The following is a 72,089-nucleotide window of genomic DNA, read 5'->3' as shown; positions in this document are numbered from 1 at the left end:
GAGTGCCAGGCTCCCCCTTCTTCCTCCCACAAGCAAACGTCACTTCCTGACACCAAAGAAAAGATGCATGGTCCTGCCCTCAGAGGCATTCTCCTCATGGTGGAGCTTTCCTATAGTAAGTCTCCAGCAGGTGGCTTCATTCCAATTGTTACACAAGGTTTGGGTTTTGACATGGAATTTGCCCAATATGGAACATCTAATGTATCATTGTCACTTATGCTAGCCTAAGATAGAATGTGGAGACAAGGCAGAAATTCTGAGGTAGTGACAAGACAAGACAGCAGGCAAAGACAAAAGCCACAGCAGTAAGGAGGTCAAGGCTACCAAGAGTCTGCCAACAGCTGGGTAGGCAAGATTCTAGACCATGGAAATAGAATAACCATAAAAAGAGCATAGTCCAGGGGGCAGCAAGGTGGCGTAGTGGATAAAGCATTGGCCCTGGATTCAGGATGACCTGAGTTTAAATTTGACCTCAGACACTTGACACTTACTAGCTGTGTGACCCTGGGCAAGTCACTTAACCCTCACTGCCCCACCAAAAAAAAAGAAAAAAGAAAAAAAACCGCATAGTTCAGGCACTGTACAGGCCATGAGAGGCCCAGGCAGGGAAGCAGGCATCAGGAGAACAGAGTTAACAGAAGTCAGGGTGTGAGAAAAAGGTGGATTGATGGTTAATTATCAGTTCAATGAACATTAAGTGGCCACTGTGTGTAGAACATGGTGCTGAGTGCTGAGGGAGATAATATGGTTTAGATAAAATACATTTCCGGCCCCCCATGGAAGTATTATAATGTAAATTAATACATGGTAAGTTCATGAGGGAGATGCAGAGCAAAGTACTATATTTAGTCAACGAGAAAAGATCATTACTGACTAGGGGATTTAGGGAAGGCTTCATAGAGGAGAGAGCATTGAATATGTACTATAAAGGATGAGTTTCAAGAGGGCTAAGAAGGTCAGTATACAAATAGACAAGTTTGATAATGAGGCAAGGTGACCCATCTGGGAATTTCTGATGCTCTTCTGGTTGGAGAGGAGGCCAAATCTGGGGCATGGGCAGCCTGAGGTCCACAGGACACAGTAAGCAAGTAAATTCACCTGGCTGGAAAGGAACATTGGGCCAATTCTAAAAAGCTGAAATTCAAAAAGGATTTCTAAAAATCCATTATACCCGTATAAGATGGGGAGGAGGGACTCTACTGATTATTTCATCTGAAAAAGATCTGAGGGTTTGAGTGGTTTGCCAATGACCAGTGAGAGCAGCCAAGAAAGCAAATGCAAGTATAGGAGGAATGAAGATATCCCCAGGGTTGGAACAGATCCTGAGTATTTGGTTGAGTTTTGGGCACCGCATTTTAGGAATGACATTGATACGCTGAAGAACATTGAGGATAATAAAGACACTTTAATTTATGTCACATTAGAAGCAACTGGAGGATTGGACTTGTTTAGTCTAGAGAAGAGAAAATTCAGTGGGGGACAAGTATTTGAAAGGTTAATAAGTGGAACAGGGATTGTTTTTATTGTGTTTGGCCTCAGAGTACAGAACTTAGAGCAATGTATTGAAGTCACAAACAGGCAAATCTAGGTTTGGTGCAAGTAGGAATCTCCCAAGCAGTTAAAGCTGTCCCAAAGTGGAATGGCTTGCTCTCCACTGGAGGTCTTTAAACAGAGGCCAGATGACCTCCTGGTGGATATGTTGGCCAGGGCATTCTTGTTTTAGGGACAGCAGACTAGATAGATTCAGAGATCCCTTTGGGCTCTGTGCTTTTGACACATGGGGAAAGAGACTCTCAGTAACTGCTGGCAGATACCACCTTAGAAAAAAGCCATAATCTCTCCTGTTTCTATATTTGTTTATAGTTTACAAAATATTTTTTCATAAAACAGCCCTGTGAGGTAGGTAGGACATTTTGTAGGTGAGGAAATTGAGACTCAGAGGACTCAATTGACTTTCCCCAGATTTGCGAGTGGCATAGACAGCATGAGAATGTGAGCCTCACACTACGAGTGTACCACACAGCCTCTCTCTATGCTACAGGGCATGGGCAGTTAAGCTTTCTGTTGTTGTTGGTCGGTCATTTCAGTTGTATCTGACTCTTCATGACTCCATTTTGGGGGTTTCTTGGCAAAGATCCTGGAGTGGTTTGCCATTCCTTCTCCAGCTCATTTTACAGATGAGGAAATGGAAAGCAAACAGAGTGAAGTGACTTGCACAGGGTCACACAGCTAGTAAGTGTCTGAGACTGGATTTGAACTCAGAAGGGTGAATCTTCCTGACTGGCTTGCCCAAGCTCTCCTTTTGATATGCTTATTGCTACATGTTTTATTCATCTTTGATGATTATTCATCTTTATTTCATCTTCACCTTTTAATTCATCTCTGACTAGCATTTCCCACAGTGGCTATTCTAAAACTAATTTTCCCCCCTATCTTCTAAAGCCCAAAAGTCAGTCTATAATCTTCTTTCTCTGATATCAGAGTGCTTACATTTTATTGGTGAAAATAACAGGTACATACAGAGGTAAACAAGAAATACAGAGGGCAGCTAGGGACTCAGCACTGGACTTGGAGTTAGGAAGACCTGAGTTCAAATCCAAACTCAAATACTTACCAGTTGTGTGACCCTGGGCAAGTCACTTGTGGGAAAAAGTGGGCTCCTCTCAAGTTGATTGGGGGCTGTCTGGGAAGACAGTTTCAGGTGATTTAATGTCTTCGGAGTGGACTCAGATTCAGCTGGGAGAGCTGATTAGACTAGAAGCAGGCACTCAAATACTAATATCCACAAATGGGGGTTAATTCAAATAGAGGGCTTCTCAAGGAAAGTTCCCACAAGAAGAAGAATCAATGCAGAGGGGGCGGGGATGCTGTGTTTGATTGTAACCCTAGGGGGAAGGGCCTATCACCATTAGGAATGGGAATAGATAAAAGGCCTGTGAGCCTCCAGCTTGGGGTCTATTCCACTAGGGAATGGCCTATTCTTGCAAGAAGGACAATAAATGAGCTTTGGACATATCACCAACGCCGAGTGCCAGAAGTTTTTGGCATTCTATTTCTCACATCACTTAACCCTGTTTGCCTCCATTTCCTCATCTATAAAATGAGCTGGAGAAGGAAATGGCAAATCACTCCAGTATCTTTGCCATGAAAATCCCCAACCAGAGTCATGAAAAGTTAGACATGACTGGAAAACAACTGAAAAAACACACATGAGATAAATACAAAATTTCTGTAGGGAGCATTAGTGATTGGGGAGGAAGAAAGGTCTCATGTAGGAGGGGGGTAGTTGAGTTTTGCTAGGAATTCTAAGAGGCACAGTTGGGGGCAGCTAGGTGACACAGTGGATAAAGCACTGGCTCTGGATTCAGGAGGACCTGAGTTCAAGTCCGGTCTCAGACACTTGATACTAGCTGTGTGACCCGTGTGACCCTGAGCAAGTCACTTAACTCCCATTGCGCCAGGAAAAAATACAAAAACCAAAAAACAAAAACTAAGAGGTACAGTTAAAGAGGGAGTGCATGGCAGGTAAGGGGAACCGTCTATATAAAGGCATAGTGATGGGAGATGTATTGTCATATCTGAGAAATTGCAGCCAGGCCAGATTAGTTTGAAGGTAGGCTGCATGGAATGTGGTGATGTTTACATAATAATAATCCAGGAAAGGTAGCCTGGAACCTGAATGGAAAGGGCTTTAAATCCAAATGCAGGAGATTGCATTCTATCCCAGGGGAAACTGGGAGCTGCCAGAGCTCGTAGAGGAGAGTGACATGGTCAGACTTGTTCCTGAAGGATCATGGCATTGACAACTGGGTGAGGGATGAATCAGAGGGAAGATACTTGAGTCAGGAAGCTCATTTAGGAGGCCATGGTAAAAGTCCAGGGTTGTTGGCCTGAACTTGGGTGGGGGCTGAGTGCGGAGCTGTTGGGGAGGTAGGAAACAAGACTGCTTGGTGGGTGATTGCTTGGATGTCATGGTGTGGGAAAGTGAAAGTTTGAGGATGATTCTGAATTTGAGAACCTGTGTGACCAGTAGGATGGTGGTCCCTCAATAGAAATGAAACAGGAATTTTAAAAGAAAGATGCAATTTGGGAAAAACCCAATGACTTCTGTTTCAGACATGTTGAATTTTGAGAAGCCTGTGGGATAGTCGAGTTGGAAATATAAAATAGGCAGTTGTTGATGTGGGGACTGGAACACGGGAGAGAGGGTAGGGCTAAATTGATTTATGAATCAGTGAATAAAGCATCAAATAATTGCCTACTATGTGCAAAGGATGGGGGTTACAAATAGAAAAATAAGAAAATCTCTGCCCTCAATGAACTCATGTTCTATTGGGGGGAAACAATGTATACAGGAGCTTCAGGTTAGATTGGCTCCCAAGGTCCTTAGGCTACACTGGCAAACCAGATGTAATGCCTCTTGTTTAATGTTATTTCCACTGATAAAATCATATCATTTTCCAAAGTTGAATCATTTGCAGTGCCTTGGCTTATGCTGATGAGAACTTTCTTTTCTGAGTCTTTGATAGCTGTGGATACAGCAATTACAAGAGCTATATTTCCCTGGGAACTGCTTTCCAGTATGGTACAAGCAGGAGTAACTTTCATCTGGACCTCTGAGAACTGCTGAGAGCCCTGGACAAAACTTTGAAGTCCACCGACAATTAGAAGATAATACATGGATAATGAACTAGCAAAGGATACAGAAGGAAGAGCATGACAAGTGGAAGAACTAAAAATAACACAAAAGCTGGTTAGAGGAGACAGTATGAAGGAGAGGGTAGCTTCAACAGTGTCAAATACTGCAGAGAAGTCAAGGAGGATGAAGACAGAAAACATACTCAGATTTGGCAGTTAAGAGATTATTGGTCAGTCAGTCAATAAACATTTATTAAGCACTTACAATGTTCCAGGCACTGTGCTAAATTCTGGGAATACAAATGCAAATAAAAACAAAGATAGTCTCTGTCCTCAAGGAGCTTACAATCAAATGGGGGAAGTTGGAAGAGATGTTTAAGACTGGAAGCCTGCCAGACTGTTAAAAGTTGAGATGTATATGAGAACTGAAGAAGTGGAGGAAACAAGTATAAACAGTTTTCCCCCCTAATGTTGCCATGAAAGGGAGATAAAGGAGAATATCTTGAGAGGGTGGCAAAACAAAAAAAAAATTAAGTAAGGGGTAGACCTAGCCATATTTTAAGTGGCAGAGAAGGAAGCACTAGATAGGAAGATACTGAAAATTAGAGACGGGATAATTGCAAGAGCAACCAGCTGGGAGAAATGGGAGGGAATGAGATCAAGAGAACACATGGTGGAGTTGGTGTGGAGAAGAAGGGCTACATCTTCATTAGACACTGGAGTAAAGAAGGAGTGGGAGTGATGTCAGAGGATTGTGAGATGAGGAGGGAAAATAGGAGAGCTTATGGTTTAATGGTATTGATCAATGGTCCCAAAGGTGACCTCTTGCTCTGATGTGACCCTGCTGCAAAATCTGGATTCTGAAATGCCAGAAGAACGGGGTACCCTCCTAACTTTCAAAACTCCCAAGATCAGAGGGTCCAATCCCTTTTCTTAGAATGGAAAAGAAAGAATGCAAGGGACCAAGAATGGAGGCCTGTTTCTTGGGACCACATAGCCTTGACAGTATGGTCTCTGTCTCCAACAAGATACTTTTTGCTAAAGAGTCAAACTACTAGAGACAACTGAAGAGAATGAAGCAAGGGAGATGATGGAGGCTGACTAAGGCCTTTTGAATGCCTCTGCAGTCTGGAACCAATTACAAAGGGTCTCCACAGGCTCTAGCCTTTCCAAGGCATTTCTATGATGAATTTCCTGGTAGCAGGTTCCTCAGCTTCTTCACCAGAATCACTCCGAATGCCAGTCTTCCTTTATACATTCTCTGTTAGAATGTAAGCGCCTTGACTGACTGACCAATAATCTCTCTCTTTTTTTTTTAGTGAGGCAATTGGGGTTAAGTGACTTGTCCAGGGTCACACAGATAGTGAGTGTTAAGTGTCTGAGGCCAGATTTGAACTCAGGTACTCCTGAATCCAGGGCTGGTGCTCTATCCACTGCGCCATCTAGCTGCCCCGACCAATAATCTCTTAACTGCCAAATCTGAGTATGTTTTCTGTCTTCATCCTCCTTGACTTCTCTGCAGTATTTGACACTGTTGAAGCTACCCTCTCCTTCATACTGTCTCCTCTAACCAGCTTTTGTGTTATTTTTAGTTCTTCCACTTGTCATGCTCTTCCTTCTGTATCCTTTGCTAGTTCATTATCCATGTATTATCTTCTAATTGTTGGTGGACTTCAAAGTTTTGTCCAGGGTTCTCAGCAGTTCTCAGAGGTCCAGATGAAAGTTACTCCTGCTTGTACCATACTGGAAAGCAGTCCCAGAGTGGTTGTGAGAATCTCATGAGATTCTATTTGTAAACTGCTTAGCACAGTATGTGGCACATAGTAAATGCTATGTAAATAGCTCTTTCTATGCTGGGTAGACCTCAGGTATGGGAGGAAATGGATAAGAATCTAGCAGAATGAACTTGTATGAATAGGTTGTGATCTTTATTCTTGGAGGGACTATCCATATGAATAAGATTATAGACCTACCCAGGTATCTGAGTATTCATTAAAGATATAGATCCACGGTCTTCTTCATTTAACCTTATCTTTGTGTGAATAAGGGATCCAAGCTATATTTTTTGTATTATTGGATACCTGCCATCTTTTTTTGTTTCAAAGCTGTCTACATATAAAATAGTAATTACTTCTTACCTTTCCTTAAAGGGAATCATATTCTACTAGTGGACAGATCCAATATATCCATAGTTAAGTATGTTACCATTTGATCCTCACAACAACCCTAGAAGATAGTGGCTATTATTATCCTCATTTTATGTTGCTGTTTAGTTGTGTCTGACTCTTTGTGACCCTATTTGGAGTTTTCTTGGCAAAGATTCTGAAGTCGTTTTCCATTTCCTTTTCTAGTTCCTTTTATAGATGAGGAAACTGAGGCAAATGGGATTAAGAGGCTTGCCCAGGGTTACATAGCTAGAAATAGTTTGAGGCCGGATTTGAACTCAGACTTTCTTGATTCTTTGCCTGGCTCTCTCTATGTACTGTCACCTAGCTAGCTGTGCCACTCTCATCTGTGACTGCAAGAAGCTATAACTATGTGCAGTAACCACACCCCAGTAAAACTGTCTGGGTAGACAGGCTAAACCAGGTTGATGGTAACCAACGAGCCTCAGACCCATCAGTGAATCAGAGGAATGTCTACCCCAAGCATGTGAAGACTTCCTATGGTAGAATGGATGGATGAGAACAATTTGTTCCAATGGCCATGAGGCCAGCTGAAGCACTTAGAGATTGGTCAGACATTGAAGAGGTAAAGGTCATCTACTTCTTCCTGGGCCATTGCCACTCATCCTGACTTTGGTCTTGGTGCTGGACTTCAATAACTCTGGAAGAGAGAGTAAAGCTGATGACTGTGCAACTCTGCCTCACTTAAATCCAATTCATGAGCAAGTCAAGACCACTATTGTGATGTTGTTTCTCCTCTTTGGAAATGAAAGATGAACAATGAAGTGCAATAGCTATGTATAATACAGAAGAGATTGCTTTGGAAAAGTCTAGACAAAGTACTCTAGGAAAATTTAAAGTACTAGTTTCAGCTAAGGGATCAGGTATGGTTTTGTGGAAATGTCAGGGGTTGGGATGTGAGCCTTGAAATAAGAACTCTTTTGGGGGCAGCTAGATGGTGCAGTGGATAAAGCACTGGCCCTGGATTCAGGAGGACCTGAGTTCAAATCCAGCCTTAGACACTTGTGTGACCATGGGCAAGTCACTTAACCCCCATTGCCCCGCGGGGGGAAAAAAAAAAAGGAAATAAGAACTCTTTCTTCTGAGAGGCAAAAACCACAGGATGATAGATCTGGTTGTGGTGGTGATTGTCCTTCCTTCTTGAAGAAGACCAAAATGATAGATCTAGAACTGGAAAAGAACTAAGACATAATCTACTCCATCCTCTTTATTTTGCATATGAATAAACTGACTGAAAGGTTTAGTAACTTATCCAAAGTTACCCAAGTAGTATAGTGAGGACAAACTACTTGGGGCAAAGTGAAATAATTAAATGTATTTACATACAGTAAATCTTACACCTTTTTTGACCTCTTTTTGCGGCAATTATTTGTTTTATCCAATTTGGCATTGCCTTCACCAAATTTTGACACTTTAAAAAAATTCTTCATCATGAAATCACACTTTTATCTCATTGGATAATAAATTGGATAAATCTTGCCTTAGGAAGAACAGCTCATTTCCCCCAAGTCTAATCTGAATTGTAGCCCATGTTTTATTTTTTAAATTAAATTTTCAATTGGCAAAAATTTTCCTTTTTTCCCTTTTACCACTCCCTCCATTGCCCCCAACCGAGAAAGAAATAAAAAAAATGAAACCCTTGTTACAAGAATATATGTGTGTAATATAATAAAGCAAAACACATTTCTGCATTGGCCATGTTAAAAAAAAAGTATTATTTTTCACTGAGTTTATCTCTCAAGAGGTGAGTAGCATGTTTCATCATGAGTCCTCTGGAAGTATGGTTGATCTTTATGCTTATAAGATTTCCTAAATTTTTCAAAATTGTTTTTATAATGTTATCCTTATATAAATTGTTCTCCTGATTCTGCTCACTTGACTCTGCATTAGTTTATATAAATCTTGCCAAGTTTCTCTGAAACCATTCTTTTATCATTTCTTAAGGAATTATTGTATTCTATCATTTCATTCCAGGCCCTATGTAAGTAATAATACCCAATACATTTTTAGATCGCTGTATCACAGTCTGATGAAGATATTTAGATCTTACAGGCTTACTTTGATAATGTTTTGGTATAGTTTTGAATGAAAAAGTGATTTACTTTGGTAAATGTTACCTCTCCCCCTAGTCTCCAGAACTCTAGTCTTTATATTTTTTGCCCATAAGTGTTTTTCCTCATTAAAAAACCTTTCTTTTCACCATTCTTCCAATATTAGAAAACTCATACTACACCCTATAGCAGTGTTTTTCAAACTTTTTGGTTCCAGGACACCTTTACATTCTTAAAAATTATTGAGGACCCTTTCCTTCCCCAAAGAGATTTTTTTAATGTAGATTATGTCTATGGTGTATTTTAGTAATTAAAATATTTTGATATTATTATGAAAATAGTTTTCACTTCATGGACCCCCAGGAATGGTCTCAAGGACTCCAATGGTCTCCAGACCACACTTTGAGAACCTCTGATGTTATCAATTCATCAAAAACACTTCCAGGTCTTTTATAGGTCTTTTATTGCTTTCTGAAGATTAATTAGGTCATTTTATATAAACACTTTGTCAATTCTTGGCATTATATTTTGATTTTGACTGCACTTTCCTTTAGACTTTGATGAGACTGATTCTGGCTCATTGTGGATTTAAATGATCCTTGAAATGCTGTTTTCCCTATACCAAATGACCACTGCAACATCTCTTAACAGTCATTGTAGTGTTCTCTTTAAAAGTGGCAACTTTTTAAATGTTTCCTTGGAGTAATATCTATTCTTTACAACCACAATTTTAAAAACATAAAAATGAGAGCAATGAAATACACATAAGTGACATAAAATCTGCCACTTATGTGACATAGAACTAACTAAAGTTGGGAAATCAGATCAATCCAATTTCATCTGGTCAGTCTCATGTTTAGTGTCAGTGGAATGCGCCTGACTACTGCTGCCACAAAGGGAAATGATTCAAGTTATCACTTGTCTCAGATCACTCTCAGGTAAACGATGATCTTTCTTTTGATGAGATGCCAATTCACTAAGGCACCTTTGGATAAGGTGTCTTTATTTGGATGAACTGGACTCCCATGAAGCTTTATATAAGGTCTTCTCTCTTCCTATGAAACATATGTTTTGGTCCCTTGCTGAAATATATGCAGTGATATAATAGACACAAGTCTTTACTGATTCTTGTGTCTTGGAGGTTGTGTAGAACATGACTGATAATTGAATTAGGAGTCACTCTATAGGCAACAAGAGGAGCTAAGGAGCAAAAATTCAGGTGTTTTTTTTTTGGGGGGGGGGGCATGGCCAATGCTTCCCCTCTTTTGGACTTGAAGCAGGTTGAAGTTCAAGGGAGAGTCATCTGTATCTGAACCTGTAGCCACTATTACTGCTAGTTGACTTGCTCAGGAGTTCATGGCAGTGGTAATATGTGTTTGCCTAAGCAAGCCTGAGACCCTGGCTTCTTGCTCTTTTTGTCTTTCTGTTCCCTTCAGATCAGAGTGATCTGGAGAAATGGACATTTTAAATTTCGACAACTGCCTTATGAGTTCAAGAGTTTTATATGTTTCAGTCACTTGTTGGCTGCCCAGTGGGACATGCTTCTCATAACAGCATGCTTCTCAGAGGAAAGGATGACCACTGACAGAATCATTCTGAGATTTTAGGGACTAGAGAATCATGCCTGATCGTCCAGATTTGGACCTTGTGAGTTTCGTGGGGAATGCAGATTTGGAGTGATTGTTAAATAGCTATTTTTCAGATATTTAGGTAGTATCATCAAGCTGTCTTTACTTCCCTTGAAAGTATGAGTGGAATGGGGTTATTATTTTGTATTTTCTGTTTGCATGAAAGAGGATTTGTGAATGTTTTGAGTTTCAAGTATTTTCTGTGGAAAAAACAACTGTCCTAGTCCTGAGCCTTCTATTATATATGTAGGTTATTTTCTAGAAGGGTCCTAGTTACCCATTTCTCAGGCATCCCCTAGATTTGAGCCATATTTAAGTGTTACAGAGAAACAGAGAGACAGAGACACAGAGAGACAGAGAGATAGACAGAGACATAGACAGAAGCCAGATCCACTTCTCTGTGGTCAAGCCAGCCCTCCAGAAGATGAATTTTGGCCAATGGAACCCAGAGTCAGACCTCCTCATAGGAGGAGGGTCTTTTGAACTCTGGGTCACATCTAGCATACAGAACTACCAAAAAGGGATTAAGTACTTAGGACCGATCTTGTCTGCTACTGTAATTATACTAAAGATACTTTCAAGGAGGTCTACTGAAGATAAGTTTACATCCCAATACTTTTATTCAATTTAAAAAAATGTACTTTTACCCCCAAACCCTCTATTCTTTTTAACCTCTCTACCACTGTCAAGCATAACACCATCCTTCTAGTCACCCAGGCTCTCATTCACTCACTCTCTCTCCCCTCCCCTCCCCTACATTCAATCTGTATTCAAATTCTGTCATTTCTACCTTCTAACATCAATAGTTTGCCCCCCATCTCCTCTGACACTGTAACTACTCTGTTACCGGATCTCCTCATATCATGCCTATACTATTGCAATAGCCTTATGTCTGGTCTCTCTGCCTCATCTCTCCCTACTCCAGTTCATCCTCCACTCAACTGTCAAATGGATTTTCCTAAAGCACAAGTATGACCATGTCACTACCTCCCTCCCTTCCAGTCAATAAACTTCAATAGCTCCCTATTATTCTAGTATCAGATATAACATCTTCTATTTGGCTTTTAAAGTGCTTCCTAACTTGTCCCCTTCTTATCTTTCCAATCTTTTTACACCTCACTCACCTCCACATACTCTGTGATCCAGTGATACCAGCCACCTTGCTGTTCCTCTCACAAGATACTATTTTCCTCGTCTGGGCCTTTTCACTGTTTGTCTTCCATGCTTGGAATACTATCCCTCCTCATTTCTACCATCTGACTTCAGATGGTAAAATCTCATCTTCTGGAAGAAGTTTTTCCAGCTCCCCCTTGATGTCAATGCCTTCCTTCTGAGATTTTTTTCTAACCTTTTGTATATTTTATGTGTATGTAGTTGTCAGCATGTTGTCTCCCCTATTAGAATGTGAACTTTTTGAGGTCAGAGAAGCTTTTTGCCTTTGCATTCCCAGATCTTAGAATCGTGCCTGGAATATAGTAGGCACTTCATAAAGGCTTGTTGACCTAACTGATTTGACTTGACTTAGGGAGTGTGATATGGACGATGATCTGGTAAAAGAGACTGAAAATAAATGGTTAGATAAGAGGAGAACCAAGAGAGAACCAGCGTCATAAAGACCCAGAGAAGAGAATCCAGCAGGGGAGGGTGGGCAACAATATCCAATGATAAAAAGAGCAAGAAGCTTGAGGATTGAAAAGAAAAGTCCATTGGATTTGCTAATTAAGAGATTGTTGGTAACTTTGGATAGAGCAGCTTCAGGTGAGTGATGAGGTCAGAAGGCAAACTACAGAAAGTTTAGAAGAGAATGAGAGGAGAGAAAGCCAATAGGTGTAGACAGATATCCCATGAGTTTGGTTTGAGAAAGGTAAGAAAGATATAGAAGTATAGCTTGAGGGGTGGAGGAGGCTTGGGAATATTTGTAGGCAGGCAGGCAGGCAGGAAGAACCTAGCAGATGGGAGAGAATGAAGACTAGAAGGCAGTGATTGTGGCGGCAATTTACTGGAGAAATCAGGCCAGTTTAGTAGCTTGTACACAGTAGGTGTATACTAAATGCTTTGTGTTGGTGATTAATCTTCATCACCTGAAAAGGGGTGGAATAGAAATTAATCTGGATAACCTGTTTTCTACTTGGCTTTCAACATAAGTATAGGCTGAAGGCTTACTACCTAACTTCTTTTTGTAGTATCACTACAGGGTAGGCTTGGGAAAGCTAATAATAAATCCTATAGACTCTTCTCCTGCAACATCTCTTATATGTGAAACCTCCTGACCCCTGTTCTCAGTGTCATCCACTAAGCCTAATATAGATATTCATTACTGACTGTATTGGCTTTTGCAGAAGTCTACTTACAAAACTTTTGACCTTCATTTTCTTGCTCCTCCATAATCTGTCCTTCACAGCACTTCCACAATAGTCATTCTTGTGCACAGAACTGGTCATGGTATTTCTCTGCTCAAAAAATTTTAGCAGCTCCCTAATGGCTTCCAAGTCAAGTTCTCATTGCTTGGCATTTAAGTATTTCTAAAATCTAATATCACTATACCTTTCCATAGTGGACAGAATGCAGAACTTTGCATCGGGAAAACTTTAATTCAAATCCTATCTCAGAAATTGCTTAGCTATGTATACCTAGACAGTTCACTAGACATCTCTCAGCCTCTGTAAAAGAAGATAATGATTGATATATCCACTGCATGGGTTTGTTGTGAGGATCAAATAAAGAAACATATATGAGGTACTTTGGAAAACTAAAAAAGCTAAATAAAGATAAATTATTCTACTCTATGTCCCAGCCAAACCAAATTACTCTCTTTTCCCAGAATATACCCCATGCCTTAGGAGCAATGTATCTGCTCACATTGTTCCCTGTTTGTGGAATGTCTACCCTTTTCCTCTTTGCTTATGAAATTCTAATATCTTTGTATGAGTTCTTTATTAATTAAGTCATTAATTAATTTGTTTATTTGTTCATTCATTCATTCACCCATTCATTCACTCATTTATTTATTTACTTATTTATTTGCTCATTTATTTATTTATATGCTTATTCATTCATTCATTCATCTATTTATATATTTATATATATATGATTATATTTATTCATCCACGTATCTATTTATTTATTTTTATGTGAGTTCTTAACATTTATTTTGCATCATGGATTTGTTTGGCAGTGTGTGGAAGACCACAGACCCTTCTCAGAATAGGATTTCCCTATGTATAAAATATGTAGAAGACTAATTATATTGAAATAAATATTTTCCCCCCATCCAAATTCATGGACCTCCTGAAATCAATATACAGACATTAGGTTAAGTTTTGTTTTACGATGAACAGGCAGATTTCGGAGAAACATGGAAGGACTTACATGAACTAATGTTGAGTGAGATGAACAGAACCAGGAGAAGATTGTACACAGTATCAACAACATTGTGTGTTGATCAACTGTGATAGACTTGACTCTTCTCAGCAATACAATGGTCCAAGATAGTTCCAAATGACTCATGGTGGAAAATGCTCTCCAAATCCAGAAAAAAAGAACTGTGGCATCTAGATGCCGATTGAAACATACTATTTCTATTTGTTTTTGTTTTTGTTTTTTGAGGTTTTCCCCTTTTGCTCTAATTCTTATTTCACAGCAGAAATACATTTAATGTGATTGTATATATATAACCTATATCAGATTACTTGCTGTCTTGGGAAGGAGGGAGGGAGGAGAAGGAGGGAGAAAAATTCGAAACTAGACATCTTATAAAAACAAATGTTGAAAACTATCTCTATATGTAAATAGAAAATAATAAAATACTCTTATGATTTAAAAAAAAGGAAAAAAAAGAAGCTTTGTTTTAGAGCCCAAATTCAATGCCACTTTGTCCATGAAGTCTCTTCCCTGTCAACAATGTCTTTCCCCTTTGGACTTTACATACCACATTTTGTGTGTCTTTTATTCATCATCAATCTTTACTAGGCTGAATGGTGCTTATTATTTACAAGGCTAAATGGTGCCTAGCAGTTGCTTAATGTTTGCTGAATATGTGAATCAGAATGAATGATTAATGTTGCATACACTCTGCATATATACTTATCTTTGAATTTATTTTTCAGATATATTTATTATAGGGAGAGGGATCGAACTTGAGATAACTTTGGTATAGGGAATTCCCAGTGAGGATAGTCCCTCTACCATTCCAGGTCAATACTTCCCCTATAATTTAGAGTCTTTGAGAGGTGCCTAGAGCACTGAGAAGTTAAGGGACTTGTTCAAGATCACAAAAGCCAGAGTATATCTGAGACAAGATTTGAACCCAGGTCTTCCTGGCTTTGAGGCCAGAATTCTATCTGTAATGCCAATTTCACTCATATTTATCATAGAAATATAATAAATATTCATTTTATTTATTTTTCAGATGAGAAAACCAAGGTTCAGACTGGTTGTTACTCCCTCAAAGTTACTAAGTGTTGGAACCAGCCCTTCAATCCAGGTCCTTTGACTCTTTCCATAGCACCAAACTGCTTCTCTATTCACCTTATGGGGGAGACAGAATGTTGGAGCTAGAGAAACAATGAGTCAATAATTCCCATTTCTTTAGCTTCCTAAAGTGAGGCAGCACAGAGATAGTATAGGGGCAAGACAGAAAGCATGACTCAAAGTAAGGATGATCTGAGTTTAAGTCTTGCCTATCACTCATACTGGTTCTGTGACCGTGGGACTCTCAGTGCCCCTGGAAATGCTCTTGAGACTCCAAGTTGCTGAAGAGATCCTGACCTGCATTTCCTTCCCTGGGAGGTCCCAAACACCAATGAAATCTCAGATCCAGTCCCTCTCCCTCTCCCCTTTGTAATTTATGAAGCACTTTTTTTCACAGTAATATAATGAGTTGGACACAATGCAAACAGGGCATAGAAAAGTGAAGTGACTTGCCTAAGGTCATCCAGCTAGCAAACTGACACTTGAACTAAGATCTTAGGAATCTTATGAAATACCACTACCAAGTCTGTTTCCAAAGATAATTAGGGGAAAAGGAAAAGAACTTGTATGTTCTAAAATGTCTGTAGCATCTCTATTTGTTGTGGCAAAGAACTAGAAGTTGCTGGCATGCCCATGAATTGGGGAATGGCCGAGCAGGTTGTAGTAATATGATTGTGATGGAATATTACTGTGCTGTAAGAAATGATGAGCTGGTTGATTTGAGAAAAACAGAAAGATTTGCATAAAATAATGAAGAGTGAAATGAGCAGAAATCAAGAGAACATTGTATACAGTAATAGCAATATTGTTTTAAGAATGGCTTTGAGCAAATAAGTAATTTTGACTATTAGAAATATCCAAATTAATTATAAAGGACATGTGAAGAAAGCTGTTCTCTGCAGCTAGAGAAAGGACTGATAAATAGAATATGTATAGAATAATTTTAGATATGTTTATATCTGTATCTTTTTGTGTCTAATGGTAGCCATCTCTAGGGTGGGGCAGGGGTGGGGAAAAAGAAAAAAAAAGAAAAAAATAAATTTATGTGATAATTTTATTATATATTTTAAAAGGAATAGCAAGTTGTACAGGAGACCTGCAGTTTCATGTGCAATCATCTTTTTTATTATACTGTTTTAGAAATGCTTGTTTTATTCCATAGATTAAAAATAAAATAAGTAAATGTGAAAAAAGATCTCATGACTCTGGGTTTATTGCTTCCAAAGGACCCCAGTGTCCCAAACACAGTGGAACAGCTGCTTCCTCTGGATGGCCAAGTGACTACTTTCTACTCTGTTCTCCTGGAATGACTTCTGGGTAGAATAAAAAAGAAGCAGGGAGTGATGGAGGAGGTGTGGCTCAGTGCTATGATCGGCTTTCCACTATTGTCCCTTCTGAAGAAATTTTGCACCCCCAAGTTGTAAGATGAGACAGGAGGGGCAAGGGATTCAGAATGGTTCCAGGTGGTTGGAGGGAACTGGTCTGCTGATGGGGAAGGATGATGGTTGACAATGATGATGGGCTGGCTTCTTGTTGGAGTGTAGAGAGAACCACTCTTAGAATCGAGAGATTAGGTTTCAAGTCCCATCCCTGACATAGAGCCATGTGTGACCCTGGGTATGGAACTGAACCTCTCAATGCCTCCAGGAAACTCTCCAAGAATATAGATTGTAGGATAATTACAAATTACCTTTGGTGGGGAGAATTTCCTCACTGAGAGGTGAAGACCAATGAAATCATAAGTCCTTCAAAATACCAATTAATAACAATGATGATGCCCCAGATATTGTACAAAATCTCCAAGAAGGTAACTGAGAGCTAAAAATACTTGACCAGTTCCCCTGACAAAGGAAGTAAATAGTATTTGGCCACCAAGATGGAGGGCAGTGTTTCTGTTTGTCTAGGTTTGCCTGCAGAGCCAATATGAGTACATTTAAATTTCTATTTGGGATTGAACCAAATCAAACAAATGTTTGCTAATGTCTCCATTTCATTTGCCCCAGGAACATGAGGCTTGGCAAGGTCTTGGCAGAGGCTGGCAAAGGGAGAAACTTTGACTTTAGAACCCTGACTTTAAGCAGTGGGATCCCAAGAATTATTACGGGGGAGGTGAAAATTTCAGTTGCTCAATGTGGGGAGGGGATTCCTGATGGGGCCCTGGTGAACACGAATTTAGTAAGAGATGAGATTTGAACCCAGATCTTCTTGACTCCAAACCAAATGCTCTATCCACTATCCCAGGTTGCCTTTGCAGAATTTCCTATTAGATTCTATCACCTTCTAAATATAAGCAATTGGGCAACTGGGTCATAATTTAATTTCATGATTTTTTTCCTAACAGAAGGGGAAATAAGATTATCCTACCATGAGTACCCTGAGCAGGTGACTTTTTTTTTTGGCAGGGCAACGAGGGTTAAGTGACATGCCCAGGGTCACACAACTAGAAAGTGTCAAGTGTCTGAAGCTTGATTTGAACTCAGGTCCTCCTGAATCCAGAGCTGATGCTTTATCCACTGTGCCACCTAGCTGCCCCAGAGCAGGTGACTTTTAACCCAAGGACACCTGGCCACACTTCCGCCATATACTTGCTTCAGGAACCTCTAGCTAGCAGTCTTTACTCCTCTTAGGTCTAGCAAGCCTCTATACCAATAAAATTGCTCTTAACTGCTTCCTAAATGATGCTGAGGGCTGAGGATGATTTGTTACATAATCCAAACCCTGCTTCTCACACCCCCTTCCACCTCATAAAGTGAAGAAAAAAGAGGAATACGCAGAGCTAAAAGTTTACCCTGTGTCACAATGCAGCAATTTGCCTGTAAATCCTGGAATATTTTAAGCAGCTTTAGAAACTAATGAATTCCTCAGATAGGACCAGAAGGAATCTGGTGCTGGTGCCGTAGAATGACTAATTCATTGTTAATTACACCCAAATTCTTGGAAACAGAAGTTGGGGAAGATGCAGATTAGATGAAGAATCAGAATGAAAATGATTGGATTAAAGAAGGAAATACTTATCTCACTTCTGTTTGGGCAAAATTTACTAGAACTGGATTCGGAGCAAGTGAATTGTAATAACTAACCTTGGTCTCAGAGAAATACACCTACCTCTCTTTCATAGGGAATATAGGTGCTGAATGTTGCACTGAGATGGGATCATCATGCCAGCTAGTTTCACTTGATCATTTTTTCTTTGTTTCATAGAAAGGCTCAATTTAATGGTAGAGAGTGAGGAGACAGATCTGGAAGTGGCTGTGATGTAGGAATGAAGAAAGGAATCAAATAAGTATTTATTAAGTGCCTACTATATATCAGGCACTGTGCTAAGTGCTTTACAAATACCTCATTTGATCCTCACAACAACCTTGAGAGGTAGATGCTGCTATTATCTTATTTTACAGTTGAAAAATCTGAGACAGAGATTAAGCGACTTGACGAGGGTCACAGCTGGAAAGTGTCTGAGGTGGAAAAAAAAAATGGACTCAGGCTCAATGCTCTTTCTAGTGTACCACCTTGTTGTCGTCGTTGTTCTTTGTTCTGCAAGAGTACCATGACATCAGGAGGTGATGCCATGACTTGCAATGAATTGGATTTAAGTGAGGGAGTGACCAGCCTCACTCTTTCCTCCAGAGCCATCTGGGTCTAGTGGCAATCAATATAATGCATCAGGACAACTAGAGATGGCCCTGAATGTTTGAAGCAATTGGGGTTAAGTCACTTGCCCAGGGTCACACAACTAGTAAGTGTCAAGTGTCTGAGGCCATATTTGAACTCAGGTCCTTCCAACTTCAGGGGCAATGCTCTATCCACTGTACCATCTAGCTGCCCCAGAAGACACACAAGTAGAGTTGGTTTTTAAAAAAACAACATTGGATTGAGAGTAGGGCCTAGTTTTGAGTTCTTATAGGAATATAATACATTATAAAAATAAAATTCCACCCTTCTGTTTTTTGGACTTTAGTTTCTACATCTATAAAATGAGTTAGTTGGATCAGACAAACTTTGAAGTCCTTGACAGCTCTAAATTCTATGATCTTATGACTCTCCAAAGTCAAACCCCAGTGATGGAGCAGTGATATTCTCAGAACTAGTGAATTGAGCATTCCTTCCGTTTTCCCAGAATCCAAGAACTTGTGAGATAAACCCTTGTGAATCTCAATAACCTCATTTTATAAATGGGTCTAAAGATACATGACACCTATTGCATAATATAGTCGTGAGACTCATATTCCTAAGATCACAGATTTAGAGGTGGAAGGAATCTTAGAGGTCCTGGCGTCTAGTTCCTCCATTTTATTTCCCTTCATGAGAAAGCTGAGGCCCAGAGAAGTGGTGACTTGGATATGGCTGGTAAATTGTGAGGCCAGGATTCAAACCCACCGGGTCAGAGTGCCAGCAGCACTGAGATAACATATGTACGATGCCGGGCAAGCCCTCAATGCTCCTTGGATATTAGTTATTAACCAAGAGCTCTGGTCTTGGAATCAGATGGCCCAGTGTGGACCTTCACTAGCTTTGTGGATCTGCACAAATCACTGTAATTTCCACATTTATAAAATGTGGACAACAATCTACCTTAAAGCACTGGGATGAAGAGGGTACTTTTCAGGCTTCAAGTGCTTTGTAAACAGGACTGGTTTCCTAGACTTCAGCCGTGATCCCTTTCACCAGAGTTCTAATCTTTTTCATTCTGACCTCCCATGTCCCCTTTCCTTGATTCCTTTTAGTTGCCCTTATCCAAGACTTCCTCTAGTTCCATTATTTGTTGTATGCTTATCAAAAACCATTTTAAGAATGTATCAAAGCAGGAAATAAAGGTTCCATTACACAAGGCCCCAGAGTCTTGCCTGGGCATGACATTATACCTAAAGCAAGAGAAGAGGCCTACTCACTGAACTTTGTGCTTGGTTCTGGGAGAGGCTTAGGAAGTAAAGAAGATCTAGTCCTTGCCCTGAGAAATTTTAAAAAGAGGGTAGTGAAGTAGAAAGAGTCAGCATGGCGGATAGACTCCTATATAGAGTTAAGAAGAACTGAGTTCAGGGGCAGCTAGGTGGCACAGTGGATAGAGCACCGGACCTGGAGTCAGGGGGACCTGAGTTCAAATCCGGCCTCAGACACTTGACAAATTACTAGCTGTGTGACCCCGGGCAAGTCACTTAACCCCAATTGCCTCACCAAAAAGAAGAAGAAGAAGAAGAAGAAGAAGAAGAAGAAGAAGAAGAAGAAGAAGAAGAAGAAGAACTGAGTTCAGATCCTGACTTTGATGCTAATTATCTAATTAGGACACCAATTCCCGACCAGGGACAACTCAGTTCAAATCTGTGAATTTCAGTTTCCTCATTTATAAAATGAGGATAAAAATACTTGTGGCACCTATTTTATATTTGTATATATTTTGTGCTAATCTACATGCATATCCCCCCCCCCAATAGAATGAAAGCTCCTTGAGAGCAGGTACTATTTTGGTTTTCTCTTTGGTCCTCATCAGTTAGCATAATGTTTGGCATGCTTGATAAACGCTTGTTAAATAAATACATATCTAGCATTAAAATGGCTGCTGGTCCCAGGGAGGCTGGACAGTGTCTTTTTTCTCTCCTTTTCCCTTCTGCTGTTCACCAATATACATGTTCTGCTATGAGTTGATTCCTAGAGGAGCCTTTTTCTGAGTGGGTTAGGATCTCCTTTCTGATATTCATTAAATCTTTTTTTTTGGGAGGGGCAATTCGGGTCACGTGACTTGCCCAGGGTCATAAAGCTAGTAAGTGTCAAGTGTCTGAGGCTGGATTTGAACTCAGATCCTCCTGAATCCAAGGCCAGTGCTTTATTCACTGTGCCACCTAGCTTCCCCCTACTCATTAACTCTTTACCCCACATCCTGACTCATAGCCAAGGTTTCCTCAAAAAAGAGAAGTATAATGTGAATCAGGGATGGGTCATATGATTTATGATCCACCCCCACAAAAATGCTAAACATGGGGCAACATAAATATGCATCTTGACAAACTTAAAACTATTCAAAACCTAAAATTTTAAAACTTTCAATTAATAAACGTTAATTTTCCCTCCATCCTACCCCCTCTATGGGAAAAAACACACAAAGAAAAACATATCCCTGTAACAATATGGATACTCAAGCAAAACAATTTCCCTCATTAGCCATGTCCAAAAATGTGTATCTTGCTTGTTCTTGTATCTCAATATCGCATTCTTTATCACTGAACCTCTGAAATCATGGTTGATCATTGCACCGATTGGAGCTATTGTCTTTAAGTTTTTGTTTTTACAATGGTGTTGTAGTTTACATTGTTCTGATTTTGCTCATTTTGCTCTTCTTTGGTTTATACAAATATTCCCAGGTTTCTGTGCAACTATCAATTTCATAATTTATTACTGTACAATAGTATTCCATTACATGCATATGTCATACTTTATTCAGCCATTCCCCAGTTTGATTCAGTAACAAAATACAACTACTGTTACAATCTATTAGGAATCTACTAGGAGTTAGATGCTTAGATCTCAAAAGAATAAAAAAACAGACTGTAGGGTGATTAATTAGTTATCTTACATTTTGCCTCATTTCTGCCCCTCTCAGACTGTTCCTGGTACATGTTTGTTGGTAAAACAGCCAGGCCTGGACCAGTCATCTTGTTGGTGGACATCTTCTCAGATTCAGTACCTTTCCCTACTGCCAGCCAAGTCCAACCTGATGGGAGCCAGGGTTTCTAAAACTTACAAGGTCATGTCCATTCCAAGACAAATTCATCTTGGGATGGGTATTTATTAATTTAAGATTGGGGGGGGGCAGCTAGGTGGTGCAGTGGATAGAGCACTGGCCTTGGATTCAGGAGGACCTGAGTTCAAATCCAGCTTCAGACACTTAACACTTACTAGCTGTGTGACCCTGGGCAAGTCACTTAACCCCAATTGCCTCACCCTCCCAAAAAAATTAAGATTAGGAAAGAACACATACCTAAACCCTTCTCAGGCTCACCTAGACAGTGAAAGCTTTATATATGCTTTAGATGCAATGTACTTATGGCTACATGGAGGCCAGGGGTTCAAATAGAAAAAAAAAATCTCCCTTTCTCCCCACCCGCTCCTGCGGTGAGCAGCTTGAAACAGTCTTCGTATGAGTTGTATCTAGAAAGGAACAGAGAGTGTGAGGGTGCAGACCTTTTGCACATTGAGTCATCAACTGTTTTGGTCCACAGTCAATAAAGATACTCTTTGTGCTTCAACAATGAGTCATATGTGACTGGAAGCAGTTCCTCCATAGCTAAAGATGCACAACTATGGGGTGTTCTGGACAGGTATGGCCCCTTTACTCCCTGTCTGGGCCAAATGGCACCTGAGCCCAGCCTGAGCTTTCCTCAAGCCTGTGTGACTGATTGCCTGAGTCCAGCTCTAGAGAGAAAGGAGCCTCTAGGCATTCCAGAGGGGACCCACCATGGCCCAGCATGGAACCCAAGCCCAGGTGTGGGAGAAAGGCAGTAGCAGGGCCTATCTTGGAGTTGATGTAACTGAATTTGGTGTGGGGAAAGGGGAAGAAGGACCCCAGCAGAGCCTTGAAGTGAGTGGGCTCCTGGAACCCTGTGACAAGACAAGAGCTCAGCAATGGAACAGCTGCAGGGTCCTTTGAAGGTGAAACCTAATCTGACACCCTATACTCAGGACCAAACAGGCCCTGTCTACACCTTTTACTTGTGGTACTCGACCCCAGAGCAGTCCCCAGTGAACAAACCAAGCAAAATTCTTTTTTTTTTTTTTTTTTTTTTTTGCAGGGCATTGAGGTAGTCACTTGCCCAGGGTTACACAGCTAGTGTCAAATGTCTGAGACCAGATTTGAACTCAGGTCCTGCTGAATCCAGAGCCGGTGCTTTGCTCCATCTAGCTGCCCCCCCCCATCCTGAAATTCTTTATACCACAAGAAAATACCTGGTTTGAGAGGTGCACTAAAGGTAAAGCTCAAAGAAGATAGTGACCTCACATAAAGCCTCAGAGAAAGAAAAAATGTCCTGGCCACAGGCACTGCAGGAGGACCCAGGAGAAATGAAATGAGATATAGACTAGAATTGCTGGGGAAGAAAGAATGACAAACAAAATTAAGACCTTAGAGCAGATGGTGGAAAACCTTACTCAGAAAGCTGAATGCTCTGAAAAATTAGAATTGGTCAGGAAGAAAAAAATGACTCAATAAGAAAAGAAATCTAAAAATCAGACACAAAGAAGGCAAAGAGAAGAAAATCTAAAAAATATCAAAAACATCTGACGGAGAAAACTCTGATCAGCACAATAATCCTCAGTCCAAAAGAATGAATGTGAATCATGCCACTCACCTCCTATGCAGAGAGAGAGATTTGGGTAATATGGGAATTTGTTGTGCTGGACTATGCAGCGTTGTATCGAGGACTTTATTTATTCTGGTATGTTTTTATATTTTGATCAATGGAGGAGGAAGTGGAGCAAACAGATTAATTAAAAAAAATTAGTGTTAATTTAAAAAATGAAAATAATTCATTTAAAAATAAAGGGGGGCAGCTAGGTGGTACAGTGGATGGAGCACCGCCCCTGGAGTCAGGAGGACCTGAGTTCAAATCCGGCTTCAGACACTTAACACTTACTAGCTGTGCGACCCTTGGCAAGTCACTTGACCCCAATTGCCTTGTAAAAAAATAAATAAAAAAATAAAGGGGTCCAAAACAGAACAAAACCAGAAGATGAGCTTCTGAAGGACAGGACCTTCTTTCTGCCTTTCTTTTCATCTCTTGCATTTAGCTCAATGCCTGGCACTTAATAAGCATTTAGTATATGCTTGTTGTTTTACTATCTAATTATAATTATGTATAATATAATACTAGATAACTATTACAATGTAATAATTATATAATAATAGTAAATAATATATGACACATAATTATAAATATTATTTTAAAAATCACAACTCTTCCCTGCAAAACAAGCTTATATAATAAGATTCACTGATTTATATATACTTTTTTTGTTCTTCATCTATGGAAATGTTCAGGTTTGTTGACTTTTGTCAGGTTCACAATAATAAAAATTTTAATAATAATAACTCTATTGGTTGGATAAAGAAGCTGGAGTTTACCTGGCTATTTATAGTAGACTATTGGGAGCTAAATAAAGTTGTTGTGACTGTTTGCCATATCTGTAGCTGTGTCCAGGACCTCGCTGAGTGGCATGGATGATTAATTTTACCAGATTCTTTTTTCTCTATTGCCATGACTGAGACTAGGAACGGTTTGCTTTTACCTGGGAAAGAGTTCAATATTCCTTCACCATCCTTCCTCAGAGTTGGTGCAGTTCTCCTTCCATATTGCTACAGTTTGGTAGGCAGAGACCTGAAAAACAATCAAACAAACAAAAAAGCCCCAATCCTGAGAACACTGATGTTCACTACTGAGGATGGAATGAGATCAGGGAGGCAGAGATCCTAGATTGGGTGAAATAGGAAAGATCAATAATCAATGCCTTGAGTGCTTTGCTTTGTTAATCTTTTATCAGTTATAATCATTAGGATAAGAAATAACTGTGTGATTTATAGTAAGAACATAGTCCTGGGTAAAAACCTGTGTGTAACTCAACTATGATGTAGTCCCAGAAGTACAACTAAATTATTATAATGTATCTTAAGTATGTGACCATAATAATCGTACCTATATATTAATCTTTGTATTAAAATGATGAAGTAAGAAAGCCCTGTAAAGGGCTAATTGAGACATTACTGAATGAACAAAGTTAGGATGTCATAAAGTTGAGACATAAGGCCTGAAATCTTGCATGAATCAGCTTCTACAGAACTTTGTTGCACCATAGATGAATAAAGAGACCTATAAACAACTGTGAATTTTGTATTTCAGGGTCTCAGACTGTACTGGGTGGACTGTAGACCTCACCTTTTTTTCTCTTAATAAAGGCTGGTTTCTTTGCCCAGAATGGCCTCCCACTTTCTTTTTTACATGGGTTATACGAGAGACAAAAGGTGAAAGATAAATCCTAGGAAAATCTTGGGTCCAACTCTTCATTTATAGTTTGAGGAATACACTAGATAGGGAGAACCCATGTGATTCCAGATGTTGCTCATACTAAGCTCCAGCTGCTCCCCCATGCTAAAAAGGAAGCTCTAACACTTACTGGATTCTTGGTTGTGGAGGATCCACTTTCCCCCATCTGGTTGATGCCTCTTGTTTATCAAGTCACCTCTAAGTTCACTTTTTAAAAATGGTGCCAGAAAAAGGATCAGAAAGACTCAGAGCAATTCATTCAGAAGTTTCTCCTCCTGAATCCATAGGATGCGTTTTTGAATGTCTTTGTCCATAAGCACCAGGTTGAGCAGAGCCGTTGGCAGATACCAAAGGGGGGCCAGATGAAATGATTTTTAGGCTTCAGGAGCTGCTAGCTCTCCAAAGCAGTCACTCCTTACATTAATTTTGTTTTGTTTTGTTTTGTTTTTTTGGTGGGTCAATGAAAGTTAAGTGACTTGCCCAGGGTCACACAGCTAGTAAGTGTCAAGTGTCTGAGGCCAGATTTGAACTCAGGTCCTTCTGAATCTAGGACCTGTGCTTTATCTACTGTGTCACCTAGCTGCCCCCTTACATTAATTTTGAAAAGCATTGCCGTAAGAGATGATGAAAGGGACAGTTTCAGAGAAACTGGGGATGATTTGTATGAACTGATGCAGAGCCAAACCAGGAGAGGGCAACTAGGTTGCCCAGTGGGTAGAGCACAGGGCCTGGAGTCAGGAAGACCAGAATTCAAATCCAGCCTCAGACACTTGCTAACTGTGGGACCCTGGACAAGTCATTTAATCCTGTTTGCCTCAGTTTCTTCTTCTGTAAAATGAGCTGGAGAAGGAAATGTCAAACTGCTCTAGAACCTTTGCCAGGAAAACCCCAAATGGCATCAGAAGGAGTTGTGCATGACTGAGATGACACAATAACAACAAAGACAGGAGAACAGTTTTTAGAATAACAACAACATTGTAGAGACAAACTTTGAAAGACTGAAGAATTCTGATCAATGAATTGATCAGCCATGATTCTAGAGGATCAGCGATGAAGAATGTATCCTTCCTGCAAAGCGAGAATGAGCTAAATATACAGAATGAGAAACATTTTTAGTTGTAGCCAATGCGGGGAATTGTTCTGCTTGACTATGCATATTTGTTACAAGGGCTTTATTTTTCCTTTTTCTTTCTTTTTTTTGTGGGGTAAGGAGGTGGGAAAGAGAGAAGACAAATTCTTGCCAATAGAAATGAATTTAAAATTAAATTTAAGAAATATCGAAATGTTTCTTTGCCTCTCCTTAGGCCCTAGTTGCTATGGAACATAGGCTCATACCATTATCCTTTGTCCATACCTGACTATTTTGAATTGGATTTAGAATTGGTTGAATGACTAGACCCAAAGAATTAATTCTGTTGTTCAGTCATGTCAGACTGCCTAGATTAACAGAAGAGGAAATAGATTATTTTAAAAAAACGTATTTTAGAAAAAAATGAACAGATCATAAAAAGCATTCTAAGAAAAATGCATCAGGACTGGATGAATTTACAATTTACCAAACATTTAAAGGTCAATGAATACCTATATTAAATAAAATATTTGGAATAATAGGCAAAGAAACTCCCTTTATGAAACAAATATGGTGCTGATACAGAAGAAAAAATGAAGAAAACTATAGACCAATTTCCCTAACAAGTATTGATGTAAAAATTTTAAATAAAATACTAGCTAGGAGATTACAGCAATATACATTATGACCAAGTGTGATTTACACTAGGAATGGGGGGCGGGGCTGGTTCAATATAAAGAAAGAACATAATTGATTATAGAAATAACAAAAAGTTACAAAAATATGATTATATCAATAAGTCCATAAAAAGCTTTTGGAAAAATACAACACTCATTTTTATTAAAAACACTTGAAAGTATAGGTATAAATGGATTTTTCCTTAAAGAGGTAAGAAGTAGCTACCTAAAACCATCCAGCAAGCATTATCTATAACAGGGAAAAGTTAAAAGTCTTGCAGTAAGATCAGGAGGGAAGGTGGCACAGTGGATAGAGTACTGGCCCTGGATTCAGGAGGACCTGAATTCAAATCCGGACTCAGATCCTTGAAACTTACTAGCTGTGGGCAAGTCACTTAACCCCAATTGCCTCACAAAACAAAACAAAACAAAAAACAAAACAAAAAGATCAGGAGGGAAGCAAGGATGCCCATTATCACAAATATCATTCAATATTGTACTAGAAATGCTAGCAAATGCAATAAGACAAGAAAAAGAAATTGAAGGAATCAGAATGGGCAATGGGGTAATAAAACAGTATCTTTTTGCAGATGAGATGAAGGTATACTTGGAAAATCCTAGAAATAATTAATAATTTTAGAAAGGACATACATTTTAGAAGGATAGAGTGTAAATCCACATAAATCATCAGCATTTCTATATGTTAACAACAAAGACCTGCAAGAAGAGATAGTAAGAGTTCATTTAAAGTGACAGTAGACAGGGGACAGCTAGGTGGCACAGTGGATAAAGCACTGGACCTGGATTCAGGAGGATCTGAGTTCAAATCCGGCCTCAGACACTTAACACTTGCTAGCTATGTGATCCTGGGCAAATCACTTAACTCTCATAGCTCCACAAAAATAAAATAAAATAACAGTAGACAATATAAAATGCCTGAGGGCACATCTGCCAAGACAAATGCAGGAACTATATGAACATAATTGTAAAACACTTTTTATACAAATAAAGTCAGATTTAAATAACTGGAGAAATATTGATTTTTTACTGGTGGGCCGAGAAAATGTAAAGAAAAATTGTGATTCTACCTAAATGAATCTACTTATTCAGTGCTATCCCAATTAAATTATCCAAAAAAAAATTTTATTGAGCTAGGAAAAAATAATAAAATTCATTTTGAAAAACAAAAGGTCAAGAATATTAAAGGGATTAATGAAAAAATAAAATGAAAGAGTTAAATCCACAATCACCTGTTATGTATGCTGAGACAATTTGACTTCCCTGGTAGTATTGGGAAGCAAGACATCTCCCAACAATCTCATCCTACGCTGACCCAAACACTTTTTGGGGAAAAGGTATATAAGTCATTCTGGGGTAACGGGAACTTGCCAATCAAGGTGAAGTTTTCCTAGATTGTATGGAGTACCCTGAGGGGCAGGGACCTTGAGACCCCTCAGATTCTGAGCAGGGGGCAGAATAAATATGAGTCAGAGAAGATCAACCAGGTCTGTCTGAAAGTAGTCCATTCTTTTTTTTTTTTTGTGAGGCAATTGGGGTTAAGTGACTTGCCCAGGGTCACACAGCTAGTAAGTGTCAAGTGTCTGAGGTCAGATTTGAACTCAGGTCCTCCTGACTCCAGGGCTGGTGCTCTATCCACTGTGCCATCTAGCTGCCCCAAGTAGTCCATTTTTTTTTTTTGTGAGGAAATTGGGATTAAGTGACTTGCCCAAGGTCACACAGCCAGTAAGTGTCACGTGTCTGAGGCCAGATTTGAACTCAGGTACTCCTGACTCCAGGGCCGGTGTTCCATCTACTGCACCATCTAACTGCCCTGTAAGTAGTCCATCTTAATGGGTAAATCTTCTTGGAGGATAGATCCAAGAAACCACTGGATAGTAGAGCCATGCTCATTCCTAGGGTGGCATTGATTTAATCTAGATATTTCTTCTGTGAGGAGGGACACAAACCACAGTAGTCAAGGGGCATGATGATAAAGTTGTTTCAAGATCTCATTTCAGGCGCAGCTAGGTGGCTCAGTGGATAGAGCACCAGCCCTGGAGTCAGGAGGACCTGAGTTCAAATCCGGCCTCAGACTCTTGACACTTACTAGCTGTCATCCTTCCAGCAAGCATTATCTATAACAGGGAAAAGCTAAGTCTTGCAGTAAGACTTGACTAGCTGTGTGACCCTGGGCAAGTCACTTAACCCCCATTGCCCTGCAAAAATACCAAAAAAACCCCAAAAAAGATCTCAATTCAGTGTTCAACAATTCTAACTACCTAAGGATGGTAGCAAAGACTGAAAACTCAGTGGTGACACCTCACACCTATCAGATTGGCTAATATGACAAAAAAGGAAGAATGATAAATGTTGGGGAGAATGAGGGAAAATTGGGACACTATTGGTGGAGTTGTGAACTCATACAACCATTCTGGAGAGCAATTTGGAACTATGCCCAAAGGTCAATCAAACTATGCATGCCCTTTCAGCCAGCAATAACTCTACTAGGTCTGTATCCCAAAGAGAATCATGATAAAGGAATTATGTGTGCAAAAATATTTATAGGAAATCTTTTTGTGGTGGCAAAATACTGGGAATTGAAGGGAATGGTTGAACAAGCTGTGGTATATGAATATGATGGAATACTATTATGCAATAAGAAAAGATGAACAAGCAGATTTTAGAAAAACCTGGAAAGACTTGTAGAAACTGATGCAAAGTGAAATGAGCAGAATCAAGAAAACACTGTACACAGTATCAGCAACATTGTGTAATGATCAAATACGAATGACTCAGTTTTTCTTAGCAACACAATAGACTGTACAATGTACAAAGGACTCAAGAAGGAAAATGCTACCCTATCCATATCCAGATAAAGAACTGATGGACTCTGAATGCAATTCAAAGCATATTATTTTTCCTTATTTTATTCTTTTTCATGTTTTTTCCCTTTTTGATCTTTTTTTCACAACTGTGACTAATATGGAATATGTTTTATATGATAGCACAAGTGTAACATGTCAAATTGTCTACCATTTTCGGAAGAGGGGAAGGGAGGGAGAAAATCTGGAACTCAAAATCTTATAAAAATGAATGCTAAAATTGGCTTGACATGTAATCAGGGAAAAATACTCTTTAAAACCCCTCCCCCAAAACAAAAAAACCCAAAACCCATATGTAATATGTAACTAAAACTTCTGCCTATGATGAATTCCAGAGCCTTACAATAAAACTGTACTTTGCTAAATAAAACAAAACAAGACAAAACAAAACAACACCCCCCAACCTGAGCTCCACTTCATACCTCCTTTGAGGTAAAGTAGATGTCTTGACCAAACGTAATGGTGTAGGGGAGCCACAAGGATAAAGAATACAGCATCTATAGACTTGACTGGAACAAAAAAAGCCATATCTCAGGCATCAACTGCAGTAAGAGCAAACCCTGATATGGAGCAGAGGGTAAGGGGCCAATATAATTGAATTGCTAGTCATAGGTATATCATGCCATAAAGGTCATTCAGAGATGAATATTCCAATTGGCATGAGGTGCACCACTGGCTAAAAGCAGGTGTTTTAAGCTCATTGTAATATGGTATCATGGCCCTGTAAGGGGCTAAAATTCTAGCTATACTATCTAAAATCTAATGAGTGGTCACCAATAAATTATAAGCTTTAGCAAGAGTATTTAAGTGTTTAAGTATTTATTAAAGAGCATTAGGATCAGAGAGAAAGGTAAAAATCTAACTATTTCTAAGAGACCCTATCATCCGACCCACCATGGCGAGGTCAGGAACCAAAAGAGGAAGAACCCCTCCACCAGCATCTGCTTCCTACTTTGTGTCCTCCTCCCAGAAATGGGAGGCTCCTCAAGTTGATTGGCTGGTAGTTTTGATAGACAGCACCCACGAGCAAACGTTACTTCCTGGTGCCAAGGACCTGACCACATGGCTTGCCCTCAGATGCCTTCTCCTCATGGCAGAGCTTTCCTACAGTAAGTCTCCAGCAGGTGGCATCATTCTAATTGTTACAGCCCCATTGTTCATATTAGTGATAGAACCAATTCCCATCCTCAGCTGTTCTCATAAAGGCATCCCCATAGTTGTTCAGTTCAGCAAAAGGTATATGCTGTCTCAGTTACTGACATCCCTCATAAATAACTATGTGATGGGAAAGGCATCAGAAAATTTCTCCAATGGTCTCAACTCCTTTTATTTTCCATTCCTGTTTTCTCCAGGCCCCAAATCCAGAGACACTGCCCAAGCAGCAGTGTAGAAGAAGACCTTATCTACTCTGTCCCTCAGTCTCTCTAACACACCAACCATGCAGGTTGCAGCTCATCCCACTATAAGGATTTTCCCAGGGTCCCCATCCTCATGACCAGAGTAATGGCCACTGAAGTCCAGTTATCCATGCTTCTCTTGTATCAGGTAGAACTACTGTTGAATTAGAAATATTAGTGTCCTTCAAGAGTCAGGTCCTCATAGGCAGGGATTCATTATACTAATGGAGGAGGTTAGGTTTTAGGGATAGAACTGGAGGCCTCAGCCTCTGGTAGAGTTGGAACCTGTTTATGAAGGGTACATATCCTCAAGAGACCTTGGAAAATGTGATCTTGAATGTACCATTTCCATTTTAATGGAAACTTCCTGTGCCCTACCCATGTTGTCAAAGGGGTTATTTTGCATTTTGGGGGGGTGGGGTGGGGCAATGAGGGTTAAGTGACTTGCCCAGGGTCACACAGCTAGTAAGTGTCAAGTGTCTGAGGCTGGATTTGAACTCAGGTCCTCCTGAATCCAAGGCCGGTGCCTTATCCACTGCGCCACCTAGCTGCCCCAATTTTGCATCTTTATAAAAGAAGTTATTGTCATCTTCTACCTACGTAACAGGGCAGTGAACACTGTCACCTGCTCCTATCATTGCCATTGTGCTTATCTGTTTGTACCAACAGTCATTTACCTAGATGACCATTGTGGTTGTCCAGCTTTTCAGCTCTAATTTCATCGGTTTGTATGCTCATTTTATATGCTGGTATGGCTGGAGAATCTCATAGCTAAAGCTGGTGCCACTTGGGTCATATGATAGGAGCAATATTTCCTTTTTCCTAGGGCCCTCCCAAGTAGGCGGGGCCAGCTATGTTCCTTCCATACGTGTTGGATTAATTCTCATTAAAGAAGCAGTGAAACTCCCCTCGAAACTTGATGGGATCACAAACCAGCTTAGGTAATTGATGTGGCATCTCATTTGCCTGAGTATAAACATCCCAGAGAAGCTCCAGCTCCCTCTCTGAGGCTTCTGTTAATGTCCTGTGAGTATGACTAATGAATTCATTGGTGTCCACACTGAATATCTTTGTTGGCTAGCCTTCCTCCTATGGATAAGTAAACCTCCTTTTGTTAATTGTTAAATCACCCAAGGATATCTCATTTCATTGCAATATCACAGTGAAAACTTCCCAGGCCACAAAAGGTGAGCTTTCCCCAGAAGGTAAGATCTACTCATTTCTCTTGATATAGGTTGGTGATAGCAAATGACTGGGGTAGAGTGGTGGGGGTGAGCATAGGTTCAATCCGCCAAATCCATCTCTTAGGAATTGAACACCCTGCCATGTAGACTCCCACTGTATGGGAGTCAGAGCATGGTTGGAAACCATATTTTCTGCCTGCACTCTTTCAGTTCCCACCACCACCCAAGTGCCCCTTTCACTTATTCTGTTACTAAATTATAAGCCAGCACCATTTACCTTCAGGAAGTGGTCCTTAAAAACTAAAAAAGAACTCTGTCCTGGGTGGCTAAACATGCACAGATATTTAACTTTACTTTGCTTTAGGATGGCCATTCTGCTTTTTTAGGATTGTTTAGAAAAACAACAACAACTAAAAAACCCCCTATTGAATGCTCTAGAACTATTGTGATCCTCCACACCAAGTCCTTTAGTACTTACTGGGGTCAAGTCTAAAAAGAAGTCCCTTCTCAGTCCCCCCCACCTTTTTTTAATTTAGTGAGGCAATTGGGGTTAAGTGACTTGCCCAGGGTCACACAGCTAGTAAGTGTCAAGTGTCTGAGGCCCGATTTGAACTCAGGTCCTCCTGAATCCAGGGCCAGTGCTCTATCCACTGCGCCACCTAGCTGCCCCTCAGTACCTTTTAAAGAGAACTTTCTCTCCAGATACTGTAAGAAGGACCCTGACATGGTGGCATGCTGTTGTAGATATAGCCATGTGTTTATCCAAGACTCTGTTTCATTTGCATTGATCTTCTTCCACTTCAACCATGAGAACCACAAGTTTATTTTGAGCCAGTCTTGCTGATTAACACCAAATGTAAATGTAAATGGGGCAAGCTTGATTCTGGTGGTTCAGACTTGGGATGGGAATGAAAGGAGACACTCATTGACCTCTTAACACTTAACCAGGGTGGCTAGGTGGTGCAGTGGATAAAGCACCGGCCCTGGATTCAGAAGGACCTGAGTTCAAATCCGGCCTCAGACACTTGACACTTGCTAGCTGTGTGACCCCGGGCAAGTCACTTAACCCCCATTGTCCCACAGGAAAAAAACAAACAAAAAACAACAACACTTAACCAGAAAAAAAATGTACTTAACAATAGCTTTGAAAGGAGTATCCTGGCCCTCAGCTTATCTCTGAATAGAAATATATCTGACCAGCACGGTGTATTGGGTCAGATGGGTGGGGTGACTTGAATGGCAGTAGGACAGTTGTCTTACCAAAAGGGCATTGATTGACTCTTTCTGAGCTGGCCTTTTTATGACCTAGGTGTCTGAAAGCTACATTGATGGCTTAGGACTTAGTGTCCTGGACCAATCAAATCTCAAGGACAATTTCCCTGTCTTTTAGAGAAAAAATTAGTCCAGCCTATATGGCAAAGCCTTGAGATATATTGTTTCTACCGCAGGATATCTCTAGTTCTGTGGGTGATCCTCTCTGACTCAGGTTTGTCACCAACCTCTTCCTCCTACCACCATCATGAAGGCTGAGAGACTAAGGGATCACTCATGGTTTGTTGAATGATCCCAAGACTCTGAGTCCTTCAGTACCGAGTAAGCATCCCCAGAAGTGGCTAGAGGGCATGCTCAGCTTTCCACAGGAAGTGTCCCAGTTAGAAGATGTTACACATGTCCATGCTTACAAAAGTAGAAAAGGCATGCCTATCAAATCTGTATATGACGTGAATCTGGAAGGGAAAGTTGATGTAAATAGTAGGATCCAAAATGATCTCAACAAGCTAGAAAGATGGTTCAAATGTAATCAGATGAAATTTAATAGGGATCAATTTAGGGTTGCAAGACCACCAGATCACAGATCTAAAGCTGGAAAGGACTTCAGAAGTCATCTAGTCCAACCCCCTCATTTACCAGATAAGGAAATTAAGGTCCAGGGGTTAAGTGACTTGATTGTATTCAAGATACCAATTTCTCGAATAGAAGATGACCAAACAATAGTATTATATTGGGGGAGGGGGGTAAATATAAGGATTTAATTGGACTATAAATTTGAAATGAGTGAATATCATATATATTAGCAAAAAAAATCAATGCTATTCTAGGTGGTAATAAGAGACACAGTGTTTAGAAGGAGGCGTACTGTATTCTGCCATAGTTAGACTGCCCCTGAAGTATTGTAGCTATGGGGACCACATTTTACAAAATTTAGTCTAAACTCAGTAGCAAATATCAATACAAACAACTAAATGTGCTTTGAAATATATATATATATATTTAAATAAATGAATTTCAGTCCATAGAATGGTGTAACAAGTTTCCAGTCATTGCCTTTAATTTTCCATCAAGTTTCTTTGTCTGTTCTATAGTTGGAGTTTGTGTGTACTGTATTTTTAAAAATAAAAAAAAATTAGCTCTATTTCAGAGAAGTCTTTCCATATTTCTTTATATTCCTCACAGTTGTTGATCCTAATTGAATATACCATTCCATTACATCAATGTACCACAATGTATTTAAATATTCCCCTATCATTAGATATTTCAATTACTTCCATTTTGGGGCAATTACAAATAATGCTGCCATGAAGAAAAATCTTCGAATAGCTAGCTTTTTTTCCTTTCTTATAAAACTCCCAGGACACATTCCCAATAACCAAATGATTGGGTCAAAGGGTGTGATTAATTTTGAAACTTTTACTGTATATCAACAGAATGCTTTTCAAAAAGATTCTATTAGTTTGTAGTTAACAGCAATGAATGAGTATTAGGAATGAGTATTAGGTATGAGTTGGCTCCTCAAAAGGTTTTAAATCTGCATTTCATTGAATATTAGTGAGCTTGAGCATTTTAAAACCTTTTTAAAAAAATTGTATTTTTCTCTTTTGAATATTGTGCTAGCTTCTTCCAGTCTTATTCTCTCTTCATTGTCCTTTAGCTATTTTATCCACTGGAAACAAGGAGTTGCTTCTCTACATTTTTAATAGTTCCTCATATAATATAAATGCCATCTCTCATGGAGACCACAATATAGGAAAAGCATTGACAGGACAGTCATTCTAGAAATCAGTCTTGGAACTCTGTCCAAAAAGTTGCTAAACTGTGTATATCCTTTGATTAAGCAAAACCACACTAGGCCTATTCCCCAAAGTGATCAAAGAAAGAGGAAAAGGTCCTTTATGTATAACAATATTTATAGCAGTTTTTTTAGTGGTAGAGAACAGGAAACCAAGATGATGCCCACCAGTTAGCTTACGGATAAACAAATTATGTTATATAAATATATGGAATTTAATTGTTCAGTACAAAAATAACAAAGGGGATGGTTTCAGATAAAACCAGGGACATACAAACTGATTTAGAGTCAAGTGAGCAGAACTAGGACAACAATTATACTATAACAATAACATTGAAAAAACAATGTTGAAAGACTTAGGAACTCTGAATGATGCAATGATTGACCATGTTTCCAGAGGTCTGATGATAAAGAATACTGCCCACCTCTTGAGAGAGAGGTGATGGACTAAATAGACAGAATGAAGAATGAAGCATACATTTTTTGATTTGGCCAATATGGGAATTTTTTTTTTTTGCTTAACTATATTTGTTGGGGCAGCTCGGTGGTATGGTGGATAAAACACCGGCCCTGGATTCAGAAGGACCTGAGTTCAAATCCAGCCTCAGACACTTGACACTAGCTGTGTGACCCTGGGCAAGTCACTTAAACCCTCATTGCCCCACAAACAAAATAAAACAAAGCAAAACAAAATAAAACTACGTATATTTGTTATGAGGGTTTTTTTTTTAATTGGGTGGGGAGATGGGAGGAAGAGAATATAAATGCTTATTAATTGATTTTTTTTAAAGGGAGAAGTTCTGAAAATCTGGAGTTTATCTAGAGGAAAGAAAAAAAGGTTAATGAGGAATTAAGAGTCTATATCTTCCTAGGGTTGTTTGGGGGACCTGGGGAGGTTACTACAGAGAAGACAAAAGGGGCATGAGGAGGTGGGGAATGATAGCTGTCTTCAAGTGTTTGAAGGACTTTTATGTAGAAGAAGGATTAAAATTGTTTTTATGTCTCAGCGGGTAGAATTAGGAGCAATGAGGGAAGAGACAGACTTCAGTTCATTGTAAGGAAAAGCTTCCTCACAGACCTGCCTAAAAGTGTAAGGACCTTCCTCAGAAGATTATAGGTTTCCCCTTATGGAAAACTTTTTTTTTTCTCAATTGAGTACATAAATGGAACCGTGAATATTTTCAAGAAGGTCTGTTAGCTTTAGCTACATCTTTCTTTGTCTTGCTATTTGCATGGGGGGGGGGGGGAATTTGTGATTCTTTCTCTCATGGCATCTAGTGAGTGGTCAAAGAATGAAGGGAGTTTCAAAGGGTGTAAGAGTGAGTCACAGGAATCTGGGAGTCAGAATTCAGGTTGAGTTTTACAACCAGTACACCATTAGTACCCCCAAAAGGCAAAGAGTAATCAGAAATGACTGTTAGGACCCCAGACCTGAAGTATTCACCTGAAAGTCGTGCTACATATGGACATGAACTTGGTGGGACCAGTGCTATGAAGGGACTGAACTAAATTTAGAGCCTGCTCCTCCAGAAAACAAGGTGATGTAGGGAAGAGAATAGCTTTGAGGTACTGGGGAAAATGGATTTTTGCTTTTGCTATATATATGAAGTAAATATTCCTTTGTAAAAGCTATCCAATACTAGTTGCTTAAATAGAACTTAGGCGCTTGTCAGAAGTCTCTACCAATGGGAGGAACACGGCTGGTAAGAGTTTGAGCCAATAGCAGTGGAGAAAAGAGATCCTTGAGGTACTCTGGAATCTGAGGGATGATATAGCAGGCCTGGCCCTGAGAGAGGAGGGTCAGAGCATAGATATTACAAACTAGATGCCCATCAGTTGAGAAATCACTAAAACTGTAATACATTAATGTAACAAAATATTACTGTGTCCTAAGAAATGATGAATTCAGAGAAGCATGGGAAGACATATGAATTGATGCAAATAGGAAGAAGTAGAATTGGAAAAATAATATACAAAATGACTACAGTAATGTTAATGGAAAAACAAAAAATAATAGAAACTCAATGATGTGAAAACATAATGGCCAAATTTGGCACTAAAGAAGAAATATGAGAAAGTTCATCTTTGCAGAGGTAGAGAACTATAGATGTGGAATATTGCATTTTTTTATATGTTGGTTAGTTTTACTGAATGGGTTTTTCCCTTTCTTTTTTATTCTTTATCATAAGGGATGACCCTCTAGGTGGTAGATTGGGAAATATAGGTGATGTAAAAACAAAAGATATCAATAGAAATTTTCTTTAAGGGTTATCATTATGAATTCTTGTTGTATCTATGATCTCAAATCAAGCTCTGATTCCAGGACAGTTTATTTCTTGAATCCACAAGATATTTTGGTGTTTGTTTATAACTTAAGTTCCAAAGCCCATTGGTATGAGACTGTTTCCTCATTTGTGAAGATCAGTGTTCCATGTCTATGAGGGGTGGGGAAGAGCAAGAAAGAGGAAAACTCTTGCATCTACTTGGGTGCTTCTGGCTTCCAGCTTCATGAGAGAAGATGGATACTATCAACCCCACTTCAGGTTGCTGAAGGGAGGAAAAGATTCTGGAAAGATGTGTCATTTGGAACTTGCTTCATATCCTCATCCCCAGCTTGCTATACTAGACACTTTGGGGAATTTCCTATTGGTTGAGATCTGGGACTTTCTCTTGGCTGAGCTGAATTACCTTACTCCTACTGGGAGAGCTCCTTCGGTCTTTATTGTCTGTTATATAATCTCACATGTTTACTTTCTCTGATTTCTATTTTACTATTGATTTGGATAAATGAGTTTCTTTAATATTTTCATATTTAGTGTGGAAGTGGTATATAGTGGGAAGGGAGTCAAACCTTGGATATAAAATCTGGGGTTCCCTTTCCTCATTAGTGATTAGTGATCAGGAGTTTAGCTTGAACCGGAAAATTATATCCCCAAGACTAACAATATAAGGAAGCAGGTAGATATCATTCTAGTTGGATACTTCCCTCTCTCTGAGGAGAGCAAAGTAGCTAAGCTTTTGGCCCCAAACTCCTGCTTTCCCTTCCAGTAGAAATTAAAGTCTCCCTTGGAGAAGGGAGGAGATGTATCTATCTTGGCCTCCCTGTGAGCCAAATGGAGACAGACTTTGCTGCCTATATTTGCAATACAGGGTTTTGTTGTCTATTAGTCTGTGAAGGATGGTGAGCTTCTGGTATGTAGTTCTGTTCACTTGATCATGCTTTTTAAAAGGTATTTATTAGATGCTAAATTTTTGCAGTCTGCTGTGATATTGCATGGTTAAAATCATTTTCTTACATAATCTGTGTTGATTAGTAAATTAAAGCTCCTTAGGCATAATTCATCTGTAATTTCTTTAGTCAATAATCTGGTCCTCTTTACTGCCAGGAACTCCATTGTTTCTATAAACAGATCCACAAGTCAGTTTTTTGCTGCTTCTTTGTGAACATGTGGTTGGTTAAATTCATGTGGGTGTTGTAGTTGTTATTGTTTTTTTTTTTTAATTTAATGAGGCAATTGGGGTTAAGTGACTTGCCCAGGGTCACACAGCTAGTAAGTGTCAAGTGTCTGAGGCCAGATTTGAACTCAGGTACTCCTGAATCTAGGGCCGGTGCTTTATCCACTGCGCCACCTATCTGCCCCTGTAGTTGTTATTGTAATGGTGCTTTGGCACCTACCCAGGCCACCTACAATGCCATCATCCCTGTCATCTATGTGGAAGACTCTAGGGAACTACTTTTAGGAGACTAAAGGACTAGAGCATATGTAAACATTTTGCATTGGCTTAACATGTGGCTGGGAACTACTGTCTAGAGTCTTAGGTGGTCTGGTCATGAACCAAACCCCCATTATATTATTATTATTATTCTACTAAAGCTCTCCTCTGATGCTTCATTGTGGCATGGAAGTGGCTTGAATACTATGCACACAAAGGGAAAAAAAAACTCTGGCAAGTCCTAAAAACTAACAAAGCTTTGGGTACAGCCTCAGGGACATTCTGGACATCCATTTTTTCAGGACCAGTTGAGTTAAGTTTAGAAAGGCTCACCAGCTCGCCCACACAGCCACACTTTTTTGACCACAGCAATATTCTTACTCCTAGTAAGTCTTAGAGAGGAGAGAGAAGTCTGTGTTGGCAGAAGATGATCTACACCCACAAAATTATAGATTCTTGAAATATTGAAATATTTATGCCATTATTATGGAAACTAAGACAGGGGCAGAAACATCTAGGAAAGCTGCTTCCAAGCCATCAGGACTGTAGGCTGAGATTTCATAGAAGCTAGTGATGGTGCCTCTCTGGTGCTCCCAACCCAGTGAGTCTACAACTACTTTCTTCTGGGCTTTCAGGTTGTTTATTGACCTTGATTCCAGAAAGTAACCCTACCATTTCTTAGCTAATAACACTCTTCAAAGTGTAGTGGCCTTTCACTATTTTCTGGGTTTGAAAATGTTGACTAGCCCCTAATGTTTTTCTGATAATGATACAGGGACTGTAACATTATAATTAACTAAGATGCAGTTAGGTACAGTAGTCAGAGTGCCTGGGAATTTGAATCCAAATCCTATTTCCAACACTTCTTTATATGACCTTGAGTGGGTCACTTAAAGAATCAGAACATCAGTTTCCTCATCTGCAAAGTGGAAATATTGAGTTTTGAATTGCCATTCATGTCTTTCTGACAATAGTATCAGTGGCTATAACATTAATTGAGAGGCAAAGCAGAACACTGGATAGAGAACCAACCTTGGTGTCAGCACAGGTGAATCCTCTATCTGAATTAATGGATGCCAATTCTGTGCCTCAAGAGCACTCCACAGTCATGAAATCCCAGCTTCATCACAAATTCAGACCAAAAAAACCTATTTGCCAAAGGGACAGAATTATAAGGAAAGTGTTTTGTAATCCTTACTTTAATAAGCTATTATTGTATCTATTATCATTAATTTGCTGTTTGAGATACTCTACAATCTGGTCCCAATCTATCTACTACTGCTGGAAGGTAGTGTGGCAAAGTGGAAAGAGCACTAGCTTGGGAGAGAGAGAGGATGTGGGTACAAATTGTGCCTCTGATAACTTACTACCTATGTGACATTAGACAAGTCACTTAACCTTTTCTTATCTGTAAAATGGTGTAGGTGGCCCTATATTCTCCCATGGATACTTCCCTTTTCACTGGGTCACAGGCATCAGGTAAGCTCTTTTCCATTCTCTATACTTCTGCACATTCCTAGGGTATTCTTCTCTACTCTCTACTCCTATCCAAACCCTAGGAGGTCCAGTCTGAATCTATGCTCTTCTGGGAAGTTTTCCCTTACCAACCCAGCCAACAGTTAATCACCTTCCCTGAGTTTCTACCACACACCTGTCTGTACCTCTCCTTTAGCATTGTGACATTGATTATCTTATCTTGGTAGGGTGTGGAATTTCTACTACAATGGAGTCAGTCGAATTTAGAGTCAGAAAATATAGGTTCAAATCTTGGCCCTTTTAGTGATCACTGGTGTGACTAGGGACAAAACAATTTCCTTCCCTGGGACTCAGTTTCTCCACCTATAAAACAAGAGTATTGGACTAGGCGATCTCTAAGGTTCTTGCAGTTGCTGATATTTAATGATTCTATAATTTAGGATCCAATGGGATTATAAGACTGTGAAGAGCAGGGATATATATCAGACCACCTTGTACGTTTCCCTAGTGTCTAGTCCAGTAAATATTTGTGGGCTGACTGATTATCCCATGCCTTATTCTGTTGGAGCCTACTCCAAAACTGTGCATGCCTGGCACACTTGGTGGAAACTCATTAAGTGGGCTTGGAATGAAGGCACTACCCCATGGGGGTGCTTAGATGCTGCTGGAACAGTGTCTCTTGTCTCACTTCCTTGGTAGCCTGGGGCATGCTGCACCGAGCTGTAGAGGTAGCCCATGCATATATAAGGGTTCATTGTGTTCTTCTGAACTCCATTGGTTCATGATGCCATCAGAATATTTCAGAACCTAATCCCTGGGTTTCAGGGGCCATTTTATGCATCCAGAGATGTTGGAGAAACTGAAAAGGCTGATTGAATAGGAAATTGAATAGGCCAATTATATCATTAGATTTCCTGTGACTTAAGAGGGTCACTTAAAATTTTTTTCTACAGTGCAGTGTAATGGATAGAGAATAGTCTTAAAGGCAGGAACATCTGAGTTCAAATCCTGACGGTTCCACAAATTGGCCATGTGACCTGAGGGGCAAATTAACCTCAGCCTTAAGTTGTAGAGGAGGTGTCCCTTGGCACAAGAAGTTGTTTTTTTCACTCAAGATCCCAACACCAATGAAATTACAGGGGTTTTAAGAAACCAAACCAAATCTTGGTCCTAGGGAACTTGAGAGGACAAAGACATAAATACCCTGGACACCATGGAGGCTAGTTTATGTCCAGTACTTGGGATCTAGGGTTCGGGAAATTGGCTCACTGGATTGGGCACCAAACTCCATATTTTTAATACCTTTTTGTTCTTGTTAGGATACTTCTTCATGTTGAGGAAGTGTCACTTGGGGACTGAATTGTAGGTCAGAGAAGAGTTCCAGACAGAAACCTCTATAAATGTGAAAAGACAGAAAGTGAAAAGAACAACAAAAGTGCGGAGCACTTTTATAAAAGGGATCGCACAGAAAGTGAACTAGGTACTACTCTTGATAGGATCATAGATCTGAGGCTGGAAGGGAACTTAAAGACTTCTTAGTCTAATCCCCTCATTTTACAAATTAGGAAACTGAGTCCATTGGTGGTGAGCATCAGAGGCAGAATTTGAACCTTACTCATCAGAGTTAAACTAGGGTTATGAACTTTTGGAGGGCAGAGACCATATTTCTGCCTTTCTTTAAGTGCTTGATAAGTGTTTGTTGATGGACTGACTCACTCCAGAGTCAGTATGCTACCGATTGGACATATATATGATTATCAATTCCATTTTACAAACAAATAAACTGAAGTGTAAGGAGGCTAAGTGACTAGTCTGCATTGTAGATGGTATTTTGGTCTCTTCAAGATGTAAATAAATCTTCCTGTAACACCCTGTTACTCTAATTGTCTAGTTTTAACCTCAGGGGAAATATAATGGTCCCACATTTTATTGGCTTTAGGTAGTTTCCTTTCCTTTCCTTTCCTTTCCTTTCCTTTCCTTTCCTTTCCTTTCCTTTCCTTTCCTTTCCTTTCCTTTCCTTTCCTTTCCTTTCCTTTCCTTTCCTTTCCTTTCCTTTCCTTTCCTTTCCTTTCCTTTCCTTTCCTTTCCTTTCCTTTCCTTTCCTTTCCTTTCCTTTCCTTTCCTTTCCTTTCCTTTCCTTTCCTTTCCTTTCCTTTCCTTTCCTTTCCTTTCCTTTCCTTTCCTTTCCTTTCCTTTCCTTTCCTTTCCTTTCCTTTCCTTTCCTTTCCTTTCCTTTCCTTTCCTTTCCTTTCCTTTCCTTTCCTTTCCTTTCCTTTCCTGGCAACAAGGGTTAAGTGACTTGCCCAGAGTCACACACCTAGTAAGTGTCAAGTGTTTGAAGCCAGGTTTGAACTCAGGTCCTTCTGAATCCAGGACCAGTGTTTTATACACTGCACCACCTAGCTGCCCAGGAAGTTTATTTTCAATCAAAAGTTACAAATTCAATCAAAATTGCTCTGAGCCCCCAGTTAGGAAAATTCCTAACATTTAGGCAAATATTGGATTCTCTGAATCAATTTACATCTCTCTCTCTCTCTCTCTCTCTCTCTCTCTCTCTCTCTCTCTCTCTCTCTCTCTCGTTAATTCTAGCACCTTCATTGTTGGAACAAATTTCATGCTGCTGGAAATATCCAGGTTACAAAACAAGATGTTTTTAATTTTTTTGAAGGCATCATAATAGTATTTTGTTTTTTCCCCACTTACATGTAACGATAATTTTTTTTGGTAAAGACAATTTTTGACATTAATTTAAAAAAAAGTTCTGAGTTCCAAATTTTCTTCCTCCCCCTTCTCCCTCCCAACTCCCTAACATGCTAAGCAATTTGATATAGGTCATATATGTGCAATAATGTAAAACATATTTCCATATTAATCATGTTGTGAAAGAAGAAACAGAAAAAAAGGAAAAAGAAGAAGAAACAGAACAAAAGGGGGAAAAAAACCATGAAAAAAGTGAAAGAATATTACATTATAGTATCTACTGATTAAAAAAAAAAACACCAGAAGAGGAAGTTGGGAAAAGAGCAAATCTTTTCACAAGATTTTGCTCTGTCATTGGTAGGTTTCTGTTCTGAGATGGCTATAGGTCTGATGTCTTTCCTCTATAGCTGATTTTTCTGTCATAGCTCAGCCCTGCCTTCTCTTTTTCCTTTTTCTGGTTGCCCCAGGACTAAAGTTTCTTTCTAGTTCATCTCTATGACCCTGTGCCTTCCTCTCTACTTCCAAATCTTCTACCTGGTTCTGAGATAGGTTTTCCCCTTTATACAAGTTCCTTAGGATGTGACCAATGTCTTAGAAAATGATTTTGATTTATTCAAAGAGGTCTACAGGTACTTTTAGGTAGGAGGGTGGGAAATAATTAATGGGGACCCACCTTTACACCTGTATAACCTTAAGTATCTATGCCTTGTGTCACTTGCTTGGATTATATTCTCTGTGAGAGTAGAAAGTAGATTTCATATTTAGAAAGGAACGATAACAATTAAAGCTAGGAGTAATATCACCAGAGATTATTTAATCCAGTCCCTTTATTTTAAATATAAGGCCCAGAGACATTGTGTCTTTCCTAGGGTCATACAGATAGTAAGCATCAGGGCTAGGATTTGATTCCAGGTCTCCCGACTGCCTTGAGAGGTAGTGTGATACTGTGGAAAGAGCATTTGACTGGGAGTTAGAGGACTTGAGTCCCCAACTTTGTTCTGTTATCTTGTGATTTGGGGAAAATCCCTTCCATTCTCTGGATCTCATTTTTTCTCATCTATAAAAAGAGAAATATAAATTAGATTGACTTGTCCTTAAGGTTTCTAATAGCTCTAAATATGTGCCCCTTTGACTTCAGATGCAGTATTTATGTTAGTCTGGCTATGACAGATATCCCTGAGTTTCTGGTTCTTCCCATCATTTGTGGTGTTTTTGTGGTGGTGAGACTGGCAAGAGATAGGCTATGTTGTTCCCAGTGGTAATAGGAGGCAGGGGAGGCTTCCTAGAGAGAGACTTGACTGATTCATTCAGTCAGTATTTAATTATGAACTGTGCCCACAGCCCTGCATCTTAAATCAGAATCTCTGAATCTCAGGGTTTGAAAGGCCCAGATCTTTTTTACATGAACTATCATTTAACCACATTTTCCTATCCTTCAGTCTTCTTGGACATTCAAAATCCCAATGCTCACATCTGGTTTATGTGGCACAGTTAGGAAAAGCTGGATGGGCCCCTCAGAATGCTATGAGATCTGTTGGCTACATGACTGTTCCCTATCAGCTTCCCTGTGATTTTGGGGAGCCTTGACTCTAACCCTTTCTCTGATCTTAACCCTGATTACCTCCATAATCCTAAACCCCTTATTCTAACTCCTAACCTCTTCTTAATTTCTGATAGTCCCTAACTATCTCAAGAGGTCACCATACTGTGGATAGAGCACCACAGTGGATAGAGCACTGGCCCTGGAGTCAGGAGTACCTGAGTTCAAATCCGGCCTCAGACACTTAACACTTAAGAGCTGTGTGACCCTGGGCAAGTCACTTAACCCCAATTGCCTCACCAAAAAAAGAAAAAAAGAAAAAAAAAGAGGTCACCATAGCTTCTCATCCTGATGCCAGCTCTTTTCAATTTAATTTCTAACTCTAAGTCCTGGATACTGAATCCTTACCCTCAATTCTGACCCCAACCCTTAACTAACTCTAACCCTAAATTCCCATTCTCAACTATAAGCTAATTGGATAGGATCAAGTGTTCTTACAGAAAGCAAAAACTAAACAAGGACTATGGTTTTGATTCCAACTAGATAAGCAGAAAACAACAACTGGCATTTGGAATTACAAAACCTAGGTTCAAATTCTGCCTTTGATGCTTACCACACATGAAACCTTGGGCAAATCATTTAATCTCTTGGTCCTCAATTTCCTTATTACGAAGTAAGTAAAGTGAGAGGGTTGGATTAATTTGTCTTCAAGGTGCCTTCCTACTCTAGATTTATGATTCTATAATTCTGTGAACTCAATCCACATAAACTTGTGACCAATGAAGCTCATATATTTTTCAAAATGTTTGATAGTGTGACTAGGGCTTTTATCCTAAGGTGCTGAAATTTAGAGGGTGCTGACAGTACTTATACTCCTTCAACAGGTAGCAACAAGTAATCTTAGTTATTAATAGTAATTAGATAAAATAGGAAAGTATCAATTTTTCTCTTTCTTCTCCAGGTGTCCTACCACATGTGAGTTCCTTCCTTCCCTGACCCATGCCTACTTGCATTTTGTGCTTCTTGCCCCCATGGCCAGAATCTTTAGTCATAGTTTGGAATGGTACCACTCAAATGACCACCCACCGCCAGGCTATAGGAAGAGAGAGGCAGCTTCTGGACAACTGAAAATGAAATATGACACTCTCCTCCTTTCAAAGAGGTGATAGACTTAAAATGCAAAATGAGATATATGTTTTTGGACATGGCCACTGTGGGAATTTATTTTGCTGAATTTTGAATATTTGTTATGAGAGGTTTTTGTAAAAAAAGGGGGGGCAGGGAGAGGCAGAAATAATATGTGCTTTTATCATTGTATTTTTTTAAGAAGAGAGAGGCAGCCAAATAAGCATTCTACTACCCATCTTCTTTCTTCTGCTAAAACTGTTGGGTTTTCCAGAGGATCCTCTGGGGTCCTGGGAGTTCTTAGCCACTTGTTCTCATTAAAAAAAAAAAAGATAAAAAATGAGTCTGCTAGAAGGGCTCCTGATACCTGGAACTTCTTCATGGTTTTTTAACCTTCCTTAGGTACTGGAGGCTTATAGTCATATAAAACTTAATGAATTAGTATATATTAGGTTTCCTTCCTAATGCATATGGGTTTAATCAACTTCTCTGTTTGCTTATTTAAGCATTTTCATTAAATTGCTTTACCATACTTCTCTGGGCAGTGAAGTAGTGCAGTAGATAGAGTGCTAGGCCTGGAGTCAAGAGGACCTGAGTTCAAATGCAGTTTCAGATACTAGCTGTGTGACCTGGGGCAAGTCACTTAACCCTGTTTGCCTCAGTTCCTCATCTGTAAAACGAACTGGAGATGGAAATGGAAAACCACTTCAGGATCTTTGCCAAGAAAACCGAAATGGGGTCATGGAGAGTCAGACACAACTGAAACCACTCAAGAATAATAAAAAAATACTTTCCTACACTTGAACACCACTATACTAAAGTCCTCTGATTCTACCAGCAAGGTGGAGGTCCTTTTTGATTCACAAACTTTAAAAAATTTTCTAGCATAAAAATGCCTTTGTACCATTATTTCCTGGTTTACAATGCTTTATTGTATTTTTGGTCCCATTTTGAGCCCATCTATAAGTAACCAGGCTTCTATGGAAGGGGGTTGTTTAGTGGGGGGCAGCTAGATGGTGCTGTACCCTAAAGTCAGGAAGACTCATCTTCCTGAATTCAAACTTGACCTCAGACACTTCCTAGCTGTGTGACCCTGGACAAGTCACTTAATCTTCTTTGCCTCAGTTTCTCTCTCATCTGTAAAAGGAGTTTGAGAAGGAAATGGCAAATCACTCTTTGCCAAGAAAACCTGAAATGGAGTCATAAAGAGTTGTGCATGACTGAAATGACTGAACAATAATAAAGATTTCCAAAGATCTGGTTAACAAATTTGGAATTTTGTCCAATTTATTTCTACCCTCAGGAGGCAATCCTTCAGTTTGCTTTCTTTGGCAGCCAAGACCTCTTGGGATCAGGAAACTTGAAGTCCATGCCTCCTAACCCTGACATAAAAGAATCCTTAGAACTTTCGAGCTGGGAGGGCGCTTACAGACCATTTAGTACAATTCCTCTCCCCTCCCCCATTTTAAAAATAAGAAACTGAGGTCCAGAGAAAGGAAGTTATGTGTCAAAGTTGCACAGGGAGTTAGTTGCATCAAAAGATCTTGATGTACAAAGGTGATATTTCATCTATGCATTTGATATATGCATATGACTCCATGGCTCTACCTGAATAATACATTCATATCTTCTCCTTGTAGTCATCTTTCCTCTTTGATTTCAAGATGCTGTTTGGACCCAATAAGTGTAAATTTCTCAGAGTTTATCCAGGAATAGTAGAGACTAAAGGACTTGAATCCAGAGGTGAAACTGAACCAAGGAAGAGTAGTGATGCTCATAAATAGCTTGATCTGTTCTGAGAAAGACACATTGAACCTGAAGCAATGAAAGAGTATTTCATGACACTGGCTTTCTGAAATCAAAGCTCAATGGGAAGAGCATATTTAAAGCAATTTATACTTATGAATTATCCATTTGGGGGGGGGTAGGGCATTGAGGGTTAAGTGATTTGCCCAGGGTCATGCAGCTAGTAAGTGTCAAGTGTCTGAGGTTGGATTTGAACTCAGGTCCTCATGAATCCAGGGCCAGTGCTTTATCCACTGTGCCACCTAGCTACCTCCAACCTATTTTTTTGGGGGGGGGGGCGGGGCAATGAAGGTTAAGTGACTTACCCAGGGTCACACAGCTAGTAAGTGTCAAGTGGTACAATATTAGTGAAATTCTGTGCTTATCACCTGAAAGCCCCTCTGGGGATCTAATCTGCCAGCACTAATTTGAGTTGGGTGAAAGAGCCTAGAGTCACATTAAAAACAACGTTTTAATATATGTTGCCACCCAAATACTCATAATCTCCAATTTATATTTAATTTAAAAAAACTTTCAAAAGATAGAGACCTAGCAGAAAAAAATCAAAGGTATGTCTGAACAATAAGAGGTACAGAACATATCTGTTGTGCTGCCTGCTACTAGACTTGTCCCAAGCATGCTTTCAATGAGCCTATAGAAGATGAGCTTATATCCTAAATTTTTATTCAATTGTAAAAAGCAAGTATTTTTATCTACCTGTGTAATAGTCCAGAAGACTCAATCTAAAAGAAAATAGCAAGATATTTATTTCCCTTAGGTCCATTTCTATCTGAGTGCAATAAAGAGAATGAATGAATGAATTTTTAAAAATTTATTAAGTTCCGACCATATATAAAGCACTTTGCTAAGTGCCAATACAAATAGGAACACAAAATAGTCATTGTTCTCAGGGAGTTCATATTCTAATAGTGGAAAACAACACATTGAGGGGGTTTTAGCTGCAAGCCATATGGAAAGACTCCATGGTTCTTAGGATACAGCACCAAGGCAGTGGGGAATGCATCTTATTGAATGTTATTTCCAGGAATAAAACCATAGCAATTTCTGATATGACATCATTTGACAATGTCAATTACTTTAGTGGTAAGAACTTTTTCCCCTGGGTTTTCAATAATCATCTATTGAGGAGACAAGGAGTACAGAATATTCAGAGGTCTCTTCTGCATAAGGGTTGCTTCCAAGGAGAATGGCTTCAGGAACCAGGATAGAAGTAGGGCTGGTGGTATAGTGGACACTGCTGTTACCAGGGCTCTTGGGTTCAGGACCCTGGACTTTGAGGGAAATGGTGTTCAAAGTATTTGGCCTTCCTCTCTCTCTTTCTCTCTCAGGTGTCTTGATACTTCAGCTGGGCTTGCTTGCTTGTTCTGTGGGCAGCAGTTGGTGTTGTTGTTACTTCCCTTGATGATGGCTCTAAAGGCTGGGTTGGAAACAGAGCAAGTGGTATGAGGTCACTGCTGTTCCCAGGATGCTTGGGCTTGCCTGCATGTCCAGGATGGCTGGTCATTGATTGGTATTGGTGATGATGGAGATGGTAGTTCCCTTTTTAAAAATTAACTTTTTTCCAATTATTAATTGTTATTTTTTTCCTGCCCACTTCCAACTGGGGAAAGAGGGAAACTCTTGTTAAAAAACCAAACAAACAAGCATGGTCAAGCAAAACAAATCCCTCTGTTGGTCATGTCAAAAATTTGCCTCATTGTGCAATAGCCAGTCCAGCATGACCCTGGATTTGAGAACAGGTGCTTCCCACCTTCTTTCCACATTATTTCCCTTGAGATTCTTGACATTCTGTTCCTCCAGATGAATTTTATAATTTTTCCTAGTTCCATAAAGTAATCCTTTGACAGTTTAATTGGTATGGCACTGAATAAGTATATTAATTTAGAAAGCATATTCATTATTATATTGGGTCTGCCTAACTAGAAGAAATTAATATTTCTCCAATCTTGTAAGTCTGTATTTTCTAAAAAAGTGTTTTGTAGTGCTAGTCATATAATTCCTTTGTGTGTCTTAGGATGTAAAGAGCAAGTATTTTATACATTTTGTTGTTATTTTAAACATAACCTCCTTTTCCAACAAAGGTTGAATATATGAGGGAACTAGCTATTTCCGTGGATACAATTCTTTTAAACCTACATGTAGGAATTCTTTTGGGGGGGCAGGGCAATGGGGGTTAAGTGACTTGCCCATGGTCACACAGCTAGTAAGTGTCAAGTGTCTGAGGCCAGATTCGAACTCAGGTCTTCCTGAATCCAGGGCTGGTGCTGTATCCACTTCGCCACCTAGCTGCCCCCATATGTAGGAATTCTTAACTTGGGGTCAGTGAAAACTTTTTTTGCAGGGGGCGGGGAGGGGGACTTGTATTTCAGTATTATTGGTTTCCTTTGTAATTTCATGCATTTTGAAACATAATTTTGAGAAGAGGTCCATAAGCCAGGCACTGTGTTGGACCAGACTGCCAAAAGGGTCTATGACACAAAAATATTTAAAACCCTGGAAAGAGAGAGCCTCAAAGCAATACTTATGGACAAGAACCTAATTAACCTGGTCTTGGATAGTTCTGAAGTCATATTCCCTAGCAATCTGACCTGACTTTTTTCCCTCTTCCTATGGACCGAGACTAGTGGAGCTCCTAACCCAATTCTGGAATTATATGAAAAGACACACTTCCAGGTCTGTAATATATTCACTCAGAGGGAGAGAACATATAATGTGAGATAATAATAATAATAATAACAAAAATAATAGCAATTATTATTGTTTAATAACAAAAAGGACAAAGAGTGATCACAGGCTGCTGAAGAATTTCTCAAATACATGAGTTAGTCCCAGACAGAACTACTTCAGGGTTCCTGCCTCTCTGCCCCCAAATCCTCCCCCCAAGTGTAGCTATGGCACCCATATGGGGACAGGAGAATAATTTGCTCAGAGTGGTCTCCACTAGTACTCAGATATAATGTCCGGTGAGCAACGTGGAATTAGTTGAAATCACAGACAGAGCTGGGCCTAATCCCAGCCAGCTGCTCTGCTTGGCCTTGTTTCCAACAAGCAGCCCCTTAAAGTCTTCTCCCTAATCCCTCAAACTGAAATTCAATCCCCTATTTGAATTTTTTTTTTTTTTGGAAAATCAGGTTTCAGACCTGGACACTGCAAAGGGACTACAAGCTATCTCCTACTCTGGTTCTCCCTAGAGTAAACAGTGCTTTGAATTTAAGGAAAATGTTTAGAATACAATTCATTTATTACCTCCTACTTCTGCCCAGCCCAACCCATCTCAGCCAGCTCCTTTAAGCAATCTGGGCCTTCCAGATTCTTCTGCAGCTCATGGAGATAACTCTGAGCTCTCCCTATTCCTAGGAATCCCTAGGACTTCCTCATCCCTGGTCCCATCCCTTTTTTTTTTTTTGACCCCTCCTGGAGTGGGCCTTTATTAAGAAGGGGGTGGGGTGGGGACTTAAGGCTGGGCATTGAGAGAACATAAAGACCAAGACAAACACTTTCTTACCCTCTCTGGCTATTGTAAACTCCCAGAAATAGAAATGTCAGCTTCCCTATCTAGGTGAAAACCTGGAGGAATTTATGGTCTGAGCCTAAGAGCTTCTGGAATGATTTTTCCCCCTTCTCTGCTCTGCTCCCTTCTCTTTCTCCCTTCCTGCACCGCATTGTTTGGTGAGATTCTTCCTTCTCTCTGCTCTCTACCTTCTTGAGGTACCCATGGATTGTACTGAGTTCACATATAGGGTATATACCTGCATAGTTGTTGAATATCAACTTATAGATCTTCCTTTCTCCTTTTGTAGGGTTCTCTGGGGTGCTATCTCTCCTGTATACACAAAATACACATATAGACATACATATACATGTATGTAGACACACGCACAGGTATACACATGCATGTAAATGTGTGTACATTATATGCACATGCATATGGGAACATATAATAATACATATATATGATCCTATAATTTTACTTGTCATAGACAAGTATGATCCTATAATTTTACTTTGCATTGGTATATATGTACCCATATACATCATATAGACGCACACACTGTGATAGAGTTCTGGTCATGACTTACTAGTAAGTACTTACTAGCTGTCACTATGTGACCATGAATAAGTTATTAGCCTCTGTAAACCGTGTCTATCAAGAGGGGATAATGATGATTGTAGCCATCTACTTAGGGGCTTTTTGTAAAGTTCAAGTAATATCTTCTATGTAAAGCATTTTGTATACCTTAAAAAGCTACATAAATGTCAATTATTATTTCCAACAGGTGGTATAGTCTTCTAGTTTTGGAAGTTGGTTTGTTGGAGATATATTGTGAAGTGATTGCAGGAGAATTCTCATGTTGGAAAATGCTTATTAAATGGTGAAGTGGTTTCTTCTCCACATTATAGTTTGGATGTAGGCATTAACAGGAATTATAATAGCTAGCACTTATATATCACTTTAAAAATTTCAAAGTACTTTTCAAATGTTATCTCATTTGATCCTTACAACAACCCTGGCAGGTAGGTGTTATTATTACCCCAATTTTCCAGATAAAGAAACTTAGGCAAACAGAGACTAGGTGACTCGGACACTTAAGTCTGAGGTCACATTTGAACTCAGGACTTCCTTATTCCAAGTCCAAAGTGCTATCACACTGTACCATCTAGCTGCCTAAGAAGGTAGTGTAGAACTGTAGTTGGGAAAACACTATGGTATAGTGGGAAAAGTGCAAGATCTGGAACCAGAAGATGGGTTCAAATACTAACTCTGCCTCTTACTCTCTCTCTCTCTTTTTGTGGGGCAGTGAGGGTTAAGTGACTTGCCCGGAGTCACACAGCTAGTAAGTGTCAAGTGTCTGAGGTCAAATTTGAACTCAGGTCCTCCTGAATCCAGAGCAGATGCTTTATCCACTGTGCCACCTAGCTGCCCCTGCCTCTTACTCTTAGTGAGACCCTAGGCAATTTGCTTCACCTTTCTGGATTCCAGTTTCCTGATTTCCAACAAGGAGACTGGTCTAGATTTCTAAAGTCCAGCTTTAAATTAATGATCCTGTGACTTTCACTTGTAGTCAGGATATCTTCATCTAGTTATCCCTGACTAGATGTGTGGTTTTGTGCCCTCTTCACATTTCTCTCTCTGTCTATAAAATGAGAATCACAACATTTAATCCTCTCCACCATAACTGTAATAAAATGTGAAATCCAAAGAATCTCAAATAGAAGTTATACATCTGCTTGTCTGGTCAAGGGGAGTCAGACTTGTTAGAGGGGAAAGGACTAGATTCTCTCTGGGAACCCTTTCAACTCTGAAATTATATGAACAATGTAAATAGGGGTTAGTAAATCAATTAATAAATTCTAAACTCCACTTCTGATGCTTCCTCATGGTATGGAGATAAATCTGCAGACTGTAAAACTGTGCCCATGAAACCTAGATCTGGCAAGTCCAACCAAACTTTCCAATTCTGGTTACCAATCTAGTGGTATGGTATAGATCTGATGCCTGAGTATCAGCCCAGCTGAGTGGTTGCTCCAGAGCAATGAAACCACTGCCATGGAAATTCCCAGATCACTGGAGGAAGAAAGCATCGTGCCAATGAAAAGAACACTGTCTGGGGCAGCTAGGTGGCACAGTGGATAAAGCACTGGCCCTGGATTCAGGAGGACCTGAGTTCAAATCCGACCTCAGACACTTGACACTCACTAGCTATGTGACCGTGGGCAAGTCACTTAATCCTCATTGCCCTGGAAAAAAAAAGAATATAAAAAGAAAAGAGCACTGTCTCTGAAATTTGTAGACTTGGCCTCAATCAAACTTCTGACACACTACCTGTATGACCCTGGGAAAGTAAATTAACCTCTCTGGGTCTCAGTTTCCTTAATGGTAACATTAGGAAATAGATAACCTTTGGGGGCCATTCAAACTCTAGTTTTATAATCCTAATTGTCTATCAAAGCTTCTTAAGCTGTAGGTTGTGACCTGAATGTGGGGTTTTCAAAAAATTTGACAACAGTAAAACATTATGTATAACTGTTTTATATACCTATATACCTGGACTTTGGTGGAAAGGGGTTATGAGTGGAAAAGTTTAAGAAGCCTGTTGTAGACAACTTGTGTATGTGTTGGTATATTCACACTTATGAAATCCCAGATACCTGAAGCAGTAAAATAACATTATTAAAAACACCAGCTTCAGTAGCCCCTCCACAAAGACTATGGATACTGGGGTTTTTTTTGTTTTGTTTTTGTTTTTTGTTTTTTTTTTGTGTGGGGCAATTGGGGTTAAGTGACTTGCCCAGAGTCACACAGCTAGTAAGTGTTAAGTATCTGAGGCTGGATTTGAACTCAGGTACTACTGACTCCAGGGCTGGTGCTCTATCCACTGTGCCACCTAGCTGCCCATATACTGTTGTTTTTTTTAAAGAGGGAATAAACTCTTGGGGATGGACAATTTACTCATCATTTTGAGAAAGTGAAATGTCATGACTTGAGAAAGACAATGTGAGGCACAGAAAGGACTAAGAGAACTTCTTTCCTGAAAGACTTGGTGAGTTAAATGCCATCTTTTAGAAAGACTGAAGAGACACTTTGAGAAAAACAAGAAATTACTTTTGAGGAAAATGACTTTAAAGTGCTTCACATTTTTTCCAGTGTTTAATTTATGAATAACAGCTCTTAATTCACTCTTTAAAACTAGCTGGGTCTCATGCTTGAAAGAAGATGTGTTTGAAAGACAACTAAAATAAGATTAGAAGGAGATTGGGATTTAGCTCTTGAATTAAATACATATAACAAAAAAACTTATGAAAAATCTGTTAGATTTTTATAAATTGACAAGATTATTATTCTTCAAGTTTATATCCTTTAATGAAAGGACATTAACTGTTTTTTTTGTTTAAAAGTCTACAAAATGAAGTTTTATGTTATTCATAGATTCTTTGAGGTTCCTGTAGCACTTATCCTATGTAAAAGATATGCTGTGGAGTAAATATCTTGAAGAGAATTCTTGACTTTGACAGCCATCTGTGGGGGAATCAGCAGGTATAGTTAATGGTTACCTGTGACTATGGATGTGATCTTTATCATAGTTGATACATTGTTTAGGTATTTAATTATCTTTGTATTGCTTATTACAGTGTGAATAACATAAATAGTAACATTGATGTTTGTCTAAGGTTTGGACTCTAAGCTTAAGATTCTCATGTTTAATATTGAGAAAGAGAGAAAGAATGAAAAAGTATGGAAAAAGAGATTTCTCCAGCTTACCTAGAACTTGGGGTGGAGGTATCAGGACTAATTGATTAATCAGTGAGAGAAACTGTGCTTTCTATTAATTTTTGAGGAAATATCAGGCCATATTCCTTGATTGCATTAGGACCTGGGTAGAGAATTAATAAGTAAATGAGGCAGTAGCAGTTACATATGGGTGAGGGTTAGAGAGGTTATGGATTAGTATTGTTTATCAAACAGCCCATCTGTTCCTATCTAGGCTATTTTGGGATCATTAGTCCTAAATACTGTTACTTTATTAGGATGGGCTTTATAGAATGAAAATGAAAAGCTCCTTCCAGGTGATTGGGTGAGGTAAGGAAGGTTAGATTTTGAAGAGATATGTTTATTGGATGCATTAAAGCTTCCCCCCCCTTTCTTTTTTTTTAATTCACCTCCTACAATTCAGCCTTGTAGTGGATTCCAGAGTATCAAAGGATAGAGCTAAAAAAGACCTCATTGGTCATCTAGTCCAATGCCTTCAAAAAGAAACTGAGTCCAGAGAAGGTGAAGTGGCTTGCTCAAGGACATCATACAAGTTAGTGGCAAGACAGGTAGGGTAGAATCCAGATTTCCTGACCAGTGTTCTTTCAAATATAAGAGATGAAAAAGATGGCTGAAAGTTTTTACAGATCCATTGGGGAGACTAAACTGACACACATAAAAATAATTATGGAATTAGAAGGTATATGATGCTGGTGTAGTTGTGCAGTATAAATTATGGCTGTACATTAGGGAATTAGAGAAAGGAGATTAGTGTGGGCTGGCATCATCTGGAAAGGCTTCACAGAAGAGGTGAGACAATCTAAGCCTTGAAGGATGAAAGTAAAAAGACCAGTCTGGACTTATGGGAAATGATTCATATGCAGCTGTCACTCACTGTAGCCAAATTTCTTGTCTACAGAATCTAAAGTTTTTATGGATTGTTTAAGGTCCTAAAGGTCATATGAGGATCACCTGAAATAACTGTAGATATTTAACTAAAGAAAAGACGTAAGGGGCATTTGGTAGCTATATTCAAATCAACATGGTATAGTGAAAATAGCACTGGGGAGTTGTGATACTTCTGGCCAAGACAACTGCCTGAACACATTGCTTAGCTCCTACATACCAGCAAACTCCTAGAATTTGTTCCAGACCTTATAATGATCAAGAAATCCAATGAGAAACTAGAATAAATGGCTTCTTCCTCCTGAGAACTACATAAGAGGTCAGCCAGAAGCCCAACGGCAATAGGAAAAAATATCTACAAATACTAGCAAATGGAAACATCCCAGGACCACTTAGAGATTTGCTAGAAACACACATAACCTGCAACGATCTGTGACTGGAGGCACAATAAAAGGCTCCCCTGAGAAATCTCCAGGATGATCAGAAAGTCACAGAGTGAGGAATTTGGTATTGGGGAGTGGCAGTGGGTAGTAGCAATGTGTAGCATATCAGCTCTTAGACTAGGATGATCCAGGCTCAGAGCCTCTGAGGTCTCTTTCCTGAGAAACCAGAGAGGATTTTGAACATCCAGCACTCTGGTCCTAAAAGATCCAGGGGAACCCAAATGAGAGAGGTAGAGAATAGTGACAGAACTTAAATGAACTGAGTTGAGACCAAGAAGGGCTGACCATCCCTCCCCAAAGTGCAACAGGGGGTGGGACTTGGCCCTGGCCCGAATCAGGAACTAAATCTGGAGAGATGCGGAAATGAAGACAACAATGACTAGTAGAAAAAATGATTGTAAATCTAAAGATTCCCCAAAATATGGAGAAAGTAATTCCATAATAACCACAAGCAGAGAATCAAAGAAAAAAAAAGGACTTTCTATAAGGGCCACATGAATATCTAGAAGAAATAGACAAGCATTTTAAAATTAAAGAAATGCTCTTGCAGAAAGAAATGGAAAAATAAATAGATTAGAAATGTAATCCTTGAAAACTAGAATAAACTAAATAGAAATCAATGACTCCATGAGACAGGAAGAAATATTAGAACAAAATGAAAAGACTAAAAAAGATGAAAAATGCAAGATAACAAAGATAAATCACTTGGAAAATAGGCTAAAGAGATGATTTAAGAATAATGGGGGGGGGCAGCCAGGTGGCACAGTGGATAAAGCACTGGCTCTGGATTCAGGAAGACCTGAGTTCAAATCTGGCCTCAGAAACTTGACACTTACTAGCTGTGTGACCCTGGGCAAGTCACTTAACCCTCATTGCTCCCCCCCAAAACAAACAAACAGACAAGCAAGCAAACAAAAAAGAATAATTGGACCTGGGGACAGCTAGGTGTCATAGTGGATAAAGGGATAAAGCACTGGACCTGGATTCAGGAGGATCTGAGTTCTAATCCAGCCTCAGACACTTGACACTTACTCGCTGTGTGACCCTGGGCAAGTCACTTAACCCTCATTACCCCACCCCCAAGAATAATTGGACTCCCTGAATACTATGATAAAGAAAACCTAGACACTATTTTTTTCTAGAGAAACAGATATTTTATTTTATTTTATTTATTTATTTATTTTGGTGAGGCAATTGGGGTTAAGTGACTTGCCCAGGGTCACACAGCCAGTAAGTGTCAAGTGTCTGAGGCCGGATTTGAACTCAGATACTCCTGACTCCAGGGCCGGTGCTCTATCCACTGTGCCACCTAGCTGCCTCTATTTTAAAATAATAAACATTTTTATTTAAAGTTTTGAGTTCCAAATTTTATCCCTCCTTCCCCTCCCTCCTCCCTGAGGAGGCAAGCAATCAGATATAGGTTATACATGTGCAATTATGTAAAACATTACCATATTAGTCATTTTGTATAAAAAAACTTGAATGAAAGAAAGTGAAAAATAGCATCCTGAAGTCTGTGTTCAATCAATATCAATTCTTTCTTTGGAGGTAGATAGTATGCTTCACCATTAGTCCTTTTGGATTGTCTTGCTTGTATTGCTGAGAATAGTTAAGTCATTCACAGTTCTTCATCAAACAATATTGCTGTTACTGTGTACAACATTCTCTTGGTTCTGCTCACTTCACTTTACATCAGTTCATACAAGTCTTTCCAGGCTGTTCTGAAGTTACCCTGCTTGTCATTTCTAATAACACAATAATATTCCATCACCATAATATACCACAGCCTGTTTAGTCATCCCCCAATTGATGGAAAATACTTTGGTTTCCAATTCTTAGCTACCACAAAAGGAACTGCTATAAATATTTTTTGTACAAATAGACATTTTTCTCTTTTTTGGAATGTCTTTGGGATGTAAACCTGGCAGTGGTATTGCTGGATCAAAGGTTATGCATAGTTCTATAGCCCTTTGCACATAGACACTATTTAAAAAAATAAATCATAAGTAAAAATTGCTCAGATCTATTCTAATTAGAGGAAAAGACTGAAAAAATCCATTCATCAAGTCCTGAAAGAAACTTCACATGCAAAAGCTCCAATTATGACATAGGCAAAACACAGAGCTCTCATAAATTAAAGAAAATATACTCCAAACATCCAGAAAGAAACAGTTCAGGTACTAAGGGATAATTGTCTGGATCACACAAGACTTGACAGCCTCTACAATAAATGGGAGCAGATATTGGAATAACATTCCCAAAAGCAAAAGATTTAGGCCTATAACCAAGAATAATTTACCTTTCAAAACTGAGTACAATCATAGGGAGACAATGAATTTTTAATGGAATCAAGAAATTCCAAGAATTTCTGATGAAAAGAATAGACTTAAGTAGGAACATTGAAATATAAATACAAGAGACCAGAAAAACCTTGAAAGGTGAATTTATTTAAATGAATAAAAACTTAAATTAATATTTAATAAATTTGATGCATATTAAATAAATATTTAAAGAAATAAAATGGAAGGAGCTGTATGATGATATAATAATAAAAAATTCTAATGAGGAAGAAGAAATAAATGTCCTTTTAAAATCTTAATTTTTTCAGATGTAGTTAAATAAGAAACCTAGAAGAACTGAGGGTGGATTGGTTCTATTCTGAGAATTTTAAGAGGGGAAACATAAGAGATTGTAAAAGGAACATATTAGTGTAAAAAGGAAGAAAGAGGAATGCAACTTGCTGTTCTTCATAATTGGGGAGTGTGAGAAGAGTATACAAATATGGAGGAAAGAGTGATGGTAATGGGTATCTAAAATGGTAATGTTATCTGAAATAACAATGTAGGGTTGAACACATACACATACAAATACATATACTCAAAAACTTTGGCAAAGAAATCCATTCAATTCAACAGGGAAGAGGGCAGGGATATTGGGGGAAGGATAATAAAGGAAAAAATAAGCTACAACTAAAACTAGAAGGGTGGGGGGAAGAAAGGAAAAGGAAAGAATTAGAATCCATAGGGTATGAGAGTATCTTTGATTGCTTTGGGATGATTAAAAATATGAGAGACATGGTATCTGGGTAATTTGATCATTTTATTGATATGGTTGGTGGGTTATTTATTTATTTATTTATTTTAGTGAGGCAATTGGGGTTAAGTGACTTGCCCAGGGTCACACAGCTAGTAAGTGTTAAGTGTCTGAGGCCGGATTTGAACTCAGGTACTCCTGAATCCAGGGCCAGTGCTCTATCCACTGCACCACTTAGCTGCCCCGGTTGGTGGGTTATTAATAAAATAAGGTCTATGGATATCTCTCACAGATGAAATTCCCCTTCCTCATGGTTGGTTCTCAATTCTTATGCCCCTCCCACTGTAGGAGGTCCATCACATAACAATCTAATTGGAGGTGGGTTATATTAAAATGAAGTTGGGGATATGTGACTCAAGTAAAGATGACATCAGGTAAAAATGTAGAGACCTCCATCCAAGATGATGGTAGCACAATGGTTCTCACCTAGAACTGATTCCTGTAAGCCAAATTTCATCAGTTTATCTAGACAAAAGAATCTGTCTCCACCCAAGCCTCCTTTTGTGAGTTTGGCTTGTTCTTGGCCCAGATGAAGAGATTTGATATAATGTCTCAAAGAGACCTTGCCTTTGAGTGAGGGGAGAGAGGGTTTGAGAAAGAAAGGGAGATCACTAAATCCCCCAAGATATAGATTATTAACAATTATTTCTCACAGCTTTTTAGGCAATTAAGGAAAGGTTGAACAAATTATGGTACATGAATGTAATGGAATATCATTTTGCTATTAGAAAAAACAAAAGAGTTGGTTTCATGGAATCTAAGGTGATAGAAACTGATGCAGTGAGTTGAGAAGAAGCAGAAGAAAATTTATATGAAAGGAAGCATTGTAAAGAAAAATAATTTTTGAAAGACTTAAGAATTCTGATCAACTAGATATTCAAAGGCATGAACCCACCATTTGACAGGAACGAGATGTATGCAAAGTAAAGAAAGGGAAATATTTTTGGACATAGTTACTCTGTGTATTCCTTTTTCTTGACTATATTTATTTTCTATGTGATTTTTCCTTTCTTTCTCTTGGATAATTGGGGAAGGGGAGACAGAGAAGAGAGGGTTAGCAATAGTATTGCCAAAAAAGAAAAAGAAAAGAGGGCCATTATAACATTCTTAGTGCAGAGAAGAGAACATATGGAAGATTAGAAGGAGGCATAAAAAAGACAGTTTTGAAAATGATGTTTAGACAGTAACAGCAATGATGTGCTATGATCAACTATGAATGACTTAGCTCTTCTCAACAATATAATGATCCCAGACAATTCCAAAGGACTCATGATGGAAAATCTAGAGAAAGAGCTTATGGACACTGTTTTTATTTTTATTTATTTTTGTAATTTTTTCCCTTTTGGTCTACTTTTTCTCTCACAACATGACTAATATGAAAATATGTTTTATATGATTGCACATATATAACCTATATCAAATTGATTACTATTTTAGGAGAGGAGGAGGGAAAGGAAGAAAAATTGGGAACTCAAAATTTTGTAAAAATGAATGTTAAAAGTTGTCTTTGGAAAAAAAGTTGTACTTGGAAAAAATAAAATACTATTAAAAAGAAAATAACATATAGAATTTATTATATACTTTAAAAAATGGCGAACAATCTGAAACAGATTCACAACTTTATTGAGAATCATTCCTCTTTTTTTGTTTTGCTATGTGTATGGAAATTCTCTTTTTTTGATGTTCAGAATTTTAAAAAATCACTTAAAAAAGAGCATTAGATTTGGAATCATAGAATATGGGGTTTTGTCCTCGCTCTGCAGGTTACTATTTTATAACCTTAAGCAAATATCTGACTGGCCTCAGTTTCCCCATAGGTAAAAGGAAGAAGCTGGAGGAGAAGATCTATAAATCCCTAATAGTTCTGAATCCTATAGCAACTATTTGAAGGGTTATCATTTGGAAAAGGGTTTAGATTTAATTTTCATGGTTCCTAGAGAGGAGACCTAGAATCAATAGATGGGAGATCTTGGAAGGACTATTTTATGTGATCTTGGGCAAGTCATTTAACTTTCCTGGGCCTCAATTAATTATTATGTAGTAATATATATTATATAGTAGTATATGAAATAGTAGGCATTTGCCTACTATTTGCCAAGCATTATGCTAGGTAATACAAATACAATGAATTAAACAACTCCCACTTGTAGAGAACTTAGGGTTGAATTAACCATATGGCTTCTATGATACCCCCTCCCCAATTATGAAACTAAGATCCTATAATTTTTTCCATTTTTTGGATAATAAACATTTTTATTTAAAGTTTTTAGTTTCAAATTCTATCTGTCCTTCCCTCTCTGCCCTCCCTCCTCCCTGAGGGGGCAAGCAATCAGATATGAGTTATACATGTGCAATTATGTAAAACGTTACCATATTAGTCATTTTGTACAAAAAACTTAAATAAAAGAAAACAATGAAATAAAATGAAAAAATAGCACACTTCAGTCTGTGTTCAATCAATATCAGTTCTTTCTTTGGAGGTGGGTAGTATGCTTCATCATTAGTCCTTTGGGATTGTCTTGGATCATTGTATTGCTGAGAATAGTTGTCATTCACAGGTAATCAAACAGTATTGCTGTCACTGTGCACAACATTCATTTCACTATACAACAGTTCATACAAGTTTTTCCAGGTTGTTCTAAAGTCATCCTTTTTGTCATTTTTAATAACACAATGATATTCCATCACAATCATATACCATAGCTTGTTCAACCATTCCCCAATTGATGGTCATTCCTTTGATTTCCAATTCTTAGCCACCACAAAATTGCTGCTATAAATATTTTTGTACAAATAGGTCTTTTTCTCTTTTTGGGATGTCTTTGGGATATAAACTTAGCAGTGGTATTGCTGGATCAAAGGGTATGCACAGTTTTATAGCCCTTTGGGCATAGTTCCAAATTGCTCTCCAGAATGGCTGAGATCTTATAATTGTTATTGATTGTATTGTTGTTGTTGGTTGTCCATAATTCTCAAAGAGGACCATGACATTGGAAGGTGATGTCATGACTTATAGCAAATTGGATTTTTTTAAGTAAGGGAGGGCTGTGCAAAGTCACCATCCTCACTTTCTCCTCCAGAGCCATCAGGGTCCAGTGGCAAGATATACATCAGGATGACTGGAGATGGCTCTGGATATTTGAGGCAATTGGGGTTAAGTGACTTTGCCCAGGGTCACACAGCTAGTTGGTGTCAAGTGTCTGAGGCTGGATTTGAACTCATGTCCTCCTGACTCCAGGGCCAATGCTCTATCTTCTGTGCCATTTAGCTATCCAATTGTTACAGGTAGAGATGTCCAAAAAGGAAATGTATGGCCATGAATTAATTCACCATTATTTCTGATCTTCAAGAACAGGCTAAATATCTATTTGTTGAGTGGCTGTAGAAGGGAATTCTGTACTGGTAGGAAAGTTGCACTAGATGGTTTCTGGAGTCTCTCTCCTTCTCTGAGCTGATTTAGGGAAGTACATAAGGGAGTATCAGTTTGAACTCAGATGGGGAGAACGTGGAGGCACATTCAGCAGAATGATCTGGGTATGCCTTCAAAACTTTGGTAACTCTACTCTGGGTACTTGTTCTATACTATGGAAGCCCATGAAACTTCAAGCTCTGGGGAGTAGGGACAAAGGAATCTGTGCTATTTTGATATCTCCAAGCTTCAGTTTCCTTTTCTTTGTGGGGAAGAATGGGGATAAAATAGATATACTACTCTACAGACCCCACAGAATGGTTGTGAAGGAAAAGAACCTTAAAGCACTCTGCAGTAATATTATTGTTTATTGTTCAGTCATGTGTGACTCTTTATAACTCCATTTAGGGTTTTCTTGGCAAAGATACTAGAGTGGTTTACCACTTTCTTCTCCAGCTCATTTTACAGGTGAGGAAACTGAGGCAAACAGGGTTAAGTGAGTTGCCCAGGGTCACACAGCTAGTGTCTGAGTTCAGATTTGAACTCAGTAAAACAAGTCTTCCTGACTCCAGGTTCAGGACTTCATTATTGTGCCATCTAGTGGCCCATAATATTATAGAATATTCATTTGTTTAGAACTGTGAAGAAATTTAGGGATTATCTAGTTCAATCCTCCCCCTTTCCCCCCATTTTGAAGATGAGAGACTGAGACTCAGATGAGACGAAAAGCCCAAAGTCACCTGGGTAGGCAGGATTTTAACCCAAGTTTTCTGACTCCAAATCCAGTACCCTTTTTGAATTATGATTATTAATCAGGTTTATTAAAGCGAGGTAAGTGAACAGATAAACAGATAGTTGGACTGCTAGACCTAAGAGTCTGAAAGAGTGTAATCTATCATTATATGGTCTAGAGGTTATCTGCTGTGTCACAAACTAGAAAATATTCAGAAGGAGAACATCTTTTGGTGGAGACAATAGGTATGGAATATCAAATACATGATCAGCTGTTATTACTTTGTTGATCAGGGTTTTTTCTTTAATTTTATTTTTAAAAAATGTTTTCTATTTTCCTAATTACATGTAAAAACAATTTTAAACATTCATTTAAAAAAATTTGAATTCTAAATTCTCTCCTCCCTTCTCTCCCTTCTCATTGAGAAGGCAGGAAATTTGATATACATGTGCAGTCATGCAAAACATATTTTCTGTTAGTCATGTTGTGAAAGAAAATAGAAACCAAAAGAAAAAGCCCCAAGAAAAATAAAGTAAAAAGAGTTTGCTTTCATCTGAATTCAGATTCCACCAGTTCTTTCTCTAGAGGCAGATAGCATTTTTCATTATAAGTCCTTCAGAATTGTCTTGGATCATTGTCTTGCTGAGAATAACTAAGTCATTCACAATTGATCATTTTATAATATTGCGGTTACTGTGTACAGTGTTCTCATGGTTCCACTCATTTCACTTTGCATCAGTTCATGTAAGTCTTTCCAGGTTTTTTTTTTCCTGAAACATCCTTATCATCATTTCTTATGGTACAATAGTATTCCATCACAATCATATACCATAACTTGTTCAACCATTCCTCAAATGATGGGGATCACCTCAATTTCCAATTATTTGCCACCACAAAAAAGAATTGCTATAAATTTGTACATATAGGTCCTTTCCCTTTTTAAAAAAATCTCTTTGGCATACAGACCTACTACTGGTATTGCTGAATCAAGCAAAAGGTATGTATAGTTTTATAGCCTTTTGGGCATAGTTCCAAATTGCTTTCCAGATTGGCTGAATCAGTTTACAACTCTACAAATGGTGCTTTAGTGTCCCAATTTTCCCCTCTCCAACATTCCATTCTGTCATATTAACCAATCTGATGCGTGTGAGGTTGTACCTCAGAGTTTGTTTAATTTGCATTTCTCTAATCAATAGTGATTTAGAGCTTTTTTATATGACTATAGTTTTGATTGCTTCCTCTGAAAACTATCTGTTTATAGCCTTTGACCATTTATAAATTGGGTAATGACTTGAATTCTTATAAATTTGACTCTGCTTTCTATAAATTTGAGAAATTAGGTCTTTATTAGAGAAACTTGCTGTCACAGTTATGATTACTAACTGGGTCTGTCTCTCTCTTTTTATCCTGTCTCTACTCAAAAGAATTTTGCTTCTCATCACCATTTCCCCCAATCTGCCCTTCCCCATTCTCCTATCCCCTTCCCCTCCTACTTCCCTGTAGGGTAAGATAGATTTCTATACCCAACTGAGTGCGTATGTTACTTCCTCTTTGATTGAATTCTGATGGGAGTAAGGTTTAAGCATCGTCTACCACAAAGCTTCTTCAATTGTGGGTTGTGATCTTGTATGGAGTCACATAACTGAACACGGGAGTTGTGAAAAACTTGGCAACAGTAAAAGGTTATGTATACCTATTTTATATACCTATATACCTGGGGTCATGTAAAAATTTTTTGGGCAAAAAGGGATTGTGAGTGGAAAAAGTTTAAGAAGTTCTGGTCTACCACTCCCACCAACTGTCTTCCCTTCCACTGTAAAAGCTCATTTGTACCTCTTTTATGTAAGATAATTAACTACATTGTACTTCTCCCTTCCCCTTTCTCTGAGTAGATCCCTCTTTCACACTCATTAATTTTTAAATTTTAGATATAATCTCATCAGAGTCAACTCACATCTATTGCCTCTGTCTATGTATACTCCTTCTAACTGACCTAATAACAATAAAGTTCTTAGGAGTATCATCTTCCCATGTTGGAATGTAAACAGTTTAACCTTATTGATTTCTCTTTCCTGCTTACCTTTTCTTTTAAAAAAAATTTTTTTTGAGGGGCAATGGGGGTTAAGTGAGTTGCCCAAGGTCACACAGTGTCAAGTGTCTGAGGCCTTACTTGAACTCAGGTCCTCCTGAATCCAGGGTCAGTGCTTTATCCACTGTGCCACCTAGCTGCCCCTGCTGCTTACCTTTTTATGCTTATCTTGAATGTTGTTTTTGAAAGTCAAATTTTCTATTCAGCTTTGGTCTTTTCATTGGGAATGCTTGAAAGCCCTCTATTTCATTAAAATATATATTTTTTCTCTTGAAGGATTATACATCGTTTTGCTGGGTAGGTAATTCTTGGTTGTAATTCTAACTCCTTTGTCTTCCAGAATATCATATTTCAAGCCCTCTACTTCTTTAACATGGAAGTTGTTAAATCTTGTGTGATTTTGACTATGGCTCCACAAGATTTGAATTGCTTCTCTCTGGCTACTTGCAAAATTTTCCGCTTGACCTGAGATCTCTGGAATTTGGCTATAATATTCCTGGGAGTTTTTACTTTGGGATCTCGTTCAGGAGATGATGGTAGATTCTCTCAATTTCTATTTTATCCTCTGGATCTAAGATATGAGGGCAGTTTTCCTTGATAATTTATTGAAATATGATGTCTAGGCTCTTTCTTTGATCATGGCTTTCAGGTAGTCCAATAATTCTTAAATTATCTCTCCTTTGGCTCTTTTCCAAGTTGGTTGTTTTTGTGGTGAGATATTTCACTTTTTTTACTATATTTTTATTCTTTTGATTTTGTTTTATTGTTTCTTGATATCTCATGGTGTCATTATCTTCCACTTACCCAATTCTAATTTTTAAGGATTTTCTTTGGTGCACTGTTGTATCTCCATTTGCATTTGGCCAATTTTACTTCTTTTCTACATCTTTTTTTTCCACATCTTTTTTTCCACTTGGCCATTTCTGCTTTTAAAAACATTTTTCTCTTCATTGGACTTTTGTGACTCTTACCATTTGGCCCATTCTGGTTTTTAAGGTGTTATTTTCTTCAATATTTTTTGTACTCCTTTATCAAGCTGTTGACAATTTTTTTCATGACTTTCTGGAATCATTCTCATTTCTTTTCCCATTTTTCATTTGTTTCTCTTATTTGAGTTTAAAATCTTTTTTTTTAGCTCATTGAAAATTCCTTTTGGACCTAAGACCAATTCACATTTTCCTTTAAGGCTCTGGGTGTAGCAGTTTTGGCTTTGTTGTGTTCTTCCGAGTTTGTGTTTTGATCTTCTCTGTCATCATAGTAATTTTCTATGGCCTTTTTTTTGTTTGCTTATTTTCCAGCTTATTGCTTGACTTTTAACTAATTTTAATTAAAGTTAGGTTCTGCTCCTGGGTTGGAGGAGGTACTGTCCCAAGCTTCAGGTTTTTCATACTGCTGTTTTCAGAGCTTGTTTAGTGGGTCTGTAAGCTTTTAGTTTTTCTAAGGTGGCATACAAGTTATTGCTCTCTTGACCTGTGCTCTGGTCTATGAATGACTACAAATACTCTTTTCCACCTTGTAACTGACCAGGGCTCTTGTACTGCTGCATCTGCAAGCTCTAGTGTGCTAGTGCTCCTTCTCCTTGCCTGTGACTCAGAACCACACATGGGTAATGCTAAAGAGTCTTGAATCTGGTTCCAGAAAAAATTTCCCTGTAATCTCCTTCTGACCAGTTGTCCAGTCCCCTTACTGTTTATGAGCTGAGAGCTCCAGAAGCAGCTGATGATGATTCAGTTGCACCCCCCCCCCCACACACACACCTGCTGCTGGCTTGCTGGGGTGCAGCCTGTGCTGGCTTGGCCAATGCTGGACTGTGCTTCACTCTCACTAGAGTGAGATGGACCTTTCCTACTAACCTTTTAAGTTGTTTTAGACTGGAAAATTATTTTAACTCATCCTTTTGTTTGTTCTGTTCCTCCAGAATTCATTCTGAGGTGTTATTTTAAATTTGTTTGCAGGGGAATTTGGGAAAATTCAGGCTAGTCCATGCCTTTTCTCAACCCTCTTAGCTCTGCCCCTGCCCCGTTGGTCAGTTTTGTTCAATTGCTTTTCTTTGTTTCAAGGTACAATTGAATGAGAGAAAAGTTAACATCAGGAAACAGACATGATTTTGTAAAAACAAAAAGCATTGAGACAGAACTGAAAAAGGGAAGGAGGAGATGAAGAAAAAAATAGGAAGGACGGAAAAAAGAAAGGAGAAAGAAAAAGAAAAAAGAAGAAGGCAAAAAGAATGATAAATGAAGGAAGAAGGGGAACATGAAGAAGAGAGGGAGAGCTCAGAGGTCCATGTCATAGCCTAACAGCCCTAGGAAATAGCCCTTCTGTGGTTGCATAATCTCTGAGGGCTTGCCTAGTAATTTTCATGAAGTCACTCTGACATTAAGGCCCTGGTTCAATTAAATGGGTTAATAAGTTCTGTCCGATGGTTAAAAATTCTAATAAGATAATATGATATGATAATAGCAATAATGGAGCTATTAGTGATGATTATCATTAAGTGCCCATGATGTATTGGGTCTGTGTAGCATACATAAGAGAAATACTTCCTGAACTCAGAAAGCTCATTTCCCACTCATAAAACCTGGCTCTTCAAAGATTTTCTATATCAATCCCCTACATTCATTTGAAGGACAAATTGCCAACATTTAAAAAATTGGCCCATTTTGAGTAAAAGCTCTTCCAAACCACTAGTTCTTTCCCCTTTATGGATTTCAGGTTAAAGAAAATAAAAGTAAGGCAGGGAATACTAGAGAGAGAAAGAAAGGAAAGGAAAAAGAGAAAAAGGAGGGGAAGGATGAAAGAGTACATATATGAAAGAATAAAAAGTCTTTTGTTTGCATGAGTAAAAATGTATTTCTGAACTGGCAGCCTTAAAAATCAAAAAAGACAGGCTAATTAAGCATGGCCAATCTTCCTGATAAGACCTTGTTCATTTGGACCCCCAAATAAAGAATTCATGATAAATCTGTCATGGCCTAGGCTAAAGTTTACTTTTGCATTATATTTGAAAAAAGAGGTTGCTAAGCTCATTACTAGTGTAAACAAAATTGTGTGGGGTTGTAGGTTGTTTAACTGACTTAAGAAAACTGCTTTCAAACATTTAGCAACCATTTACAAAGAATTATAGGACTCAGAGTTAGAAAGAACCATAGAGATCACTTAATTCTCTTAATTTTACAGAGAAGGAAACTGAGGTCCAGGAATGCTACTGACCTATAGTGACATAGAGTCAGTTAGAAAGCCAGTATTAGAGCATATCTTTCTCTCACTTCAGTTTGCTTTTCTCTATGCCAAATGTCTTATATTCAAATATTTTGTGTGGTAATTAATAATTATTTCTGTCTATTTGTCATAACAAGTCTTGAAAGGCTTCTGTCTGGCCATAGATGTATAACTGAATATTCTTGAAGGAATTGGTTGTGGGTTTTTTTTTGTTTTTGTTTTTGTTTTTGTTTTTTTTTTTTGCGGGGCAATGGGGGTTAAGTGACTTGCCCAGGGTCACACAGCTGGTAAGTGTCAAGTGTCTGAGGTCGGATTTGAACTCAGGTCCTCCTGAATCCAGGGCCGGTGCTCAATCCACTGCGCCACCTAGACACCCCCGGTTGTGGTTATTTTTAAACAAAAATTTGCAATGTGTTGGCTGCTAATTCATCATAGCCCTCCACCTAATTAATCCATGTTATTTACTTTGATAGTGTAAGTAATATGTAATGGTATGTTATGTATGGAATACCCTGAGAATTCCCTTGCATTTTGGGGGATGTGAAACGAGTGAATATCTTTTTAGTTTCAAAATCCACCTGTAATAAATCACAGTAAACTTATATCTACCAGCTTGAGTATTAAAATAAAACATCATCCACCGAGCTGAGGCTTTGAAAAAAATTAATCTTGTTGCCCACTAGGTGCTAAGTATTTGTTGAGTGAATCTGTAATGTCAGTGAAGAGATAAAAAACCCTGTATGGCCATAACAAATTCTTGGGGATATTTTGACTTTTCCCATTCTCCTATTATAGGCCTAGTGCTTATCTTTACCTCCGTAGTAGGAATTTCATCTCTTAAGGAAAGAGTACTTACCCTCTTCTGATAGCAAGAATGCATGCATAGTCATCAACTGAAGAAACTAGGTAACATCTTCATAAGCAAGATTGAGCCACCATTTCTGTCCCCATGTCACCAGTGAACCAAAGCACCCACTGCCTAGAAAGTGGAACTAAGGGTAGGTAGGAAATAATGCAGGAAAAAGAAGGGAAGGAGAGATAACATAGGAATAAAAAGGAGTAGAGAGGGAGAAAGCAAAGAAAGATGAGAGTAGCCAAGAAAGGGGTCATTAGAATTTGTCTCATAGGGCATTTACAGATCATTGAAAATTTCAGTCATGAGTCAAATATGTAAAAATAAGAATCATCCCCCAATTGATAAATGGTCAAAGGATATGAACAAGCAGTTTTCAGAAGAAAAATCATAACTATCTATAGTCACAAAAATTGCTTTAAATCACTATTCTTTTTTTTTTTTTTTTTTTGCAGGGCAATTGAGGTTAAGTGATTTGCCCAGGGTCACACAGCTAGTAAGTATTAAGTGTCTGAGTTCAGATTTGAACTCAGGTCCTCCTGAATCCAGGGCCAGTGCTCTATCCACTGTGCCACCTACCTGCCCCTGACAGTTCTTTTTGTGGTGGCAAGTAATTGGAAATTGAGGGGATTCTCATCTATTGGGGAATGGCTGAGCAAATTTTGGCATATGATTTTGATGGAGAACAATTGAGCTATAAGAAATGATGTGGGGAGTGGTTTCAGAAAAAAATGGCAAGACTTATGCAAAGTAAAATGAGAAGAACTGCAACATTATTGTAAACAGTAACAGCAATGTGATAATGATGATTAACTGTGAAAGACTTGGCGTCTCTGATCAATACAATGATCCAAGACAATGCCAAACAACTCATGTGAAAAAATGCTATCCACTCCCCAGAAAGAACTGATGAACTCTGATTACAAAATGGAGTATGATTTTCTTGTTTTCTTATTTTTTGGGGGGGGAGATGGTTAGTATAGGAATATATTTTTCATGATTTCACACATATAATTGCTATCATATTGTTTACCTTCTCAGTGGGTAGGAGGGAAGGAAGGAATCTGAAACTCAAAATTTTAAAAGATGCTTAAAAACAAGTAAATGATATTTTGAAAAATTAATAAATTAAAAATAAATATAATAAATAACCATATAGAAATAAGTTTAAAAAAATAAACAACAACAAAAAGAAAGCCCAAGTCATGTGGACCACCTGGGGGAAAGTCCAGGTTGAATTTATAGCAAATCTCAATTGATTCCTCCAGAGTGGTGCAGATGTTCCCATCAATTACAAATGAGATAAATTCTAGGAGGCAAAATTGTCAGCCAAAGTGACAAAGTTAAGACTTGAAATGTACCTCTCATTTCGCAGTCCAGGGCCCTCTGTGATGGAATGCTATTGTGTTAAAAGAAATTACAAGAGGGATGGTTTCAGAAAAAACCTGGAAAGACCTCTCTGAATTAATGCTGAGTGAAGTGAGTAGAACCAGGAGATCATTGCACAGTAACAGCAATTTTGTAATAATGATGAGCTGTGAAAGACTTGACTACTTTGCTCACTGTATGTGATCCAAGACAATTCTAAAGAACTACTGATGAAAAGTGCTATCCACCTCCAGAGAGAACCAATGAACTCTGAGTGCAAATTTTAGTATAATTTTTTACTTTATTTATATATTGATATAATATTGCTTGTCTTCTCAATGGGTCGGAGGGAGCTGGAGGGGGAGAGAATTTGGAACTCAAAATTAAAAAAAAAAGAATGCTAAAAATAAATGCATAAATAAACAAATAGCTAAATAAATGAATGAATGAATAAATGGGACATTTAGACTAGATGATCTCTGAGGTTCTATCCAGCCCTACTTTTCATGAGCCTGTAAAGTTCTTACTGCCTATTTTAATCAATCACCTCTAAATCCTACCTATGTTGCAAGACCCAGCTCATGTTCCACCTCCTTCAGAAGTTCTTTTCTGACCACAGTTATCCCTTCCACATCGTGGGGTTTAGAGGCATAGTGTCCCCGAGATCTGGAAAATCCACATAAAATTTTTAACCCTCCCTTCATACCAGAGAAGGTCTGATTTTCTTCTTTTTGTTTTATGGGGTGTTTACAATACCTTATTGTAAAATTTAGGTTAAGTATTTGGTCATAGACTTCATTATATAATGTATATTTTATGCATTTCTGAGTTTCTGAACTTTTTCTGTGTGGTCTTCTGACCTTTGCGTATCATCTGCAGCTTCCACAAAACTCCTCCAAAAATTCCCATTTAATTTATTATGCCTACCTGTGATATATGGAAACCGAGATGGGAGAAAATCACAATATGGAAAGGATAACTACTTCAGCCCAGAGTGACCTCTCTCTTCTTTGAACCCCATTTGCACTTACTATTTGTACTTGTTCTCTGTTTCATGAGCGTTAGTTTTATTTCCTCTATGAACCTGTAAAC

This window comes from Dromiciops gliroides, chromosome 2 (assembly GCF_019393635.1).
Source record: "Dromiciops gliroides isolate mDroGli1 chromosome 2, mDroGli1.pri, whole genome shotgun sequence".
NCBI lineage: Eukaryota > Metazoa > Chordata > Mammalia > Microbiotheria > Microbiotheriidae > Dromiciops > Dromiciops gliroides.
Note: the sequence above shows the minus strand (reverse complement) of the source record.